General features: G+C 41.1%; 4 protein-coding genes across 7 annotated transcripts in view; 3 read left to right on the top strand and 1 right to left on the bottom strand.

Moving 5' to 3' along the window:
• The first annotated feature begins 5226 nt into the window (after positions 1 to 5226).
• LOC124122533 (monocarboxylate transporter 14-like) lies at positions 5227 to 26976 on the top strand. Its single transcript, XM_048390423.1, has 8 exons — positions 5227 to 5425; positions 13788 to 14002; positions 15093 to 15236; positions 16083 to 16364; positions 17179 to 17518; positions 22127 to 22134; positions 23985 to 24110; positions 26589 to 26976. Exons 2-8 carry the CDS (start codon positions 13813 to 13815, stop codon positions 26789 to 26791), a joined length of 1293 nt encoding a protein of 430 aa, XP_048246380.1. The 5' UTR covers positions 5227 to 5425; positions 13788 to 13812; the 3' UTR covers positions 26792 to 26976.
• A 364-nt stretch (positions 26977 to 27340) lies between these two features.
• Positions 27341 to 39120, top strand: LOC124122536 (monocarboxylate transporter 14-like). Of its 4 annotated transcripts, none has more exons than XM_046485585.2 (7): positions 27341 to 28521; positions 33386 to 33600; positions 34106 to 34249; positions 35179 to 35459; positions 35803 to 36205; positions 36944 to 37069; positions 38852 to 39120. In XM_046485585.2, exons 2-7 carry the CDS (start codon positions 33411 to 33413, stop codon positions 39052 to 39054), a joined length of 1347 nt encoding a protein of 448 aa, XP_046341541.2. In that variant the 5' UTR covers positions 27341 to 28521; positions 33386 to 33410; the 3' UTR covers positions 39055 to 39120. The 4 variants fall into 4 exon arrangements, with proteins under 4 accessions (XP_046341541.2, XP_048246513.1, XP_048246512.1 ...); XM_048390556.1 differs by lacking the exon at positions 27341 to 28521 and adding an exon at positions 30934 to 32687 and having other exon boundaries at positions 35179 to 35460; positions 35810 to 36205; XM_048390555.1 differs by lacking the exon at positions 27341 to 28521 and adding an exon at positions 30934 to 32687 and having other exon boundaries at positions 35179 to 35460; positions 35807 to 36205.
• A 1322-nt stretch (positions 39121 to 40442) lies between these two features.
• On the top strand, positions 40443 to 43502 carry LOC125377366. The gene is made up of 4 exons (XM_048390422.1): positions 40443 to 40508; positions 41658 to 41774; positions 42082 to 42409; positions 42478 to 43502. Exons 1-4 carry the CDS (start codon positions 40443 to 40445, stop codon positions 43500 to 43502), a joined length of 1536 nt encoding a protein of 511 aa, XP_048246379.1.
• Positions 43503 to 50383: 6881 nt separating this feature from the next.
• Positions 50384 to 60948, bottom strand: part of LOC124122529 (integumentary mucin C.1-like) — a 14302-nt gene continuing 3737 nt past the window's right edge. Inside the window, exons 2-5 of the mRNA XM_046485577.2 lie at positions 56109 to 56203; positions 51951 to 52002; positions 50865 to 51499; positions 50384 to 50656 (exon numbers count right to left, since the gene is read on the bottom strand). Coding sequence (XP_046341533.2) covers positions 50538 to 50656; positions 50865 to 51499; positions 51951 to 52002; positions 56109 to 56203 — 901 coding nt within the window. The 3' untranslated portion in view covers positions 50384 to 50537. The remainder of the gene's footprint in view (positions 50657 to 50864; positions 51500 to 51950; positions 52003 to 56108; positions 56204 to 60948) is intronic.

The following is a 60948-nucleotide window of genomic DNA, read 5'->3' as shown; positions in this document are numbered from 1 at the left end:
AATTCAAATTGAAGGAACATTATCACGGCCCCAAACACGAACGTTCACTTCTGCCTCAAGTCTGTAGACACATTCTGGTTCCACTAGACGGTTACTGTAAAATAACTTGGTTTATCAGGGTTGTGTTATGTACTCCAAGTTGTGGGGAAAACTGATGAAACATATGCCTGACATAATGAAAGGTTGCTGACCCTTTGTTTCTCGTTGTACTGATGACTATGTTTCACTGATTGTGGCCAAATGGTAACAGCAGCCTCTGTCCCGCTTAGAGACAAACATCAACACATGGAGGTCAGGAAGTTATGTAACCGTCAAGGCAATGAGAGACATGTGGTGGAAGGAATAGCCTTGCTGTGGACTTACTGACCTCATGATCAGTCTGACCAGAATAATTGGAGCGTCATTTTATCTCATTTTGCTGTTAACATTCTGTTTAAATATGTTTGTCCTATGAAGTAGGACGACTACGTCACTATAATTTACAAGCTTCGGGTAATCGGGCCACAATAGATTGATCTCATGTGTTAACAATGAAGACCATACACAAGGAGACAGTCCTTGGTTAAAGAATAACACCCGCTGTCCCTGTAAAGACCTTGACGTGCAACTTGTGTGCAGATGTTTCTACCACTACATGTTCGTGTAACACGCATTTAAGAAACAAAATCATATCTGGAAGATTATTTCGGTATGAACTGCATGTCACCATGATACATGTCAACTTATGAAAAATCGTCAAGTTATATGTGTGCATAAAGTTGAAATGAAGCATTTGAAAAAATACCACAGACATTGTTTAGATTTTAAGTCTATGTTGTAGTTATGAATGTAGGACACAGAAATATAAATAATCAGTCAGGCGTTGTGAAGGGTAAAATAATTTGGAACAAGAGGTATTTTACTGGATTTTGTTTCCAAGTTAATTAATATACATCACAGATATTGTCATAAGGACAAAAACAATATTTTAGCCAAATATAGGAAGAGTAATCCATGTCAGCATCTGTGCTATCGGTGTTTATGTAAGTTGTTACAGTGGATTTGTATCACAGCATGAACTCAACAGATCATTATTTTATCCCAGTGTTTTTTTAGAGTTATTCAATCGCGTGTTCCTTTTTAAAACTTACAAGGTTCTTGTAAACTCACACACACAAACAAACACACATACACGCGCGCACATATACACCAAAATTTGAACATAGCACAGCACCATTGGCATATACTGATTGCAAGTTTAACTATATCCATATATTAAGTGAGCACAGGTCGTTCACCCGAAATTCCCATAGACGACTACAATCACATTGCAGAGAAGTGTTAGTTTGCTAAAGTTTGATATAATTCCTTTTATAGTGATGCATATTCGTATCAGATAGACATGTATTTTATCCGTAGAAAGGCGGTCAAGCCTACCGTACAATTCACAGTTACAATTAATTTATAAACTACCTCAGAACAAAATGAAATGTTTCATCCTTTATCCTTTCAAAATTGAGGAGCCCCCATTACGTAAATATTTTAAAAATAGTTCTCTTGTCTCTGTCCAATAATGAAATTGTCTTATTTATCATTACTTAAATTGAGACAATGTTATCACAAGGTCCATCTGCTTACTGGGATAGATTACAGCCTCGGATGAAACAAACCATGACCGGTATATTCAAAATTGCAGTTCTTAGTTTGTATGGCCTCAAAGCAGTGTCGTGGGGGAAATTCGAAGCCTGTAATACAAGAACATGATATATCAATAATACGTGTCTTGGAGTCAGATATGGATCTATGACAACGTGTTATTGTATTATCGTATGGTAATATAAGGTATTATTCTTTTCATATCAAAACCAGAATGCTTTTGTTGCTATATTAGTATCAAAATAATTTAGATATTAGTATCAAAAATAATTTAAATGTAATGAAGACTTATTTAAATACAAATCCCCTGGTGTTTATAAATATAAGATAACTAACATAGGCAATCCTAAATGTGTCATTTATACATTAAAGAATGTTACAAATTGTAAAATCATGACTAAAGTAAGCATCAGTTCTAAAAATTGGAAATAATATACATTCGAGCATAAAAAGTTTAGTATCTTCAAATGGGTCTCCACATGGACAAGACGGATCGGGGAAGATTTGCCATTAGTATCGCCGTACCTTATTTCACAATTGCAAGTTGTCTGTTAAGATACTTAAATTATATGAACTATATGATCGTTTATGATACTGTGTCATAGACTACATGAACACACAACAAAGGTTAAGTAATTATGTGAAGGTGATTTCATGAACATCATTTTATCCACAGCTTATTCTGTTCAGTTAGTTTAATTCCAACAGAAATGTTCATGCATCAATGTTATGTACAAATGTAGATTTGTACCCTTGGTAAATGCATATAGCTGTACATCTTCCGTATTTGCAAACCGACAAAACGATTACTTGTTACACAGAAGCAGATGACATCTTTACTACCTTTGCGTTACAAAAGAAACTAAGCATATTCTACCCCAGTAGTAATGAATCAACCATTACTAAAAGTGTCTAACAAGTGGGATGTCTGACAGATGAGAGGACACCAAATTTACGGGTCATCAATTCTCTAACAATGAATGTAAAGGCACTGGACAACGACGACCACCGGACTTTGCCGGATGGTGACGGAAGCCAGACAATTAAGCGAGGAGGAAACGGTACGGTCACTAGACCGTGACTGTGCTGTTTTTCTCCTTTTTTCCAACATTTGAAATATTGGGTTCACGTTTGTTTGTTCTCACATATGTTGATACCTTTGCCATCAAGGCTCATAATCAAACAATTGTTTTTATTTTTGTAAAATATGTTCATTTCAGAAACTAGATGTTAGTCTAGCCAGCGGTCTAAACTGGCATTAATTTGGTTACACGTTTCATGATTTACAGTATTCGTGAAGAATATGTAACAATTGGCCACAATTAGAGCCTTTGGTAGAATAGAGGGAAGGATAACCATAGACTTGCTAAGTATTTTATTATATTCATGCTAGCTCAAAAGAAACTTTGATTTATGTTTGTAGTACACCCCATGGCCAAAAAGAGGGATTACACAAGTGATATATTAAGATGACATACAACTTATACTTACTTACGTGTATAAACTACTATCAAACAGTGAGGATAACAGGTGTTTGCATAGAGGTGAGCGTATCCTGCACCACCGGTGGAACAAACACATGCAAAGGCAAGTTAGTTGTTAAACCCGAAAAACACGGAAACGTTTGGCACAAGTCAAAACAGAGAATTTCATCGGACATAACTCCATTTGCTACTTCTGTGGTAGTCACCAATCAACCCATTTTTGCTTCCAAAAATAGCTTTAACCCTTTTAAAGCTTTTGAGAAATTCAGCAGTGTGGGTTTGGTCTGACAAAGCAAGAAGCACAAATGGGGCATGTTTCGGCCAATGATTAGAGTATTCTTGCAAGTTTAAGGGTCCAACAGGAGTTATTTCTGCGACATGCTATTTCAAAACCCAAAATTCAGAGTGATATGTTTTAAAAGAAAAATTGAAATAATACAAATATACATTCCTTCCAGGTGAAGACTATCACTTGAAATCAAATTAACAAAGCAGATTTTAGTGAATGACACATCTCTTGGGGTAGAAGTTTATCTCTGTCACCATGCTATGGTATTTCTGGAAAGGAAAGTTAACTTACAAAGTTGTAATATACGTGAAAGGCTTAATGTTGCTGATTAAGCGCAAAGATATAAACTCTAACTGACTGCTCAGTAACATTCATGTAATATTAGTAATATTCAAATAAGTGTACTTGTTCTAGGTGTGTGTGTGACGTGGATACATATATATAAGCGTATAGAAGAAACGTCAACAAACTTGTAACTATGTATAAAATGATAAATAATCAATGTCCTTCATATGTAACTGATCTTATACCACCAGCTGTGTCACAGAAGGTCAATTATAATCTCAGAAACCGCCATGATGTTGTAGTTCCATTTGCACGGACATCTACGTTTAAAAGGTCTTATATTATAGATACATTAGGCCAATGGAATAATCTATCATCAGGAATCAGGGATAGTCCGTCAATATCGTATTTTAAAGCTGTCGCATCTGAGCAGCCTACATCACCACCTATGCACTATAATTGCGGTGAGAGATCTACAAACATATTGCACACTAGATTGAGACACAATTGTAGCACACTAAATTCCAACCTGTATCGTGTTAATTTATCTGATACTATTTCCTGTAAATGCGGAGCTCCTTGTGAAAATTCATTCAATTTTTTCTTCGAAAGTACCTTATATGATGATATAAGGGAGACATTACTGACAGCTATCGATAATCTTGGAGGACAAAAAACTCTACATAGTATTCTTTTTGGTGATCCAAACTTAGATGTTTTCCTGAATACAAAAATATTCTTGGCTGTACACAAATTTATAGAAACGACTAACAGATTCAGTAACTAGCATATAATTGTTTCCAAACTGTTAATCATTAATATTGTTAAATCTATATACAAAACTTACATGTACATGTATAATATTAGCATATGTATGAGATGCACACTGTCTTCACTTTCCAGCACATTGTACATATCCTTCATATGAGCACTGTATATAAATTTATTATTGCGCACTATGTTTCCACAATGTGATGCTTCAACTGTAAATTGTTAATTTTCATTATGCAATATTATGTATAACTGTATATAGGGAGAAGGCGGTAATAAGTGCTGCACTTGTGCCCAAACCATTTGTCTTTTTGGCCAATACAATATGTTTAATAATAATAATAAGCAACCAATGTATTATGATCAGGGTCCATTGGTATCCCTTCAGCAAGTGCGAATCAGGTCCTAACACATTTGTTTTGTCATGTATCACGCGCTATACAGTCGAACCTCGCTTATCCGGACAAATGCTTTTTCTAAAATGTTGTCCAGATAAACGAGTTTCTGGATATCTGAATACCTTGCTAACTGACCAGAAGTCCTCCCCTACCTCAATTCTACCGAGGCATATGTGAAATGAATGGCAAAAATAGGATTTATGAAGGATCGACCAATTACTAATAAAATACATTGTGCTGTACAGACCTACGCAGCATGCTGTGACAGCGCACTGCATTATTGAAACGGCTGAATAAATGCATATGTAGCCTAGTTTAGACTATGCACTTGTTTTGTGTACAGATACGACGGCGAGGTTGGGGCAACCTGACACACATAAGCAATTATAGCCATGTTTACCTCTACTAGTTGACTGCCAAGGTTGAACTCATTCATGTGTGAAAAATGCTGTCGAGGCGTCTGTACATCTTCTTTGTCGAATTGCATTGCATCGAACACACTCTGCGATCATCACAGATTGTGACGGATTACGGAAACTAACGAACTAGCACTTGTTTGGCAGGTAGGTTTTGTTAAGATTTGTTATCTTGTTCTCACTCTACCCTCTACTTCCTTAATCACAATTTAAATCCCAAATAGGCCTACAACTGTGGCAATTTTAGACCCTCTGTTTCTGTATTTACTTGAGCTCATTTCCCCTAATGTTTACATCATCTCATAAGACTAAGTCATCAATGATGTCAAAGCTGTCTGACATGTTTCTTATGAACAGTTTATGAAGCTAAACAATGTCCAAGTGACTTAAGCCATAAATACGCGCTATCCATTTGATCGACGTTTGTATGTGATTTTTGGGAGAGGAGGTGCTAACTACTACTTAAAACCAGAGATCATATTAGATTACTAATGAGATGGTGATAAGGCTCAGGTTATGAAACAATCTGAACTCACAATCTTGAATTACTACACAATACACTGCCTGGGACCCCAGCTTCAATGGCTACAGTGTGCAAAGATTGTTTGTGAATGAGATAAGCGATATTTGTTAGATTTAATTCTCAGGATATTAGTTCTTGAAATGTATGACGTAGCAGTCCCCTCATGTACTCAATATATGCTATTTCAGAATCCAAGTATCTTCAGGCGACATTTCCCAGACAGTGGAAAATATTCATCCTTATTCCAACACAATATTTACAAGCAAATGAGGAAAAGAGACAAATTATTTCTGTGATGAGTGAAGCACCGTATGTGTGTGTGTGCGCGTGCGTGCGTGCGTGTGTGTATGTGTATATATATATTGTATATAGCGCGTGCAAGTGGCAAAAAGTATGGCACTTGTGCCCCATCCCTTTGTCTCCTTGGACAATAAAATATATTTCGAACAAATAAAAAAAACCCACACACATCATGCCATATTACATGTCTCTTATTCCTGTGTGTAGTATATTAGATACACTGCAAAAAACAGAACAAGTATGTGTGTAGACTTTATGGTCAAGTGCACAGGGCAGATTAACAGTGACAGTGACAAGTGACAAGTGACAAATTGTTTATTTTTGTCTCATCGGAGATACAGGTTGTAGGCATATACACTATAAAGTATCTCTGCCACCCACGATGTGGGTTATAAGAGACCATACATAATGCATAGTAAAACAAATTGAGTTAAAACATATAAAAAGCAGTATAAATATATATGCTGTTATTGGTAGTGAGATTTTCTTCGAACAGCCATTGTGTAGCACATACTACCTAGTGTTGAAATAATATTATAATCATTTAGAATATATACAAGCTCAATATTATCACTTAAGTTGCCATTTGTGGGGTTAAATACTTGTGAAAGGTGGGTAACACGAATATCATCATAAAGTGAGCAGTGGAGGAGAAAGTGAGTTTCATCTTCTACACATCCAGGGCAATATTTACAAAAACGATGGTTAACTGGCACAGGAGGATTAGAATAACGTCCCAATTCAATCTCGAGCTTCATTGAAACGCATCTTAAAGATGATAAAACCAACCTTTTATAACGGGAAAGGAGGACATAAGGCTGTGTATAAATAGCTGTTTTAAATGTTCTGTAGGTTCTCATTTCAGTCGGGGGTGATTGCATTGCATTCTTTATTATAATCACTTGAAAGCGTTGAAATCGATTTGTGCTGAGCTCAGATTGGTTTGTACGGGATGCCGCGAAGTGATTTGTAACATGCCTTCGTGCGCATAGCAGATTAACCAACTGAGTGGATTGCACAGAGGATGAAAGCTATATCATTATTACTTAAAAGTGTTGAATTTGGTTTGTACGGTTTAATTGTACGGTATACATTGTTATAATGTAAAATCTCCGCTGAAAATCGCGTTTTTAAAAAAAGTAGTCCTCGGAAAAATCATCCTACACGTAAAAATATAATCAAAGATTTAAAAGTACTCCGAAAAATCGTCGCGGATTGTTCTGTTTTTGATAAGAGCTTTCAGCACCAAACATACCTTTATTATTATTCATAACACAATATTATTATTGTCTGATCTTAAGTTTCCGGACATCATACGTTTTCTATCAAGAATACTTGCACTATAACGAGGGGTGTGGCATCACACAGAAATTGTAAATACTCCGATCATGGCTTGTTATTATGATAACGTTGTCTTTTATAAATGAATGAGATGTTTTACAGTTGTTCATGTGAAAAAACTATGAATGTTTATTCAGCGTCCGAAAACTCATAACACGGGGATAAATGTTGTATTAATGTCTTATGTTTTACAAAAGGTAAGTAAGTACAAGGTAAGCTTTTCTTAATTCTCAATATGCTTTAACATGGGAAAGGGTCAGACATTGCACGTTTGTAGCAGTATTGCTCGCAGACCTGGCGGGTGCGCTGAAGCTATTCCCAATTTTTTTTAAAGTACTGATTTAATCGGAAATTTTACTGCATCCGCCATCTTTGTTTATTTGACTTAACTTTTGCCACTTACTTATTACATTTGTTGGTATGAATATTGTCCAAACGGCACGAAATTGCTAGAAATGCAATGTTAAAATATTTCTGGGGGCTCAGTCAACAAACTACGACTGTAAATGTATTGTACAACCGATGCAAGAAAATAACAAAAGATGTTACAAATCCAAATTATGAACATGTGGAATATGAATACTAATACCTGTACTTTTTAGAACAAGAAATTTACACATTGACGTATTCAGATTTAATTGATATTTTGCTTTACTTATATACATGCGAATTGTATTTATTGTGTTTCTTCATCTACAATTCCACAAGGCACAAAACGTGCTTACATTTAAAACAAATAATACTCTGGTTATTGCGCAAAGAAGAATCCAGTACCAATAAAAGTACCAAAGCAATCATATAACATATCGCAACTCATGGTTGTTAACAATCAGGCCGTCAACATAATGACGGTATTAGTGGGCACATCGCAGTATTTGAAGTTAAAAAATGATAACTTCATTTTTATACTCATACAAAATGAACTCTTGTACAGTAATTGGGTTCCTGCTTTCATTGGCAGCTTCAAGATATATATTGTGTATGATTAAAATAGATGAGAGAACAACAGTATCGCTAAATGATCCCCCGTGCCGTACCATTTCCAGGAAACGAGTGAACAGTTTGGTATCAACTGTTTGGTTTCGCAAGGTTCGTAAAACATGGTATTACACATAGGCTCGTTTCGTATTTTATTATTCGCCTCTTTTATGCAAACCCAATTATCGAAAACGAACGGAGAATTCCATGCTTGTTTTTCTGCGTGAGGGAAGATAATTTATATAATGTTTTCTAAATTAGACATTAAATTATCGCTCCAACAGAATTCAGAAACTACATATCTTAGCAGTTTAGGAAGTTATACACAGCATCTTGAAAATGAACAAAAAGAAGAAGAATAGTTTATTTATGTGTCACTATTTAAGCACTCAACCACGTAAGCTACTAAGTAAACAATGCCATTTAACCCTCAATTACTATAAGTTAATCAGTATAGTTAACCTGCAGTATACTGTATACCTTATATACCTTATGTATGTATGTCATGAGACACCTTAATAAAATATTTAACACGTTTAACTGTATCTCTTCGCGTTTAAACAAGGATTGATCCCTTGTGAGTTGTTGGTGAGACATGTCAATTAATATCTGGAAGTAAGGGACTAGCCTTAGTCACTATAAATTAACATTCACTGCAACACAATAGTTTATCCATCATTATGCCTTTAATAAGAAAGTGAGAAAGATTACTAAACATTGATTCTTGTTCTTTGGTACAATTATCCCAGATATGGGAGCAAACACATGGGCAATATATGCTTGTACATAACCTCTAACGACTTTAACTTGAAATTGAATAGTTTATGTTTTCTTTGGATTAAATTTTACTTGCTTTAATCCAATTGGTAATTTTCTCCAAATTGGCATTAATATTTTACGCAGTAGTATTTGGAGTTGTCCATTTGGGGAATTGTCTGGACCCCATCGCAAACACAGTAAACATAAATTCTAAGGGTGAAAATATATACAATAGTTTGTTGGCTCGACATGCTAAGCTCCATAGTTTTAGTTATAATGTAAAAATAATTGTGATTTTGAATTATATTAAAACTTTTTATACATTTATGTATTTGACGTGAGAGGGGTAGCGACACACATATATAAACATGCTCTATTTTATGATAATGATTGTACAATTTGGATTGCTTTAAACCAGTTTCGTCAAACAAATATATGATTTGATGTTGTCATATCGTGAATCAATTTATTTAATATTCACTTGATGACTTTGTTGTGTACTAGTCTTGTAAGTAAATTTTATTTCTTCCAAATGTTCTATTGCGAACACATATAGAGTCAGCGCTCATGATTGTCATATCTATTGCACGAATGAATGAACATATCATCATTAATAAACTTCACTGTGTGTTCTGAAGTCAAATCCTTGTAAGGCATCCTGCACTGCTTCGTTCATGTTTACCCTCAAATGTACGATAGAAAAATCTGTGTGTCTTTCGCGCGTCAATCTTCTGCTGTTACAATCGTTATATAAAGTATGCCCTATAAGACTACGTAATCAACCTCCATGGTGGGATAGCGATTTTGGAGGTTTAAAAAATAGAAAGTATCATGCTCTTCGGGCCCATAGAGACCAGAGTTATGACATTAGTGAATTTAGAAGGTGCGCAACTTGTTTAAATCTAAATTTAGATTTAAGAGATATGTTTACCAGAATGATATGAGACAAAATTTAATTGACTGTAGAAACAATGCTAAATTATTTTGGAGAAGGCTAAAACAGGCTGTGTGTAGATAACATATCCACTGAGGGTTTTGATTATGACATATGTAATACGGAGGTAGAAGAGGCATCTATATTTAACTTAAATGGCCCTATTACTATGATGGAAGTTTTGTTTCATATTGATAAGTTGGGATTAAATAAATCCCCTGGTCCTGATGGCCTTGCTGCTGAATTTCTGAAAGCATCATCAGATTATATTCTACCTGTGTTGGTCTTATTGTTTAACAACATATTTGATAGTGGTGAATTCCCTAAAGAATGGGGAAAAAGTATAATATGTCCTTTGTTTAAGTCAGGAGATAAACACTGTATTGATAATTATCGTGGAATCTCTTTGATAGATATTATTTGTAATGTGTTTTGCTCTACTCTTAACTCAAGACTGCAGCTTTGGTGTGACGGACATAATGTCATTAATGAAGCACAGTTTGGCTACAGAGCTAATCGCTCCACTATTGAAAGTATTTTCTGTTTGCAACCTATTGCCCAAAAATATGCCCATAGGAAAAATGGAAGATTTTATTGTTTATCTATAGACTTTTCAAAGGCTTTTGATTTGATTAAACATGACGTTTTGTTAAAAAGCTTAAATGAAGTAGGAGTTAGTGGCAAATTTTTTAAGATAATAGTTTCAATGTATTCAAATTTAAGTGCTTGTGTAAGACTCTCTGGTGGTTTATGAAATTATTTTAGGTGTAACATTGGTACGAGGCAGGGATGTACCTTAAGCCCGCAGGTTTTTTTAATTATTTTTATAAACAAGTTAATGTACTTCATGCAAGAAACTGGTGGCAGGGGTGTCTGTTTCACCTTCCTTTAAAGAGATGTTTGTTTTGATGTTTGCTGACGATGTGACGATCTCCATCAAAAATGGGTTGCAGAAAGTTCTTCAAAGACATATTATTATAGGCAGTTTAAGTCATTACTCAATGTTGAATTGTATGTATATAATCTATCTTTATCTATCAGGACAGCCATGTCAAGATTTAGATGTGGTAATTATGGACTTGCAATAGAAACGGGACGTTATAATAATATTGAATACTTAATGCGATTGTGCCCTTTTTGTCTCAAGGAAGGTATTTCATCTATTGAAGATGAACATCATGTATGACTTGTGTGTAAACAGTATGGTGCCTCATTACAGGCGTTTATAAGTATTATGTCATCAGATAATTATAATGTTATTTATGATACTTGTCAGTATGTACATAAATTTTATAAACACAGAACTCTGCTTTTAAAGGATGTGTGATATTTATAGTTCATTCAAACACACTATTTATAATGGTAAACAACATGTACCACACTTTCTTGCAAAAGTATTAGGTCATCAGATAATTATGTTATTCATGATACTTGTCGGTATTTACATAAAGTTCATAAACACGGAACTGCACTCTTAAATGATGAGTGATATTTATAGTTCAATGAAACATAATGTCTCAATGTTAAACAACTGTTGGCAACATTTGAAACATGTACCACACTTTCTTGCATATGATGGTACATCAGCCTTAATATTAGCGAAAGCGCAGTACATGTTAATAAAATGAAGCATGTATTATGGGCCTTTGGCCTTTATACTGTAATAAAGAATCTGAATCTGAATCTGTTACTCGTTAATAGTATCAGTTAAAAAATAAAGTATGTCATTCCGCTTGGATGGCCAGTCCCTGGTGTGTCCTCCATTAGTTAGTATCATAAGCAGCATGTAGTTGTCATATTATAATTATCCTGACAGCCAATAAGCACTCATTGTAAGGTGATATCACCGACCCCCCCCCCCCCCCCCCGTGTTCATTCTACATGTACATCCACGTAGACTCCACGTTTAGAAAGGGAAGTGATTAGATCTTCTGCTCCAAGATATTGGGTGCAGTGAATGGAGTTTTCTTGTGGTTTGGAAAATGTAGTCTTTCCATAAGTTAAAGGCATAGTAAAATTAGTAAAGAAACCTGTACCTTGCAAGGTAATCACCGCACACCGCTGTACAAAGATCCATGCATTAGCACAATTCCATGCAGGTAACTAAAGTATTGTAAGTCCCCATGGTCCTTAGTATGGTGATCTACCTTCAGTTGCCGGCGTTGTTTAGTGCTATCCATGCTATGAGTGAGTGAGTTGGGTTTAACGCCACTTCAAACAGTGTTCCAGTTATGTCACGGCGTGTCAGCTTAATGTGGGAGGAAAGCCCGAAGTGATGCGGGTCTCAGACGTTTACCACTTCAATGAAACCCACGAGCACGGGTATGGTGCTGACAAACCTAGAAACATAATCAGGGCGAACCGGGACTCGACCCACAATCATAGGTTTCTGGCGAGCCCAAGGGACGCAACTCTGCACAGCGAATCGCGGCGCCTTAGACGACTGGGCCACCCGTGCCCCCTCCATGCTATGATTCCATACTAGTTTTAAATATATTTCTTTGATGAGTCTAGTTATTGTACTGTCCCAATGTATTTAATATGTTAATATGATATGGCTGAAATATTACCGATGTGACTTAAAATGTTAACTCACTCACTCACAAGTTACTTGCATATATGCGACAACAATTGTCCATCTCATAATGACTGTTCCCACTTTGACCCTACGCATCTTAATGTTTCAGTTCATTACAAATCAAAGGAACATTGCCTGTCACATTGTAGTGAGTGAGTGAGTGAGGTTTTACGCCGCTTTAAGCAATATTCCAGCAATATCACGGCGGGGGACACCAGAAATGGGCTTCACACATTGTACCCATGTCGGGAATCGAACCCGGGTCTTCGGCGTGACGAGCGAACGCTTTAACCACTAGGCTACCCGACCGCCCCCTGTTACATTGTAAATTGCATAAACATTCTTGAATCTAAACATTTGACAAAGCGACAACCTGGCGCAGCTTCACTAAACATGTGCGTATTGTATTGTCAGGCCGAAGTGACACCCTTCCCGGGGATACGCTTCTTTACATGTAGACGATTGGCCCATGCCATGCAGAGACAGAGGAATGCACAACCAACAAAGCGTCAAATTCTAATGTCCTGTATCCTCTTCGCTGGCAGGGTAGATGTGCATGCCCCGTTGTATCTGTGTGCACGCCTTTTGTGTGATTGTCGATTGGGGACATGCAGATTATAATGGGAGCACAAAAAATATAGACATTATCTAAGGCTGAATCAGTAATACTGAGACATAAATAGCGCACAACATTGTAGTCATTGTGCAAGCAGGTTATTTGTTGTAAATATTTCACATACAGTATTCTCGGTGATGGATTCTGTTTCGTTAATATTTAACAATTGGAAAGCATGACGTCATGTTCAGTTGTGAAGTAACTTCCGTGCTGGATGACAAAACGCATATAAACACATTTCAATTATTTGAGACACGGGAATATGATGATTCGAATAAGTAAGACTATTTTGGAGGACCTATGATTCACACAATTATCACTGGATATTCCCACTGTAATTGACCACGGAGGAGAATGCTAAAAACACCTTTCTGGGATTGGAATCCCCGATCGTATACTCAGGGCACGCCTGGGGGATGTGCGACAGCGAACTGCGGCGCTTTAGACCACCTCACTCACTCATACATCCTCATCTTACAGCTCACTGCTGCCTGTCTCATCAGCTATGGCTCGTCAGAAGGACACTGGCTGGGCCTGGGTGTGCGTGCTGGGCTCGTTCTACATCCACTTCATTGTGTTTGGACTCATGCAGTCATTCGGCGTCATATACGTGGAGCTCCTGGATCAGTTTAAAAGTTCTCGTGGTGAGACAGCCTGGATTGGATCTCTTCTCAGCGGACTGCTGTTGTTGCTTGGTAAGCTATGATAATGATGATAATGATGATGATGATGATGATGATGATGATGATGATGTTGGTGTTTATATTGAGCTTTACTCCTTACACAAGGTGCATGCCCAAAGCGCAAACATTATCACCCCGGTCAATGGATCAGTGTGCATTCGTTAATCATTCTCAGTTCCCTCGGAAGTATCCCACGCACCTGCCTGTGAAGCGCTAGAAGGTTAACTGCCGCCTTACCAACTCATCCTACGTGGGTGCTATACACAATTAATTCTCGTTAAATCTTCGAGGACATTTATAATATATCGATTTTTTTTTCTCAGTTCGGGAAAAGCCTAGTGTCGATAGTAGTCTGAAAGAAGTCAAAACATTAACTAGAAGAAAAAGTATCATTTCTAAACTTGGAAAGAACATGGCAAGACTGATCGTTCCAATAGTTTGTTCTCATGATATTTCCAATATAAGCGGTTGATGGATATCATTAGTAATCTATGGACAATACTAGAAAGCACAGGAACTATATGGATCGTTATCCGATCTGTTTTCCTTACCTGGCTAAATGGCGTCTTTGTTTTTGAAAAATCGGATCATGATACGAGGTGGGGTAAAATGGGTTCAACGTCACGGTCAAGAATATTGCACGTTTATAGCGACGCGCATGCGTGTTTGCTTGTACCGCCGGTTGTACTGACATACCATGTTGTAGTTAAGCATGAATGCCCCTCTCAGACACGTCATACTCATATCGAGATTTATCCCATAATGCTGAGCGCCAGGCAGGGTAACAGTAAGTACCATGGTTTAATATATTGTGATGTGACGCAGCAAGGGTAATCGAACCACCAACCTTTTGGTGAGACAAATTTTGAATCTTCATTTCATGTAATCGCAGAAATTTATGTTTTGAACATACGAGCATAACAACATGGGCATTGTAGCAGAATTAGCCACATTCTAAGGAGGACTTTTTGAAAAAAGGACCATTGCTTTCACGTTTAACGTTTGACAGACGAACGTCCCTAAACTTTGGAAGAAATATTTTGACCAAACTAATGATGTCATTATTTTATTCATGTAACTGATACGTGTTGTTTGATTATAGGGCCCCTAGATGTGATCGTCCTAGGCCTGTTGGGAACTCGAGTGACAGCCGTACTGGGGGCTGTGTTGGCGTGTGTAGGCTGCAGTATCAGCTTCCTGGCTAACAGTCTGCTCTTCCTGTATCTCAGCTATGGCGTCCTCCAAGGTAAGAATGCGGCCCGCCACCTGTAGTGACGTCAGGAAGCTCCAGATTGTTGACATTCAGGTACATGGAGTGTCTTACCATCTCGGCAGGGTACCACGTATATTGTTGACATTCAGGAACATGGAGTGTCTTACCATCTCGGCAGGGTACCACGTATATTGTTGACATTCAGGAACATGGAGTGTCTTACCATCTCGGCAGGGTACCACGTATATTGTTTGAAACAATCAGTACAAACTCTTCGGGAAATATATTTCGCTGTGTTGTAAAATACAGACATGGACATTAACAATTGTCGAAAAATAGGTAAAAATAATGTCAACCTTCTATTTGTATTGAATCGGAATGTTCGGACATTCCCGTGAGTGAATGGCGTCTACGATACACTCAGTGTCGTCTACGATACACTCAGTGTCGTCTACGATACACTCCCACTACTCCATCATGAAGCAAGGGTAGGGGTCCATCAGTATTTGAAAGAAAACGTGATCGTATTGTCACCCCGATTATAAATCTTGCATTGTCAGAGGTATACCCGTGCTTTTGGGTTTTGTCCAAAGCGTACGGCGTCCTTCTGGCTTTCCTCCCATACTAAGCTAACACGTCGTGATGTAACTGAAATACTAATTCTAAGCGGCGTAAAACAAAACTCATCCACGATATGAAGACACACAGCCACAATAGGAGTTATTTAATATAGCTGCTGTTCTATCGTGGGCCGAAACATATCATTATCACGTGCACGTGTCCTTGAACTATAAAGTTAACGATGGTTTTAATTGATTGGTTTTAATCATGGTTCTTCTTAATTACTTTTATAATTCAGTATTCATGATCTCTCTCCAGGTTTAGGCTTCAGCCTACTGTTTGTGTCCGCCACCGTCATCGTGAACCAGTACTTTGATAAACGTCGGTCTTTGGCCAACGCCCTTGGGTCTCTCGGAGGAGGTGTGGGAACCCTGGTTCTCCCTCCTCTCCTACAGCTCATGATGTCAGTGTACACCTGGCGAGGGGCGTTTTTGATTACAGGTGGGCTTGTCCTCAACTGTGCAGTGTTTGGGGCCCTTTTCAGGCCGTTTTACACCAGACAGGAACTCAGAGATATGAAAACCGAATCCAGAACATCAGGTAAGATTGAAACCAATAGGACATTGGACAGTGAACGTAGAATAATTCAAGGATACTTCGAATATATATGGAATGACCTGACAAAATGGATATGTTCATAAGAGGCGTCGATATGAGATAACCAAGTTTGAGAAGCCAAATATTCGTCCTGTAATTCCTTACTGGTCTTTAGAGGGAACTGTCGATTTTAATTTTCCACATAAATATAATATTTCATCTCTGAATACATAATAAAGAACACAGAAATGTAGAACATGGTTCGTAGATTATATACTGCCGGGAAAGCGAGTGAGTGAGTGAGTGAGTCAGTGAGTATTGTTTTACGCCGCTTTTAGCAATATTTCAGCAATATCACGGCGGGTCCGGGAAAAAGAAAATGTACACTTGACAAATGGATTACTTGGGTGAAAACAGTCGCATGTTGTGAGATACTTATTGATATGATGCGAGTAATATCGCCTGTGACATCCGAATAATGTACATCACTATCAAATGACCATTTCTTTGGTTTGTTTCATGTTCAGCCACCATCAAACAAACAGAGGTGTATATTTTCTTGTCCCCGGCAGTCTATATTCTTTTCAGAAAATAGTTCAAGGAGAAGCCAATACCTTAAAACAATTCTTCACTAGATACGACCCGTGTCGTGAAAAAAACACATCCTGTAAAGATAAATTGTTTTGGCTCCTTCCCCAGACGTATTGAGGGTTTGTTAGATACTGACCCAAAGAGGTATCGAATCGGAGAAAACGATCTAATTGTAATTAGGTTTATTAGAATAATCGCTTTTATCTTGTATTTGCTTTTCTTTCTGATGGAGACAAGCAAGAAACAAGAAAATCTTGCTCTGCTGCCGCTTTCTGCATCAAAGTGAAGTCCATCCTGTCAACATTCACCAACATCAGATACACCATTTTTGTTGTTGGTTCCGTTGTCGGGGCTCTGGCTTACTTCATCCCTTTCAATCACCTCCCTGACCTGGCGAACGGCCTGAATATCCCGGAGAAGAAGTCGACTTGGCTCATATCCACCATTGGTATATCCAGCATGGTGGGGCGCCTGCTGTTTGCTCGGATATCCGACATCCCGTGTGTCGTTGTTGTTGTCGTTTCAAACGTTGATGGCTTACTCTGTGTTTTTTGGGACATTCTTAGGTAAGTGTACTGAATCGTGATAGTTTTTTGTGTTATATCCGTGTAATCTGTTGAAATGTATCAATAACTCAAAGTCTTAATTCTGAACCTCATTAATCTCTATAGTCATACCAATGTAACCAATGGTGTAAATCTCAGTGTATCCATGTCCCTATATATCGATGAGGTGTTAACATATAGTCATGTTCTTAAATCTCTACAATGAATCTATAATTATACTGGTCATATTTCAATAATACGTTTTGTAATTATTCAAAATTTTATCTTGCAACTTGCGAAACCCAAATACAGTTCTTCAGATATTGTTCGTCACTTGCTATCCACGAACCTGACCATTGACTCAGGATTATGAAACTCAGTCAAGCTGCCACGGCTCGGGTATATACGACGCCAATACCCCTACACGCCAATTCCACTACACCCCAAAACCCCACACGCCAATACCCCTACACCCCAATACCCCTACACGCCAATACACCTACACGCCAATACCCCTACACGCCAATACCCCTTCACACCAATACCCCTACACGCCAATACCCCTACACACCTTTATTTCTACACGCCAATACCCAACACGCCTATACCCCTACACGCCAATACCCCTACACCCATATACTCCTACACCCCATAACCCCTAGACCCCAATACCCCTACACCCCAATACCCCTACACGCCTATACCCCTACACGCCAATACCCCACACGCCTATACCCCTACACGCCAATACCCCTAAACGCCAATACCCCTACACCACTATACTCCTACACCCCTATAACCCCTAGACCCAAATACACCTACACGCCAATACCCCTACACGCCTATACCCCTACACGCCAATGCCCCTACACCCCATTACCCCTCCCTACACGCCAATACCCCTACACCCCAATACCCCTACACGCCAAAACCCCTACACCCCTATACTCCTACACGCCAATACCCCTACACTCTTATACTCCTACACCCCAACATCCCTACATCCCATACCCCTACACGCCAATACAGCTACACCCCAATACCCCTACACGCCAATACCCCACACGCCTATACCCCTTCACGCCAATACCCCTACACGTCAAAACCCCTACACCCCTATACTCCTACACGCCAATACCCCTACACCCCTATACCCCAATACCCCTACACGCCAATACCCTACACGCCTATACCCCTTCACGCCAATACCCCTACACGCCAATACCCCTACACCCCTATACTCCTACACGCCAATACCCCTACACGCCAATACCCCTATACGCCAAAACCCCACACGCCTATACCCCTACACCCCAATACCCCTACACGCCAATACCCCAACACCCCAATACCCCTACACGCCAATACCCCTACACGCCAATACCCCTACACGCCAATACCCTACACGCCAATACCCCTACACGCCAATACCCTTACACGCCAAAACCCCTTAACCCCTATTCTCCTACACGCCAATACCGCCACCCCCATAACCCCTACACGCCAATACCCCACACGCCTATACCCCTACACCCCTATACTCCTCCACCCCAATACCCCTACACCCCAATACGCCTACACCCCAATACCCCTACACGCCATTACCCCACACGCCTATACCCCTACAAGCCAATACCCCTACAACCCCATACCGCACACGCCTATACCCCTACACGCCAATACCCCTACACCTCAATACCCCTACACGCCAATACCTCTACACGCCAATACCCCTACACGCCAATTCCCCACACCCCTTTACCCCTACACGCCAACGCCCTAATACCCCTACACCCCAATACCCCTACACGCCAATACCCCACACGCCTATATCCCTACACGCCACTACCCCTACACCCTTATTTTCCTACACCCAAATACCCCTACATACCAATACCTCTACACGCCAACACCCCAAAACCCCTACACGCCAATACCCCTACACGCCAATACCCCTACACGCTAATACCCCTACACGCCAATACCCCTACACCCCTATACTCCTACACGCAAATACCCCTACACCCCAATACCCCTACACGCCAATACCCCACACGCCTATACCCCTACACGCCAATACCCCTACACCCCAATACCACACACGCTTATACCCCTACACCCCAATACCCCTACACCCCAATACCCCTACACGCCTATACCCCTACATCCCTAAACTCCTACACCCCAATACCCCTACACCCCAATACCCCTACACGCCAATACCCATACACGCCAATACCCCTACACCCCTATACTCCTACACGCCAATACCCCTACACGCCAATACCCCAATACGCCAATACCGCACACGCCTTTACCCCTACACGCCAATACCCCTACACGCCAATACCCTACACGCCAATACCCCTACACGCAAATACCCTTACACGCCAAAACCCCCACACCCCTATTCTCCTACACGCCAATATCGCTTCCCCCCATAACCCCTACACGCCAATACCCCACACGCCTATACCCCTACACCCCTAAACTCCTACACCCCAATACCCCTACACCCAAATACCCCTACACGCCAATACCCCTACACCCCTATACTCCTACACGCCAATACCCCTACACGCCAATACCCCTACACGCCAATACCCCACACGCCTATACCCCTACACCCCAATACCCCTACACCCCAATACCGTACACGCCTATACCCCTGCACGCCAATACCCCTACACGCCAATACCCTACACGCCAATACCCCTACACGCCAATACCCTTACACGCCAAAACCCCTACACCCCTATTCTCCTACACGCCAATACCGCTTCCCCCCATAACCCCTACACGCCAAAACCCCACACGCCTATACCCCTACACCCCTAAACTCCTACACCCCAATACCCCTACACCCCAATACCCCTACACGCCAATACCCCTACACCCCTATACACCTACACGCCAATACCCCTACACGCCAATACCCCTATACGCCAATACCCCACACGCCTATACCCCTACACCCCAATACCCCTACACCCCAATACCGCACACGCCTATACCCCTACACGCCAATACCCCTACACGCCAATACCCTACACGCCAATACCCCTACACGCCAATACCCTTACACGCCAAAACCCCTACACCCCTATTCTCCTACACGCCAATACCGCTTCCCCCCATAACCCCTACACGCCAATACCCCTCACGCCTATACCCCTACACCCCTATACTCCTACACCCTAATACCCCTACACCCCAATACCCCTACACGCCATTACCCCACACGCCTATACCTCTACACGCCAATACCCCTACACCCCAATACCGCACACGCCTATACCCCTACACGCCAATACCCCTACACCCCAATACCCCTACACGCCAATACCCCTACACGCCAATACCCCACATCCCTTTACCCCTACACGCGAACGCCCTAATACCCCTACACCCCAATACCCCTACACGCCAATACCCCTTCTCCTCAATACCCCTACTGCCCAATACCCCTACATCCTAATACCCCTACACGCCAATACCCCTACACGCCAATACCCCGTCTCCTCAATACCCCTATACTTAGTTGAAACGACAAAGGTAATTTGCTTTTTGTGAAAACATTATAGTCCAATGAAGGTTAAAGCTAACTTACCCATGAGCGTGAGGATAAGCTGAGACGGAATAAGTTTAACAATGTATTATCTGTTGGTTGTGATAAAAGTTATGCTAAATATATGACAATATCTATTCCGTGTGTTGATAAATGTTAGCATAAGTCGAAACCGAGTCTACCGAGTCTGTAATATGCTATGCATGGCCTGGCGTACCATCGGATGGTCAGGCTCGCTGACTTGGTTGATGCATGTCATCCGAATTGCCTGGATCGATGCGCACTGGATTGTCTTGTCCAGACTCGATTTTGTACAGACCGCCGTCACATAGCTGGAATATTGCCGAGTGCGGCGTTAAACATCAAACACACAAACAAACAACGATGTAAACGATCAATCAGATGACATGTTTCGGTATGATTTAAAAAAAAAATTGAATTGCAGAAACCAATGTTTGTCTCCTGTCATGTCAATACAGAAAGGGATATCAGTCTGTGAGATATGTCTGTTTTATCACAGCGTGTCAGTTTCATGTAGGACAGACCGAAGTGATATAGGTCTTCTGTGTATACCACATTGGCGAAACCCGCGAACACGGGTATGATGCTGAGGAAGCAAGACTCATCAGAGTGAACGTGGGATTCGAACAAAGGATCGTCGGATTCTGACATACCAACGCTGTACAACGACATTGGGGCGCCCCAGACGAATGGGCGTCACACGTCCCCGCACCTTGGAGTGGCGCCTCAACACTGAGTGCATTTTCACTCAACACATGTCCCACACACCTTGAGGTGTATGTAGCCTCAATACTAAGAGCAAACGTACTAATACCAGCCCCTTAGGGGTTGAGGTGAAGCTTCAACACTGAGTGCAATCAGAACAACACATGTCCCCACATATCTGTTGCATGTGCCAAGTCTCTTTTGCAGGTGTCAAGTCTTCGTTCTGTATGTCACGATTCTGTTGTGTGTGTCAAGTATCTGTTGTATGTGTCAAGTCTCAGTTGTATGTGTCAAGTCTCTGTTGTGTGTGTCACATCTCTGTTATATGTGTCAAGGTTCTCTTGTATGTGTCAAGTCTCTGTTGTGTGTGTCATGACTCAGTTGTATGTGTCAAGTTCCTGTTGTATATGTCATGTGTCAGTTGTGTGTGTCACATCTCTGTTGTGTGTGTCATATCTCTGTTGTTTGTGTCACATCTCTGTTGTATGTGTCAAATCTAAGTTGCATGTGTCAAGTTCCTGTTGAGTGTGTCACATCTCTGTTGTGTGTGTCACATCTCTGTTGTGTGTGTCACATCTCTGTTGTGTGTGTCACATCTCTGTTGTATGTGTCACATCTCTGTTGTATGTGTCACATCTCTGTTGTGTGTGTCACATCTCTGTTGTGTGTGTCACATCTCTGTTGTATGTGTCACATCTCTGTTGTGTGTGTCACATCTCTGTTGTGTGTGTCACATCTCTGTTGTATGTGTCACATCTCTGTTGTGTGTGTCACATCTCTGTTGTGTGTGTCACATCTCTGTTGTGTGTGTAAAGTCTCTGTTGCATGTGTCACGTCTCTGTTGTGTGTGCCACATCTCTGTTGTGTGTGTCACATCTCTGTTGTGTGTGTCACATCTCTGTTGTGTGTGTAAAGTCTCTGTTGCATGTGTCAAGTCTTTGTTGTATGTGTCAAGTTTCTGTTGTATATGTCAAGTCTCTGTTGTATGTGTCAAGACTCTGTTGTATGTGTCACGTCTCTGTTGTGTGTGTCACATCTCTGTTGTGTGTGCCACATCTCTGTTGTGTGTGTCACATCTCTGTTGTGTGTGTCACATCTCTGTTGTGTGTGTCACATCTCTGTTGTGTGTGTCAAGTCTCTGTTGCATGTGTCAAGTCTTTGTTGTATGTGTCAAGTTTCTGTTGTGTGTGTCACATCTCTGTTATATGTCAAGGTTCTCTTGTATGTGTCAAGTCTCTGTTGTGTGTGTCAAGACTCTGTTGTATGTGTGAAGTCTCTTTTGTATGTGTCAAGTCTTTGTTGTATATGTCAAGTCTCTTTTGCATGTGTCAAGTCTTCGTTGTATATGTCAAGCCTCTGTTGTATGTGTCAAATCTCAGTTGTGTGTGTCAAGCCTCTGTTATGTGTGTCAAGTCTATGTTATGTGTGTCAAGTCTCTGTTGTGTGTGTCAAGTCTCTGTTATATGTGTCAAGTCTCTGTTGTGTGTGTCAAGTCTCTGTTATGTGTGTCAAGTCTCTGTTGTATGTGTCAAGTCTCTGTTGTGTGTGTCAAGTCTCAGTTGTGTGTGTCAAGTCTCTGTTGTATGTGTCAAGTCTCTGTTGTATATGTCAAGCCTCTGTTGTATGTGTCAAGTCTCTGTTGTATGTGTCAAGTCTCTGTTGTATGTGTCAAGTCTCTGTTGTATATGTCAAGCCTCTGTTGTATGTGTCAAGTCTCAGTTGTGTGTGTCAAGCCTCTGTTGTATGTGTCAAATCTCTGTTGCATGTGTCAACTCTCTGTTATGTGTGTCAAGTCTCTGTAATGTGTGTCAAGTCTCTGTTGTGTGTGTCAAGTCTCTGTTATGTGTGTCAAGTCTCTGTTGTGTGTGTCAAGTCTCTGTTATGTGTGTCAAGTCTCTGTTGTATGTGTCAAGTCTCTGTTGTGTGTGTCAAGTCTTTGTTGTGTCTGTCCAGTCTCTGTTGTGTGTGTCAAGCCTCCGTTACATGTGTGAAGTCTCAGTTGTATGTATTAAGTGTCTGTTATTGATGTCAAGTCTCTGTTGCATGTGTCAAGTCTCTGTTGTGTGTGTCAAGTCTCTGTTGTGTGTGTCAAGTCTCTGTTGTGTGTGTCAAGTCTCTGTTGCATGTGTCAAGTCTCTGTTGCATGTGTCAAGGTTCTGTAGCACATCTCAGTGTGTTGCTGTAAGTTCCTAGGCGTGTGGATGTACCTCCAAGCTGTGGCAGTGGCTGACACTATAGGAGTAAACAAACTCAGTGAAGGGTTTGGCTACCTCATCTGTTTCCAAGGCATCGTGGTCTTCCTTGGATCGCCTATGGCTGGTAGGTACCTTGCGTCATGTGTTAATGACATGGTTTCAATAATCCTATTAGGGCTGTCCATGTTTCTGCCGACTTTGGTTATTCCTAACAAGTCATTATTTGGCCAACGACGAATCAAGGAAATGATTGCATCTTCAGATGAGCAAGAACATTTGTCTCATCAGGTATTGATTTAACTAAAGAAATTGTCAGATGAAAAGTTATGTTTGGTAACGAAATTTCCATATAAGAGTGATTGAGTGTGTGAGTTGGGTTTAACGCCGCTTTTAAAATTATTCCAGTTATATCGCGGCGTGTCAGCTTAATGTGGGAGGAAAGCCCGAAGTGATGCAGGTCTCTGACGTTTACCACTTCGGTGAAACCCACGAGCACGGGTATGGTGCTGACAAACCTAGAAACATAATCGGGGCGAACCGGGATTCGAACCCACAATCATAGGTTTCTGGCGTGCCCAAGGGACGCAACTCTACACAGCGAATCGCGGCGCCTTAGACGACTGGGCCACCTGTGCCCCCTCCATATAAGAGATTGAGTTAGCAAAGATTTGCAATATAATAGAACTGGTCCTGCATAACCATTGTCATTTGACGATATGGATTTTGTATAATCATATTTCAGCGAAAGGTATTGTCATAAGAGATTATAGATTTGGCAAAATTAGTAATTATCATGTGAAGTTTTAGAGTTAGCGAAACAATTGTCACGTGAGATGATGCGAGTTGCCGGAGATGTGAGAATATTTGAGTTACTGGATTTCTGATTGGCAATATCCCCATGGGTACCAATTGTGATGATCTGTTTCTCTGTGCATACGAATCTGATTTTATGACTTCTTCAGTTAAATCAAAGAAAGGTAGCATTGTAAAGATGTTCCATCTCAGTTTCAGATAAATAGACGACTTCATTTCTTGAACAAAGCTTAGATAAATGAGCATCTTCACCTCGTCTGTCCACCAGAGATAGAAATCAAAGAAACATCTGAGAAACCATATTCAGTGTCCTTTCTGGGTCAATGCATAGAAATTTAAAATGACGGTAACTTCTGAACCAAATTGTATGCTAAGAGGGATGATTTCGATTTCCCCTTCACGTCCCCTTCAATATACCATGAACTCTACTATATGGCGTCTACATTGTCCAGGGGCGGTCGGGTAGCCTAGTGGTTAAAGCGTTCGCTCATCACGCCGAAGACCCGGGTTCGATTCCCGACATGGGTACAATGTGTGAAGCCCATTTCTGGTGTCCCCCGCCGTAATATTGCTGGAATATTGCTAAAAGCGGCGTAGAATCAAATTCACTCACTCACTCTACATTGTCCAGTTGTTTAGTACTTAAGAACATGTACGAAAATACCAATTATCATGGAAAGTCCCATTTTGCTTTCAGAGGACATTCTGAGGACTTACTAAATGACACGTAGCTTGTCAACATGTTACCCCTTACATGACCTTACAGGAAGAGGTCACACCTCTTTTCTCATTGGCAACTTCTGCTATGGATCGGACATCATGTTTGGTGACTTGGTTGACAGCGTGGTGCCGTACCCAGACGATTCTAATCACTGGGTTGTCTGGTCCTCTGTTTACAGTCGCTGTTGTATGACAGTTGTATTGCTGGTTGTGAATGAGTGAGTGACTTTATGTTTTACGTCACATGGGCAATATTTCAGCCATATCGTGACGATGCTGGTTGTGACGTTAAGCAGCAAACAAACTCAGCAATATTCCAGCTATATGACGGCGGTCTGTAAATAATCGAGTCTGAACCAAACAATCCAGTGATTGATATCATGAGCATCGATCCACGCAATTGGGATCGATGACATGTATCAACCAAGTCAGCGAGCCTGACCACCCGATCCCGTTAGTCGCCTTTTACGACAAGCATAGTCGCCTTTTACGGCAAGTATGGGTTGCTGAAGACCTTTTCTTCCCCGGAATCTTCACGGGTCTGTGATTTTGTAGTGACATTGTGACGTCATATTTAGTCTGACGTCACTTGCTTGCCACATCACAGTGGACACGTATCGGACTTTGAATAACCATTCTGTGTGAACCTCTGGGGCATTTCTTGTCTCTGAACAATATTTCTTGACAATAATATTGTGAACAGCCCTTTAGGTCTGGGTGTGTACCGCATCGATCGGTTAGTGAGTGATTGAGTGAGTTAGTTAGGTTTAACGCCGCTTTTAACAGTATCCCAGTTATATCACGGCGTGTCAACTTAATGTGGGAGGAAAGTCTGAAGTGATGCAGGTCTCAGACGTTTACGAGCACGGGTATTGTGCTGACAAACCTAGAAACATAATCGAGGTTCGAACCCACTATCATAGGTTTCTGGCGTGCCCAAGGGACGCAACTCTGCACAGCGAATCGCGGCGCCTTAGACGACCCGGCCACGTGTGCCCCCCTGATCAGTTACTAATTCACGTACAATATCAGTTATATCATTCATATTCCTCCGCCTTATTTGTTTAAGGTTGGTTATACGACTTGACCGGCAACTATGGCATGACCTTCTACGTCGCGGGAGGTCTTTTCATCCTAGGGGGCGCCATAATTCTACTTTATGACGTCACACGTACCTGCTTCCGGTCGGAACACAGTGACTCGTATAGTCCTAACACGGTGGGAGAGAATGTCTATGACAATCCTGCTGTTGTGTCAGAGGAGGGGCTCTGATGACGTCAGCTGTGACGTCACACGCACCTGGTTCCGGTGAGAACACTTGTAGTCAAAATATGGAGGAGTGTGTCCGTGGATACACTGCTGCCGCGTTGCACAAAAAATCCTGACGACGTCATTTTCGAGGTCCTGTTCATTGTCTTTCTGCCGTGTAATGTTTTGTATTAAATCAGTTTTAGTTATGTATTTCATTTGATTTCAGTGACACGGCAACAGGTTCTACCTTTCCCCGACGGAACCTGTATTTCCTTTCTTTTTGACCTCATTCCGTGTTTGAGTGAGTTATTGCTAAGGAGGAAGACCTTTTATAACTTACATATTCACTCACTCATTCGCTCGCACATTCGCTGACCCGTGAAGATCCGGGGAGAACAGGTCTTCAGTAACCCATGCTTGCCGCAAAAGGCGAGTATGCTTGTCGTAGGAGGCGACTGACGGGATCGGGTGGTCAGGCCCGCTGACTTGGTTGATGTACCTGTTTGTTATCGTATCCCAATTTCATGGAACAATGCTCATGATATCAATCACTGGTCCAGACGCGATTATTTACAGACCGCCGTTATATAGCTGGAATATTGCTGAGTGCGGCGGTAAACAACAAACATTCATACACTTCCACATTCACTCACTCATACACCAACACATCCAATCACTCATACACCCGACTGGGTACACGGCCACATGGAGGGTACACCAAATCGTATTCTTCGAAAGATAAGCCTCCAACTTATTATTTCATTTTGTAAAATAAAATAAATCGAGGCGAACCGCTATTCGAGCCCACAATCATAGCTTTCTGACATGTACAGGGGACGCAACTCTGCACAGCGAACTGCGGCGCCTTAGACAACTGGACCACTTAATCCAGACGAAGAACTCTGCAGGGTTGCTGATCCTCTCAACACACTGCAAATAATCTCGATGCAGAGATGTTCGTGGATTCGGATCTCGACCCATCGGATATTGAGCCTAGGTCAGTTAGCACTATAATCATGCTCCTGGTATTCACGGGTATGGTGCTGACAAACCTAGAAACATAATCGAGGCGAACCGGGATTCGAACCCACATTCATAGGTTTCTGGCGTGCTCAGGCGCATTGATGCGCGTTAGACGCCTGGGCCGCCCGTGTTCGTTCAGGTGAAACTTGCCTTGCCTGAAGGGTGTTGTCGCATTTATTACAACCACATGACCAAACTGAGCTGGCACGTTGTCCCCAACCTGGGGCTTCTTCTTAGCCGACTGAACCCAAACAATGGTTTATAGGTCACCGATCTCTTCGCCCGAACAGCAGTCGTTACTCACTTACAAAGGCGTGCCCCATACAATGTGGTGAGGTTATATCTGTATATGTGTATCTCTTCTTCACTGACAAGACTCATAAAGACAGTCATCGAATATTGATCCTATAAACTCGCTAAACATCGAGAATGTATCATCCAATTGGCAAGAGTTGTTTCAGAGCTCTCGTTTTGGCAATACAACGCTGATTCGTAAACGTACGACACGTACTCTTGTACTAATAATATTCATCACCGTGCCTCAATGACCTATGGCAAGACGCGACTGAAGGTGGTCATGGCTGACCGGGAATTGTTTTCATCGTGTTCATGTCCGTTTATCATCACACTCGTTTAGTTTCCTTAAAGCACGTTGATCAGTTGTTGAAGACATCTTAAAGCCGGAGATTCGGACGTTTTAAATATATCTAGCATCGCTCAACGAAAAGGTATGTTCGTTCCACTAAGAAGTGCAATGTGATTACTTGAAGACATGAAACGTTTATGGATAACATGTATATTCTTTGTAATGTCATTTCATAACTACACGACCGTGAAGATCCAGGTTGAGAATAGGTCTTCAGCAACTGATGCTTGACGTGAATGGCGACTATGCTTGTCGTAAAAGGCGACTAACGGGATCGGGTGGTCAGGCTCGCTGACATTGTTGACGCAAGTCATCGTATCCCAATTTTGTGGGTCGATGCTCATGATGTCAATCACTGGACTGTCTGGTTCAGACCGCCGTCATATAGCTGGAATATTGCCGAGTGTGGCGTTACACAACAAACATCAAACAACAACATCACAGGTGTGCTATGTCACTGCATCAGATTATGAGATGTTGTTTCACAAAATGTCCACCAACTACATCTATGATAAGTATATGTAGAACACACGGTCACTGGTGATTTCACGCGGTTTACAGACCCGAGAAGATCCGGGGTAGAATAGGTCTTCAGAAACCCATGCTTGCCGTAAAAGGGGACTATGCTTGTCATAAGAGGCGACTAACGGGATCGGGTGGTCAGGCTCGCTGACTTGGTTGATGCATGTCATCGATACCAATTGCGTTGATCGATGCTCATGACATTAATCACTAGATTGTCTGGTCCAGACTCGATTATTTACAGACCGCCGTCATATAACTGGAATATTGCTGAGTGCGGCGTAAAACAACCAACGCGGTTTACAACATACGCTGATGCTGGGCAAATGCCATTGTTATCGTAAACCACCATTGTGGGCGTTTTATGAAGTCAATGAACCGCGTCATTGTTCATATCGACAGTGAAAGCCAATCAACACACTTGTTTGATATTAAATATAGAAGACGACTGTTCAACTACTACGGTTAATGATAACATGAATTTTAAACAAAGAATGACAAAATGTTGGTCTCGTTAAACATCAAGAAATGTATATTATTCACTTGCATGTCTCTGGTGTATTGCGTTCCAGTTTGTAATCACATACAACAATGCTAGTCACGTCTCTCACGCTGGTACTTTCCTTAAAGCAGAATATATAACATCGCTAACCAACAAAGGTATGCTCGTTCCACTATCAAATGCTTGAAGTCATGAAACGTTGGAGGATATCAACTTATTCCAGCATCATGTAATGAAATGCTGTCAATATCTATTTCCCATCACTTACCTATATTACTAAATCAATACTCATGTCAATCCGTTGAAGAATTGTTCCAATGATACTGTTATAATATCCATTTACTGTTTTGATATGAGTTACATATGTTCAACACTGCTTCACCATTCTGATGCATGACGTCCACGCTGGAATCCAGCTATACACATTAACTGAGGGGCAAAAGACAGTACCCCGAGCTATCTTTTTATGTAATTGAAAATTGAAAGAAATGTAAAATTTGATCATGTCCATTTAACCATCTCTCATTCCTGTAACAGTTAGTAAAACGCAATATGTGATTGGGTTCAAATGGTTCAATGTTGTAGGAAATATATTTGTAACCACATGATTGAAATCGTAAATTTGTGCAAAAAAACATGATTTCTATTTTCAAAGTTAAGATTCTAAGAAAACCATCAACAGTTGTGTGTTATGCGAAATCTTTTCCCTTTATTTTTTTAAAAAGATTTTAATCAAAGTAAATACAAGTGCAGAGTTCAAAGTTCAAAATGACAAATTCGGCAAAATTGTGATGTAAATGATGTGAATGGATCGCTGAAAATCACCGATGACACAGATTTTCATAGCAAAGCTCTTTGACATACGACTGCGTCATATAAACAAACGAACCTGGGCCATACAATCTAGTGATCAGTATCATGAGCAATGATTCACGTCGTTGTGGTAATATGTAACTTATAATTACACATGAGTGAGTGAGTATGGTTTTACGCCGCTTTTAGCAATATTCCAGCAATATCACGGCGGGGGACACCAGAAATGGGCTTCACACATTGTACCCATGTCGGGAATCGAACCCGGGTCTTCGGCGTGACGAGCGATCGCTTTAACAACTAGGCTACTTGACCGCCCCTGATTACACATAACGGTACATCTAGAATGATCGCGTGTGATAACTTTCATGTGCACTTTTAACGGTTCTCAATTCTGATTTGTCATTTGAATACACATGGAATCGCAGTGCTTCGTTGATGACGTCACCCGTCGTTCATGGCGTTACATGTCATCAGATCCGTGAAGATCCGGGGAAGAATAGATCTTCAGCAACCCATGCCTGCTGTAAAAGGTGACTATGCTTGTCGTAAGAGGCGATTAACGGGATCGGGTGGTCAGGCTCGCTGACTTGGTTGATGCATGTCATCGTATCAGTTGCGTAGATCGATGCTCATGATGTCAATCACTGGATTGTCTGGTCCAGGCTGGATTATTTACAGACCGCCGTCATATAGCATGACTATTGCTGCGTGCGGCGTTAAACAACAAACAAACACACATTTCATCATCTGAACAATAGGTTTCCCTCAGTGTAGATAACCTGCAGGGTTCACAATTCATACGTTTTTCTTCATTTTCACTCTTGAAATGTAAATGAGTAATTTATATATTAACCCACTTACAACTTGGAATAGCGGATTATCCTTCTCCCGTAAATGACTGCTGTAAGACCTTCGACATAGACTCGTGCTTAACACCATTTATTCAATCAGGACATACAATTCCTATGACTAATGTGCTATTTTAGGTTGACTTGAGTACACAAAACATGTTAACATATGGATATCATGCAAACTTCTTTGGAACATATTTGATGATACTCATTTTCTGCAAGATTAGTGAGTGAGTCGGGTTTAACACCGTTTTAAATATTATTCCAGTTATATCACGGCGTGTCAGTTTCAATGGGAGGAAAGACCGAGGTGATGCAGGTCACAGAGGTTTACCACTTCGGTGAAACCCACGAGCACGGGTATGGTGCTGACAAACCTAGAAAATATATCGAGGCGAACCGCTATTCGAGCCCACAATCATAGGTCTTTGGCGTGCACAGGGGACGCAACTCTGCACAGCGAATTGCGGCGCCTTAGACAACTGGACCACTTAATCCAGACGAAGAACTCATGCAGGGTTGCTGATCTTCTCAACACACTGCACCCAAACTCGATGCCGTGGTCGTTAAGATAGCCTCTCCCGGAGTCTGGGAGTGTGAGTCTGATTTGATATGGCACTTTGCTTGATCGGCACTCAGAATCAACATTGACATTGAGATTATGTCCCACATCCTTGGCTCGTTTAAAAAAACTGCGGAATGCCTCGTTTTCATCTTGAGTCTTGACATGCTTCACAAGAGGATCATCAGACAAATAGATGTGTGCAAAAGTGAACATTACAATACTATCACGAAGAGCCTCCACGTAAATTAAACCACGCCTTGTTCATCGTAGGAGGGACTGTCATTCTCTTATATGAAGTCGCATACATGTGTCACCGATCAGAAAATAAACATGTAGTCCCAATACAACCAAGGATCATTCCTACAACAACGCCGGTACTGTGCGAGAGGATGAGTTCTGATGGTGTGACGTTCCAATCCAATATGTTGTGGCGACTTTCAAGTAAAATATTTTTAATCAAAATGCCGATTTATTCAAACAGGCATCGAAAGAATTGAAACTTTACAGCTATTCGGGTTCATTCTACATGTACACCCACGTAGACTCCGCGTTTAGAAGTGATTACATTTTCTGCTACAAGATATTGGGTGCAGTGAATGGAGTTTTCTTGTGTGGCGTAAATATTACAGTGACGCCGTGGTTTGGAAAATGTAGCCTAAGGAGTCTAAGGAGTTAAAGGCATAGTAAAATTAGCAAAGAAACCTGTCTCCCCACTACCTGCCCCTTGCAAGGTATCACCGCACACCGCTGTATAAAGATCCATGCATTATGAAGAGTTATAATATACCGACAGTGAATATAATCGTCTTTGCGAGGCGGGTCGCGACCCTTTGGCGTGATAGAAACCCGTGGGCTTGTGGGACCTGAATATTCGACCTATTTCTATAGGTTTGTCAACACACTGTGTTCATGGGCTTCACTAGGACACACGTCTGAGATCTGCATCACTGCATCCAACACTGGCTGATACACTGTGACACAAGTCCATGCAGGTAACTAAAGTACTGTAAGTCCCCATGGTCCTTAGTATGGTGATCTACCTTCAGTTGCCGGCGTTGTTTAGTGCTATCCATGCTAAACATGAGTAACGCCGCTTTAAACAGAGTTCCAGTTATGTCACGGCGTGTCAGCTTAATGTGGGAGGAAAGCCCGAAGTGATGCAAGTCTCAGACGTTTACCACTTCGGTGAAACCCACGAGAACGGGTATGGTGCTGACAAACCTAGAAACATAATCGGGGCGAACCGGGATTCGACCCACAATCATAGGTTTTTGGCGAGCCCAAGGGACGCAACTCTGCACAGCGAATCGCGGCGCCATAGAAACTGGGCCACCCGTGCCCCCTCCATGCTTTGATTCCATACTAGTTTTAAATATATTTCTGTGATAAGTTTAGTTATTGTACTGTCCCAATGTATACATTTCAATTTTTTGACACACGGGAATATGTTAATTCGAATAAGTAAGACTATTTTGGAGGACCTATGCTTCACACAATTACCACTGGATATTTCCACTGTAATTGATCACGGAGGAATACCCGAATTGCACATTCACTATGGAGAATGCTAAAAACACCTTTCTGGGATTCGAACCCCCGATCGTATAATCAGGGCACGCCTGGGGGAAGTGCGACAGCGAACTGCGGCGCTTTAGACCACCTCACTCACTCATACATCCTCATCTTACAGCTCACTGCTGCCTGTCTCATCAGCTATGGCTCGTCAGAAGGACACTGGCTGGGCCTGGGTGTGCGTGCTGGGCTCGTTCTACATCCACTTCATTGTGTTTGGACTCATGCAGTCATTCGGCGTCATATACGTGGAGCTCCTGGATCAGTTTAAAAGTTCTCGGGGTGAGACAGCCTGGATTGGATCTCTTCTCAGTGGCCTCGTCCTACTGCTTGGTGAGATATTATATTTATAGTGGATTTAACCGTGGATGGTAGCTTAACGTCGTGTCCAAGATTATTACATGGAAACCTGCGCGCGCGCGTGCGTGCGTGCGTGCGTGCGTGCGTGCGTGTGTGTGTGTGTGTGTGTGTGTGTGTTTCAGGGAAACCAATGCATGTTTTGAAGCAGTGATAGAAAACAGCTATGTAAGTCTCTGACATACAAAACTATACAAAGCGTCCAATATTAAATTGTCGGTTCCTAGAGCAGTGATATAAATTGTGAATACCGTTATGAATCCTGGCACTTGGATATCACGGATTTCGATTAAATGTAATACTATTCTTGAGTTAATGACTAAATATGAGTTATGTGAAGTAATTATTTTTTACTTATTCATTCATGAGAATTTTGCGTTTTGGCGGTATACATGTAAAAAAGGGATTGCACCTACATGAGCACAAAAGCCTTGTTCTTTGATAATAAGGTGATTTTAATAACATCATTATATTTGCCTAGGACCCGTGGGGGTGGTCGTCCTTGGACTGCTGGGAACTCGAGCGACAGCCGTACTGGGGGCTGTGTTGGCGTGTGTAGGCTGCAGTGTCAGTTTCCTGGCTGACAGTCTGCTCTTCCTGTATCTCAGCTATGGCGTCCTCCAAGGTAAGAGCCATGATGAAGAATGGGCTGAAGTGAGTGAGATGTTCTCAAATCAGCTTTAAACAAAATTTCAGTTATATGCCTGCTTGACAGCCTAATCAGGGAAGAAAGGCCAAAATGACTTATAACCTGGTGAAGCCAGCAATCATGGCCTCAGACAACAATCGGCACAGGTGTATGGAGGGCGTCAACAGCGGCATTGAAGTTAAACTCCATGTTTCTTGATGAATTGAGGTTCTGTGTACGTTACATATAACAGACAATGTGGTCTTGGACGGCATGGCGAGAGCTACTATCCGGCAGCAGGATAGCTTCGGTGGTCGCAGCATCGCGGTCTTGGCTGGAATCACAGATGAAAACAGGACGGATGTGATAATCGTGCAAGGATATATTACCGGTCAACGTTATGTGGACCACATTTCACGTCCAGTAGTCATGCCCAGTGCATTGATCAGAATTTCCTCGTCCTCTGTCAAAGACAGTAAGGTGTCACAACACTGCCCAGGCCAGCCAAACCTCCAAAGAATTTGAAACGGTTTGGGCAGGCCTTCAAAAGAGAATGGCAAAGCTACCACAGGAGACAATCTGGCGTTTGATTTCCAGAATGCACAGAAGAGGTCGTGCCTGCATCGATACACATGGGGAACGGACGAAGTATAGATTTTTTTATGGAGAAATTCAAAACGTCATATCTTTACATATGATTCTGAATACATTTGGGTCTCCTTACATATTATTTCTGCTATATATTTACAGCAAAATGCAGAACCATGGACAATTGAACGATCTGTACCGGGTTTCTGTCTTGATATCTGTGTGAAGTGCAAGCAATCAACAGACAAACCAACAATTGTGAACACATTCCAGTCTTCCTGATAATTTTTTACGTATTTTATGATCATTCATTTTCATATACCCTTCTCATTCTCCAGGTTTAGGCTTCAGCCTGCTGTATATGTCGGCTGTTGTCATCACGAACCAGTATTTTGAGAAACGACGGTCTTTGGCCAACGCCCTTGGGTCTGTTGGAGGAGGTCTTGGAACACTAGTCATTCCCCCTCTTCTGCAGGTGATGATGTCAGAGTACTCCTGGAAGGGGGCGTTGTTGATTACAGGTGGGCTTGTCCTCAACTGTGCAGTGTTTGGGGCACTTTTCAGGCCGTTTTACACCAGGCAGGAACTCAAATATATGAAAACCCAATCAAGAACATCAGGTAAGATTGAAACCAATAGGACGTAGAACAGACGACGTAGAAGGTATATGTGGATTGGCCTTACAAAATAGAAGTGTTTCTATGTGGCGGTGGCAGCCACGAGTGTAATATCAAACTTTTTCTCAAACAAATTTCTGTAAAGATATGGGTGGTTGCAGGGGGGTTATGAAGGCTTAAAATAATCCTTTGTCCTGGGTTATAATCAGAATCCGCATATTCCGTGCTCTTTTTAGCAACATACTGAGTTTGGTCAATGGAGTAAACGTCTGTCAACCGCTTTCTTTTCCCATCAAACCATATGCGTAACATGTATAAAAGGTTTTCTTTGATGTCTTTCTTTCCGATGGAGACACAAGGGAGACTGCCAGGGCCTGCTCTCGTGCAGCTTTCTGCTTCCAAGTCAAATCCATCTTCTCAACGTTCACCAACATCAGATACACCGTTTATGTTGTTGGAGCCGTGATCGGGGCTTTTCCTTACACCATCCCATTTAACCATCTCCCAGACCTGGCAAATGATCTGGACATCCCAGAAGAAAAATCAGCGTGGCTGATATCAGTCATCGGTATAGCCAGCCTGGTGGGACGCTTGATATTTGGTCGGATATCCGACATCCCGTGTGTCAACAGAGTGGCTTTCTTTGCTTCAGCCAGTATTCTGTGTGGTGCTGCCTCCATGGCGTGTCCAAAGTTGGTGTCATTTCCAACACTGATGGCATATTCAGCGTTCTTTGGGATATTCTTGGGTTTGTATACTAGTATTTACAAGATGCTGTGTGATAAGATATTCACGAGTTTGTCTAGAGCATTGGAATAGATATAAGTTTATCATAAAGTGCCGGGTGATTAGAAGTCATGGTTGTTTTCAGAAACCAACTCGGTGTCACGACCCAGTCAATTAAATGAGGTCACCAGTCAGGAACTACTTCTAAATAAGCTGCAATATCTCTTGCTAAACACACTCACACTCCTGCACTGTGGTGACTTGGCATTATTCCACTGCCACCAGCTGATTTATATATCTCGTGACCAGACTTTTCTCTCATTTGTAAACAAACAGGCTCATTCTGAAATCGGAACAGAATGGCTAAATGCAAATCTGTCTGTGCATTTAACATATCGTTGTACATAATGATATAGATATACTTACTACAGCTGCAACAGTGAGGTGCGTGAGAATATATTTTTATGAACGTATCGAGTGGTTTTTTTCTCAATATAAGGTAACTATTCTGTGACACATGTTTAACTAAATGTGTAGACTCGTCAAAATTGAAACAGATGAAAAACATATGTAATATTTTGATAGACTTTGGAAGATGTCACGAATCATCACATGTTGCTGGCCTGAGTTGATGGGCTGGCCGCATGGAACCCTGGGTAGGAGAGTGAAACACACTTTTCCCTAACGTCAACAAAACGTTTCTGTAGGGGTTTTCCGGTGTATAGGTGCTTCTGAAAACATTATGTTTTTGTTTGTCCAGGTATCTGGATGTACCTCCAACCAGTTGTTGTGGCAGACATCATTGGTGTAGACAAACTCAGTGAAGGATTCGGACTCCTCATCTGTTTGGAAGGAGTCGTCGTCTTCCTGGGATCACCGTTTGCTGGTGAGTACCGAAGGTGTATGGTACTCTTCTTTTGACTGAGGGTCCACAGTAGACTGATCAGGTTTTCATAATTACAAAAATTAAATATATACAAGCTGATGCAAACGTTGAATTTCGAAAGTTTAGTACTGACATGATATAAACCCTGATAAGCAATAACTACCTTCAAATGTCACTGTGCGATTTAATGTAACGACAGTGGTGATAACTTGTCACTAAATGAATATCAGTGATTCAGTAATGTGTATGTCCTCCAAGTGGAATCATGCAAGGGTGCCCTCGATGGCGGTTTGTTAGGCGTTTAACGACGCCGTCAGGAATTGCCCTTTATGTCCCTCTGAGGACCTGTGAGGAATGGGACGGTGTCGAGTTCTCTTGCCACTAAGGTAGATTTGTGTTCAGACATCAGCTTTGCTCCCGTCGGAAAAGAGCACACGTTGCCAACATTGAACTTGATGTGCCCATCACAAACGCTGAAGTCGATGTTGCCTCGTCATGTCGTTGATGTTGGAGATCGAATCGTATGTGACGACTGAAGACAAGAACAAGCGCAGTCGCTGCAATTGACGCCACATCAGCTCAGGGCCTTTTCCCCCCCTACACGCAGCCCAGACAGTGAATGAGACTTCTCCCAGGAAGCGCTGCATAGACAAACCCAACCAGAACTTTACCCAGATTGTCAGAAGGGCTGTATTCCTGGTAGCAAACACAGGTACTCTCCCAATGTCAGTCAACAGATTGGGAGGTACCAACCTAAGACACCGAGAACAATGGGGTGTCGGACAACTTGGTACTTGGGATGCAAGCGTGACATTTCGAAAGCGAGGTCCACATATTTGCCATGTTTTTCCTTAATCTTGTCAATCACATTAGTGTCAAAGGGGACAGAAAATTCAGTGATCTTTTATGATTTCATTGGATTTTTAAAAAAGGACAAGATCAGGTTTGTTTGCCTGGATACGTCTGAGGCTGTATAAGGGCCTATTCCAAAGAATTTTATATTTATCCTTTTCCATGACGCCCTCTACATATTCCGGGACGTACCATGGGTGGACCTCTGTGTCAAAACCACAAGCATGACGAAGACGGTAATAAAATGATCGATATACACCATCATGTCGTTCAAGATACTGTGTTTGTACCAAGGCTGGGCATCCACTGACAATGTGTTGGTCAGTCTCATTAAATTCATTACATTATCTGCATTTAGTATTCACATTTTGATGCAAATCGCACATTGACTGTTTCCAGTGACTGGTCCTGAGCAGCAAACAGAAAGCCTTCAGTTTCACTTTTCAGGCCAGACGACTTCATCCAAGTTAAGGACTCTGCAGGGTTGCTTATTTTCTCAACACACTGCACGTAAACTCGATGCAGTGGTCGTTCAGAAAGCCTCTCCTTGAAAAACTGAATCTGGGCCGATTTGATATGGCAATTCGCTTGGTGGACACTCATTTCTGTACCGTCCAGCACTACAGAACCATCAACAAAATCACCACCGACATTGAGATTATGTCCCACATCCTTGGCTCGTTTTGGAAAACTGTGGAATGTCTTGTTTTCATCATCAGTCTTCACATGCTTCACAAGAGGATCATCAGACAAATAAATGTGTGCAAAAGTGCACAAAACAATTCTATCATGAAGAGCCTCCACATTAATCAAACCACCATTATTATTACTATTATTATTATTATTATTATTGTTGTTATTATCATTCGCTCTACTGGATGATTTCAATGTTCAACCTCTCCACATTATTTAACTATTTAACCATTTCAGGCTGGTTGTACGATTTGACCGGAGACTACGCCATATCATTCTATGTCACTGGGGCCTGGTATATCGTAGGAGGCAGTATCATTCTCTTGTATGAAGTCGTACACATGTGTCGCCGATCGGAAAGTAAACATTCATATAGTCCCAATACAACCACGGATCATGTCTATGACAACGCCGGTACTCTGAGAGAGGAAGAGCTTTGATGGTTTGACGTTCCAATCCATGAGTTACGCTATGGCATTTTTCTAGTAAAACAGTTTTAATCAAAATGCTTTTTGTGTTAATTTCTTCAAACAAGCACACCATTGCATTAAACTAATTGTAAATGCACAGAAATGTGTCAGCAGTTATCCACCCAAGTTGCTACTGATGACTTGGTTTCGTTTGTTGTTTAACCCTGCACTCAATATGTCGGGTATATGACGGCGGTCTGTAAATAATCCAGCCTGGACCGGACAATCCAGTGATTGACATCATGAGCACCGATCCACGTATAAATTGAGATACGATGACATGCATCAGCCAAATCAGCGTGCCTGACCTTCCGATTCCGTTAGTCGCCTCTTACGACAAGCAAAGTCGCCTTTTACGGTAAGCATGGGTTGCTGAAGACCTATTCTAACCCGGATCTTCACGGGCCGATATATCTGTGTATGTATATTGGTATGTCTGTAAATATTTCAGTATGCTCGGTGATGGATTCTGTTCGTTAATACTTAACAATGGGAAATCACGTCATGTTCAGTTGTGAAGTAACTTCCGTGCTGGATGACAAAACGCATATAAACTCATTTCAATTATTTGAGACGCCCTCAACTTCAACGAGATTATAAACATAGTCAAGCCGACTTCACTTGATATGACTGGTGGGTAAATTAAAGCGTTCAGATGCTTTAAGACGGACGCATACCTGAAGCCCGTAGCGATAACCGAAGGTATTTGGTCTCAAATCACCGCATATTTAATGATTTTATGTCGCATCACTCACTCTGTCGCCACCGATAACAGAATCAACAACAGTCTCGTTCGATGTTTAATGTCTGTTTGTTGTTTAACGCCGCAAAATTTAAGCTATATGACGGCGGTTTGTAAATGTTCGACCGGACAATCCAGTGATTCAACGCAATTGGGATACATGACACGCATCAATCAAATCACCTATTAGCACATGCTTAAGACAAATTCATCCCTCAAACCAAATGATTTTGACCGAGCTGATTGAATACAGATGCAATCTAGTTTTGTTTTTGTTTTGTATGTAGTTTGACGCCGCGCTCAGCAATACACCTTATTACAACGTTCGTTCTCCACCTGGACATTACCCTAATTTCATCTTGAGTGAGTGAGTATAGTTTTACGCCGCTTTTAGCAATATTCCAGCAATATTACGGCGGGGGACACCAGAAATGGGCTTCACACATTGCACCCATGTCGGGAATCGAACCCGTGTCTTCGGCGTGACGAGCGAACGCTTTAACCACTAGGCTACCCGACTGTCCCAATTTCATCTTGAACAGTCTTGATTAAATACACACATTCATCTTCTTGTCCAAGTTTCGGCCAGGAAAGACTATTTCAGATGCCAACATAAATGAAGATGTTCTGTGCCGGAGAGGAGACTGCTGGAGACAAGCAGAGTCTAACATGTCATGCTGCTGTAGACAATGTCAATCTGACATGCCACACTGCTGTCATTTCATTGACTAGTCGAGTGAATTGTCTCCCTTGCATTGCAAACACGTACCATGCCAATGTCACCGACACAAACTTGAGCTATGAAGTGACACAACCAATTTTATTCATAAATACCTGTCACAAATGACAGAAAATATTAGCTTAATGTTACAAAGTGAAGTCTTGAAACTAATAATTTCAGAAAATACTAAAGACATAAATTCAACACGTCAATATTAAATATCATACTACACGTATTAAAATACAAGCTATAAACCACCGGCAACTTAAGCTAGACACCCTGACTGGGGACCATGGGGACTTACAGTACTTCACAACTGCATTAATTAATCCCCAGCACAATCTACGTCATCACTCCTAGTTATTTGACTAAAACCTTTTGTATACATTTCTTTCGGAAATATAAACCCCATAAATACCAAGAGCTCTTTTAAGATAACACTCCAATTAAGAATGTAAAAGAAGCAAAGTTTTGGGGATTGATTTTCGACCACCATTTGACGTTTTTGCCACATATTAAATATTTAAAGACTAAATGCCTGAAGGCCCTAGATTTATTGAAAGTCGTCTCAAATTCAAACTCTCCTTCACTTATATAGGTCATTAATCCGTTCTAATTGGACTATGGCTCCATTGTGGGGCGGGGGGAGGGTTGGTGGGTGGGTGGATGGGGTTTGCTGTATACATATGAAGATATTGTTAGTTATAATATTTTATTTATGTATTTTATTGATTGTATAAATTTAGGTGTCTTTTAGGCCAGTAATGGCCAGGTGTATCATGTACACATGACACATTAATAACCTATATTATTATTATTATTATTATTATTATTATTGTTATTATTATTAATATTATTATTATTATTATTATTGAGTAAGATGGAGCTTACAACAGTAATTTAAAACAGCTAGACTCAATCAACCATAAGGGACTAAGACTATGCCTTGGTGCTTTTAGAACTTCTCCTGTTGACAGTCTCTATGTCGAGACTGATGAACCCTGTCTGAAAGAACGCCGTATTAAATTGTCTCCTCAATATATCGCTAAATTACACTCTAATCCTGCATATGACTCCGTTTCTCATCCCCTATATGACGTACTGTTTCAGAAAAAAACAAAGCTGGTTCCAACACTTGGAATTCGGGTCAAACCACATATTATTGCTGCAAATATAGACCTAGATATTATCTCACCAAAATCGTCCAATACTCCTCCCTGGCAGCTGGTGAGGCCAGAAGTAGACGTTTCTCTAACCCGTTTTATTATATATGACACAAATCAACTTATATATCAACTGGAATATGTACGATTAAGAAATAAATACGACACTCACCGTTCAGTCTTTACTGATGGATCCAAGGATGGTGGCAAAGTGGCATGAGCCACTGTCGTTGGATCAAAACATTTATTATCTAGAATACCAGGCAATAGCTCTATTTTCACTGCTGAGGCCAATGCTATCCTTACAGCCTTAGTATACATTAAACGACAGTCTGCATGTAAACAATTTATCATCTTTTCTGATTCTTTAGGGAGTTGGAGCTGGTGAAGTGGGTGTAGATGTTAGCTTGCTGTTTAGGGGGGCGGCTGATGATGTGGGAGGCTTTTCCTATGAACGGGAGGGCGACACTAACCACTTCCATGAGGTAGTGAACAACATCCTCCAAGACCCCACCACCTACACCAAGATCAAGACGGACCCAACTGCCAAACTCCTTCGCCAACATAAAGCCCTCCTAAAACAACTAAAAGACAACTTTGAAATTAGCCAAGTTCTTCACCACCAACTCTCCGTCAATCACCCCCAACCACCCTATGCCAGAGCCACCATCAAAATCCACAAGAACCCTCCTAAAGCCCGTATACTTGTGTGTTCCCGAGTGTGCTACAAAACGGCCATCACCTAACCAGAATCCTTGCCCCCTTAGGAAAAACAGCCGACTCCTTCATCTCTGACTCCACGGACTTCTGCTCCAAACTCAAGAACATCACCGATCCAGATCAAATCATCAGTTACGATGTAGTAGACCTCTTCACCAACGTACCCATAGAAGTCACTCACTCACAAATTCTCCGCCGTCGCATCACCAAAACTCCTCTTGAAACCAGCCTATCTACTGATTCTATCATCGCCCTCACCACCGCCTGTATCTCCTCTACCTACTTCACCAGGGACGACGAGTACTATCAACAGATACACGGCCTACGCATGGGATCCCCACTGTCTCCTATCCTTACTGAAATCTACATGACCCACTTCGAACAGCAAGACCTCACCACATCACCCATCCAACCTATTTGCTGGTACAGGAAAGTTGACGACACCTTTGTCATCCTAAAACAAGATCAAAACCCAACCCTGCTACTACAACATCTTAACCAACAACACCCCCGAGTACAGTTCACCATCGAAATAGAAAAGGACAACCAACTACCCTTCCTAGATGTCCTCGTTTGTAGAAACTCAGCTAACAGAATTCAAACCAGTGTCTACCGGAAGCCCACCCACACCGACCAGTATATCCACTTCAACCCTAACCACCCTCTTAGAACCAAGACTGGCATCATCTCCACCTTTACCAAACGTGCCAACAACCTTTCTTCTGCTGACCCCAAACCTGAGATCGAACACCTCCGCCAAGTCTTCACCCACCTCAACTATTATCCACCCAATCTCGTCGACAAAGTCATCACCTCAGTACTCCATCCCACATCCAGACCTGCGACCCTTAAACCCGAATCAGCGCCCTTCCGCATCGCCCTCTCGTTCATCGGAAAAGCCTCCCACATCATCAGCCGCCTCCTCAAACAGCAAGCCAACATCGACACCCACTTCACCAGCTCCAACTCCCCCAAGACCCTATTAAGAGCCAACGGCAGGAACACAACCAAACCCCAAGAGCCTAAAGGTGTAGTTTACAAAATTGACTCAACTATGGACAGTCTTACGTAGGTCAAACATCCTGCCCAGTCAACACCAGAATGAAAGAGCATAAAACCTCCACCATTAAATCCGACAGTAAATCAGCCATCTCGGACCATATAAAAAACCGTCCTGATCACAACATCAACTGGGAAAACGTTCAAATCCTCGCCAACAACATCCATGATTTCACAAAAAGAAAACTAACAGAAGCAATCAACATTCGCCGCCACAAGCCATCAATCAACAGCGATCAAAGCAATTTCATCCCATCCGCCTACTATGAACTCATCAAGCAATAATCACTTATCCTGTTTAATTGGCTTCATGTCCCATTGGCTTCCACCTATGTGTTCTCTGTCCATCGCGTTGTGACAGTTTTATCCCCTTGTCAACACCTACCTATGTTATCCCACTCATATATGCAATTGTTGTTACTGTTAATCCTCCACCTACTATATATATTCTGTACTAAGTCCCTCATTCTAAAATCAAAATTCAAATAAGTTCAAATAAAATTCAAATATGGGCAAATAAATTGGGTTTCTCACTAAATGCCGAAAAAAACACAGGGATAGTATTCAAACACAAATATGCGTGCAAACACCCCCAAACTAGAACTAAACAAAGAAAAACATACAATTCCAAAAAGAAACCAAATTCCTTGGACTAATCTTTGATGAACACCTCACCTGGGGTGCTCACATTAAACACCTAACAAATAGATGCACTAAAGACCTAAACACACTACGCTGCCTGACAGGCTCCAACAGGGGGGCCTCAAAGGAGACCCTACTGTCACTTTACAAATCACTAATTGGATCACAAATAGACTGTGGATGCCAAATATACAACACCTTAAACTCCTCATTAAGCGATAAATTAAACTCAATCCAATATCAAGCACGCAAGATAATCACACGCACTCAGCATGGCTCGCCGCGCATATCGCTACAGGCACTAACAGGCGAAATACCCCTGGATCTTCGCCGAGAACATCTAACAATAAATTACTGGGCCTCAACCCAACAAAACCAACAAATCCAACAGATCCTTAAAACTAACATTAACCCCAGACTCCAAGCTCTAGCTCGCAAACCCCCTCAATTAACACCAATCTCTCAACGCATAATAAATTACCTAAATACACACAGCCCCAAATAATACCTTCACACCCAAACTTCAACCCCCCAAAATCGACATATCTCTCTCCACCAGACTAAATAAAGAAACTGATCCAAATACCGCTAAATCCATCACACTAGCATACATTCAAGAAATGGCCAAATTGGTGTCACATTTACACAGACGGGTCCTTTGACCCGAGCTCAAAACGCACAGGATTCGGCATCCATATCAACAAACCCCAAAAAGAAACACAATCATATTGGCTCCCAAATAATCAATCAATTTTCACAGCCGAATTGATGGGGATAGTAACAGCCCTGCACAGCGATCAAATAAACAGACACCAAAAAACCCTAATCCTCTCAGACTCATTAAGTGGGCTCCAGGCCATAAAAAACAAAAACACAAAAAACCTAATACAACAGATAATTAAAAGCGCCAACAATCTACGTAAACTAGGTAAAGACATAGAAATAGTTTGGATCCCTGCCCACGTTGGAGTGTTTGGCAACGAATACGCAGACAAAGCAGCCAAATCAGCACTAAAATTAGAAGTAAGCATCAACCTACCAATATATATAAAAAAACGAATTTAAAAGTATCACAAAGGCAAAAATCTTCCAAAAGTGGCAAAATAACTACCAGAAATCTGATTGTAAACTGAAACACCTGCTACAAAAGCCACTAAAAAAAAAAAAAAATCCATCATAAAACCAAAAAATTGACAGAGTAATACCTAAACTACAAACAGGCCACACCAAACCGGTAAATGCCCCAACTGCAACTTAAAAGAAACGCCCGAACACGTAATACTATATTGCACATATTACCAGCAACACAGAACAACACTCCAATCCACACTAAATTGCAACAATCAAATGAAACTAGCAACTGTACTGAATCCCCTAAATGACTTAACAATCTTTAAAGCACTAGGCATATATCTAATCAAAACAGGCCTACTTGGTCGCATTTAAAAATAAAGGTACAACAAACAAGCTGCCAATAAACCCTAAAATTCTAAACCTATAAAAACACACAAACTCCTTTTAGTCTCCCCCCACAGCTTTTATGGCATATTTCAAAATTCCAAAATTGTTCTCCAAATTAAGTAAGCAACCCTAAAGAGCCCCACCTAGGTTGCCTCACCTTTTCGGACCAAACACCAAATGGCCTGGCGGGCCTGTGCGCGAAATACGTATATGTCGGAAAGCGCACGTTAAATTCCTAATTTAAGTAAGTAACCCTCATTCTAACAAATAGAATTCATCTGGATACCCGCCCACGTAGGAATCTTTGGCAACGAAAACGCCGATAAAGCAGCCAAATTATCCCTTAAACTCCCAGAAATAAGCTTAAACCTAACGATCTCAAAATCAGAAATTAAAAGTGCCACTAAACAAAAAATCACCAAAAAATCGCCAAATATATACCTAAACTCAAATAGCCAAATCAGAAAAATTCTCTAAAAAACCCTAACTAAACCAAAAATACTACACCCATCCAAAAAAATCGATAGAATAATCACTAAACTACAAATAGGCCACACCAAACTAAATAACTACCTTAATATAGCTAAACTACACGCAACAGGAACCTGCCCACACTGCAAACAACAAGAAACACCAGAACACGTACTCATTCACTGCACACACTACCAAACACACCGAACCACACTACAAACAACAAGAAACACCAGAACACGTACTCATTCACTGCACACACTACCAAACACACCGAACCACACTACAAACAACAAGAAACACCAGAACACGTACTCATTCACTGCGCACACTACCAAACACACCGAACCACACTACAAACAACAAGAAACACCAGAACACGTACTCATTCACTGCGCACACTACCAAACACACCGAACCACACTACAAACAACAAGAAACACCAGAACACGTACTCATTCACTGCGCACACTACCAAACACACCGAACCACACTACAAACAACAAGAAACACCAGAACACGTACTCATTCACTGCACACACTACCAAACACACCGAACCACACTACAAACCACCCTAAATCTTAATACTGCACTTACTCCAGAATCAATCCTAAATCCACAAAATAAATAAGATTAACTTAATTAAAACAGGACTAATTAGTCGCATTTAAACCCCAAATAAACTAATAAAACCAAAATCACATAAACTAACAAACCACCTACCACACACAGCTCCCTAAGTTCGCCCTCTACCTACTCTTGACATTCATTCCAAATCTCAAAATCTCCAAATTACTATATAAGCAACCCTTAAACCCCCCTCCTGGGTTGCACCCCCACTTCCCCCCCCCCCCCCCCCCCCCCTTTCGGAAACACATTAAATGGCCTGGCGGGCCCGTGTGCGACATACGCTTGCAGTCGGAAAGCGCACGTAAAATCTCCAATATAAGTAAGTAACCCTCATTCAGTCTTGCTTGTCAACGGTATAAGGATCTATACCGAAACGTCGCTTTTCACAGTATTAAAGAAGTTGTTATCCATAAAATTGTGTCTACCTTGTCATCCGTCAACTTCTAAGTAATGCCTATCAAACAATCTTCTGCAATTGTTCGGGGAGTGAGTATCATCTTTTTTATGCAATGGAATAATTATGCTAGTACAGCATGAAGCTGGAAAATAGCCGAGGATTTATTACATTTCATATCCTCAATGGCTTTAAATATTTCCTCCTAAGTAGTTGGAGAGACTAATGAATATGTACTTATGTGTGTATGCATCAGTCCCGCTGACAAAGACAGCTTCGCCGTCATTCTCATTCAAATGTTCAGCAGTGTCAAATTAATCTTTAAAATATTCGCACTACCTTTCAGTCGTTATTGGCGATATATGTAAATCTAAAATTTTGAATTGTTTTAGAGTCCCCCAAACCCTTTTGGCATCAAGCATGCTAGATAATAATGTACGTTTCATATTATCAGAGCGTAGACGTTTCTCATCACGTAGGGTACTGGTTGACATATTCCGAGATTTGATTGTGATGTACAGTTGTGATGAAAAATTATCTTTGTCACGTTTACAACATTTAAGTAGCATGTCTCTTTCCATCCTAAAAATGAGCGTTCTTTATCATTCCAAGGATATCATATCAAGGCTATCAAGATTCCGCAGAGTTACATACAGTGCTGGTGAATAAATCTATTGAGACATCAATATCATCTAAAGCTTTGTCAAAACACAAGATACTTCTGTTTAAAAGAATCTGCCCATAAGTTCGGACACCTTGTCACTGTACAACACGTATCTGAACATGCCACGTGCAGGCTCGTTGGTGAGAAACGACGCCAATGTTGTCACATTTCAAAAATAGTTGCTGGATACAATAACCTGAGGGATTTTGACCGTTTAAATCACCCTTTATAACACAGTTTTTAGGACGCCCGCCATATGGAGCTTGTTCATCAGATCGCTGAAGAATATAGGAGCGCAGAGTAAATGCAATAAGAAAAGTACGTCCCCAGAGCAACAGCTTGGAGACTTGTATCAGGGGGACTGTGGATCACATCCTGTCTCACCAAAATGGTGGATCCTCCAGTGGCTTCAGCACCAAGAGGGGGCACGGGTGGCCCAGTCGTCTAAGGCACCGCGATTCGCTGTGCAGAGTTGCGTCCATTGGGCACGCCAGAAACCTATGATTGTGGGTTCGAATCCTGGTTCGCCCCGATTATGTTTCTAGGTTTGTCAGCACCGTACCCGTGCTCGTGGGTTTCACCGAAGTGGTAAACGTCTGAGACCTGCATCACTTCGGGCTTTCATCCCACATTAAGCTGACACGCCGTGATATGACTGGAATACCGCTAAAAGCGGCGTTAAACCAAACTCACTCACTCACTCATTCAGCCCCCAGAGAAGAAAATAAATTATATGAATTGTCCTGATGGAAGTCAAATGTATTTGTCTGCTTGACATATGTCTCTTGAAAGCAGATTGTTGATGGTTTAAAATCCTGTACCAGTAATTGCATGTCATTAAAATTGATCCTGAGACCTCTGCAATTAAACCGAAGGAGGGAGTTATTATACGTGTTATTGGGGGTGGAAGAACTGGGAATCTACCTTGCCTCGACCGAGGAGACATGCTTCTATTTCCCGCACGGGGATGAGGGGAGACAAGTAGTAGATAGAGTAAGTGTGTTACCTGGCATGCTCTAAAATACACAAGCATACAAGCATACAAGCATACAAGCATACACATTGCATTGGGTTTGCTAAGAGTCACAGTGACGCTCCATTTCGTTTATGAATATGGGATTCTCTGAAACATTTCATCCCGAGCTTACTGTGTAAATCTCATCACTTTGTGCACGCGAGTCAGCGTCAGACCCTTTCTGAGATGAAGTTTGAGAGTTTCATAATGTGTGGCATATTTGGTTTTGTCTTTTGTTCACAACACTGTTTTGCCAGACGATTTTTACAGTGCAAGACCCGACTGTTTTATGAGCTCCTTTGAATAAGGAGAGAAATAGTCAGTTGGCATGATTCTATGAGATGCGGCCAGAGCGAAGGAGGCGAAAACTTTCGTGGCAAGCGAACGCTTTAACCACTCGCCTATCCCACCATACCCTGCCTCCAACGTTCTCCCAGTGTGAATGGGGCGGTCGGGTAGTCTAGGGGTTGAAGCGTTCGCTCGTCACGCCGAAGACCAGGGTTCGAATCCCGACATGGGTACAATGCGTGAAGCCCATTTCTGGTGTCCCCCGCCGTGATATTGCTGGAATATTGCTAAAAGCGGCGTAAAACCTCACTCACTCACTCACTCCCAGTGTGAATCATGAAGAGGTCTTTCTTGGAATATGTTTTGCACATTGTATCACCAAGACCCCGTATCCTGACGGGTTTTCATCGAGGGTGATCAAACAATAATTAGAGCGACCGATGTAATTTGCCTCATTCGCAGTGTAAGGCGCTCATCACACTGCAATAAAACTTTTGAAACAAATTCTTAATTAAGACATAAGTTTAATATGGAAATGTATTAATGGTTAATTTAATATATAAATTTATGTAAATGTATGTGTAGCAGGGGGTGGAGTCATCCCACAGATGACATCCTTACTTTGTCAGCTTGCTGACGGGGTTAACCTCTTTGGTCATGTGGACAAGGCGTCCGACCTCGGATCAGAAGGTCCGTGGTTCGAATCCCATCACGGGACTCGTAAATTGTATAGCGGCTACATATGTAACAGTCATATTTGCAACATTTACAAGCAAGTAAAGTAACCTTTTATCCGGTCTCAGTATGTAATACCGAGGCTATCCGGAATCGCTACAGGGGAATCGCAAGCGGATATCATCCTCGATTATCCAGTGAATTAAACCTCCATTCTGGAATGCTAAGACCCTTGACACATTTGCTGCCATATCTTCGTTTGTTTGAGTCCGATTCGAGTGACATGACGTTACAATAGCAGTCCAAAATAATAAATCTCATGAGCGAGATAGATTCAAAGCTAGGTCATTGATCAGACAGATGGGAAGCTATGGTGGCGATGGGGTCCACGGGACTTATTGTGATAGATATAATACCCTAGATAACAGAGGTTGAGCACAGAGCACTGAGGCCCTTTGGAGGAGGCAGTGAGCGACTGAATTTACCGCCACGGTGAACAGTATTTTAGTTATATCACAAGCAGGATCCTGATAAATTAAGAGTCATAAGAATTTGGACTGGAACCCGATACCGGCGGAACATAGAACGACAATAGATCACAACTGCGTCAAACCTTTGACGACAAGACGTAAACGACATATCATAAACAAATATTAAAATGTTAAAATTGACTTTATTTTTATGAATTGCTTTGCCAGGTCGACCGTTTGAACATACATTTAGACACCAAAAATTACGTAATCTAGATGACGAAGGCCCCGTGACCTTTTCGTCGCCAGAAAAGATGCAGTGATAATACCTCTGTGCCTAAAATACACAGCAAACATTAGCGCCTAGGCACACCCGTCCTTGATCCACTTGTCCTCCAAAATCGATGCAGTCATCCTCGACGGTAAACAGACATGATCCTCCTATGGCTCCACACACTGTGGATAATAAAAATAATAATGATTATGATAACGGTGATGACAAGGGTACTACTACTACTACTACTACTACTACTACTACTACTACTACTACTACTACTATATACATACACACAAACACACACACACACACACACACACACACACACACACACACACACACACTATGAAAACAAGTATGAAACAAGTCCTGATAAAGTGTTATTACATAGTTGTGCTTTTGGTGTCGTAGTTGAAGCAGATGTTGGTGGTGTAGTCGTGGTAGCTGATGTTGTTGGTGTTGTGGTAGTAGCTGATGTTGATGTTCTCGTCGTAGTTGATGTTGTTGGTGTAGTCGTAGTAGCTGATGTTGATGTTGTCGTAGTAGATGTTGTAGGTGTAGTAGTCGCTGGTGTTGTAGTAGCTGATGTTGGTGTAGTCGTAGTAGCTGATGTTGTTGGTGTTGTCGAAGTAGATGTTGTAGGTGTAGTAGTCGCTGGTGTTGGTGTTGTAGTTGATGTTGTTGGTGTAGTCGTAGTAGCTGATGTTGTTGGTGTTGTCGTAGTAGATGTTGTAGGTGTAGTTGTCGCTGGTGTTGTTGTAGTAGCTGATGTTGTTGGTGTTGTCGTAGTAGCTGATGTTGGTGTTGTTGTAGCTGATGTTGATGTAGTCGTACTAGCTGTTGATATCGTAGTCGCTGATGTTGTTAGTGTTGTTGCAGGAGCTGATGATGTTGTTGATGTTGTTGTGGTAGGCGTTGTTGAAGATGGAACCTCAGCAGGTGTGGGTTTAGTTGTCGGACCATCTCGACATATCTCCAGATTTTCAATGCTTTTCTGGATCCGTATTTCAAATTTATCAAACCTGAAAATGTTAAACGTTTGGATTGTTGATTCTAGTAAGAATTACGAAGTATCTGTTCCAAACAGAGGTTATTAAATACCAAACTTGGCGAGGGAATTTCACAAATATTTCACGAGAACCGATTAATGAGTAGTGGTATATTCCATATGATCCATGGTATATTTCTTTAGGAAATTAGGCGGTCGGGTAGCCTAAGGGTTAAAGCGTTCGCTCGTCTCGCCGAAGAGCCGGGTTCGATTCCCGACATGGGTACAATATGTAAAGCCCCCCCCCCCCCCCCCGTGATATTGCTGGAATATTGCTAAAAGCGACGTAAAACCATACTCACTCACTCACTCACTCTTTTGGAAATGTGGATGTGGACACTTTAGTTCATTCAATCTATTGTTGCAATTATGTCACATAAAACCGTATAAAATTGTAAATTGGGATTTCCTGTACAAGAACTCACCATTTAAATTTGCAGCAACATGACCTCTTGTTTTCAATGTCCCTTCTTAAGGCTGCAACATAGAAGACTAAATTGTATATGGAAGCGAAATCCAATGGTAATGCCTTGTGGCCGACCTTTCAATAATATGTTGATGTCGTAGTAGGTGATGCGTAGATCAATGCTCATGGTATCAATCACTGGCTTGTCTGGTCCAGACTCGATTATTTACAGACCGCCGTCATATAGCTGGAATATTGCTGAGTGTGGCGTTAAACAACAAACAAACAAACAAACAAAGGTGATGGCCTAAACTATGGTCATAACGAACTCAAAGGGACCACTGATATTAGTTCGATATAACCGTAGTTTTTTATAAGCATATACTGGGACCAAACAATATGTTCGCTATATCCGTCAGTTCGTTATAAGCGTGCTCGTTATAAAAGTAGTGTACTGTATATAATATATTCAGGACAACCGGAGGCAAAACAATGTTGTTTCAGGGATTAAAAAAGGAATATTCGATCTTCCAAAATCCAAGATTTAAGTTTTATCTGAAGTTCATAATCATATCTGATTGTGTGACAGCGAGTGGTAGTCGGTATATTCAAGCGGCGTAATAGCAGGCAGGCCACCATGTCCATATAATAAATACGGCGTCAGCGGTTGAATATAAGAACAGAAAACATATGCTATGATTTATTATTGTTCGTCCTTTCAATTAAACTTTAAATAGTATTCTATTGCCAGTTGTCACACGATGAGACAGATGTGGCGGCTGGTGCCAACAAGAATCGAATTTCAATCACGTGAAAATAATTTCACTGTTAGAACTTCAATGTTAGACGAGCTTACCAAGCATATTTGAAGAAGTGTTTAACGTTAACAATTACGCAAAACAATTTTTAAAACCCTTTTTTTACCTCAAACATATCAACTGTATTATGTATCTGAAAAATAAAATTAAATATGCAAATTCATCAGGATGCCTAAATTTCTTTACGAGATTTCAGCAGAGATTTCTTGCAGCTATTGAAGGGGTTTTGTAGCTTTTATTTATCTACCGTTTATCATCACCCACGTGTTCACATGTGTCATTCTGGGCTGGGCATATTGTAAAGGCCTCAATGAATAGCGACTGTTGCCATATTTAACTAACTTCTTCTGTCCAGTATAACTCAGAAACAGTCGTGCTCGTACCGTGTGCTTAGTTTATGGAAATTTAAAGAAAATAAATAAATAATGGCCCTAAAAGACCGTAGCATTAGGTCTATGATGTCCATACTCCTCTCAATGCACACTATAAGCTCTTGCATCGCCGTGGGGGTTGTTATGAGAATCAAAAGAAGCTGACATGCCTGGGAAGCTTTTAACAAACCCTGAATGTACACAAACATCAGAATGAACGCAGAAGTGTGAAAACCGATGACACACGGACCTGTCTGTTCTCCACCCGGGTCATATTACTCTCCGTCAGCTACGACGCAGTTTTATGCGACATAACACGGCTGATTACGATCTGAAGTCTGGTTCAAACATGACATACACAAAGGACGATACAGTTTCGCGATACAGTGTTACGTTACATTGCATCAAGCAATGCATCTGAAAGTCAGCCTTGAATAATGCATGCCGAGTTGCAACCATTGCTAGTGTCACCTTTGCCTCTTCACAGCAAACATCGTGTTTCTATAAAGTTTAAACGTTAAGTACGGCGACTAAAAAAACGGGGAATTGGGCGTCAAACATTTGAATCTGTGAAAAGGGTGCTGGGGATGTGTGCATTTATGAAATAACCGTATTACCCATTCTCAGTCTAAAAACATCATTTTGAAGACATAATTCTGAACTTGTAATATATCTCTGTAAGGTGGCTGACTTGTCTCCCGCTGAGACCTGACCATTTTCAACTGACCAATTTTCAGTTACCATCTCCATAATTACTCAAAGCTACCGGCGCAAAGGTCCCCTTTTGTCTTGAATAATTTAAATTACAATTAACAATCTGTAACTATTGCTGACATCCTGTTTTGTACCATATACGCTGACTTCTTCCTTATCCAGCAGCTGGACAAGGGATAATCGCTGGCCAAGGGATAATCGCTGGCCAAGGGATAATCCCCATCGTGTTTATTTTTAGCTGGGTGTTCATATTAAACGCTGTACGGGGCCTGTGGATGCTTGTAACACATAGATAACGATTCGCGACGCAAAAACAAATTATAGTTATACTTTTCCTTCGCATCTCAAATCTACAAAATTCACAGTCCAGGTAAACAGTGAAACAGCATTGTGATAATCGTTAACTGGTTTCTGGTTGGCGAGAAGTTATCTCCTCTCCCTATCATGTGCATGGTCTAGGTTTCGAAAATTCTTCTTGGGTGGCATCAAAATAGCTGGGTTGTGTTCGCAGTATTATTCTGCTCAACGTGCACTACCTCCATGAATTTGTACACGTTTGGACGTCGTCCCTCGAGATGATGTGTTGGCGTCGACCCCCTGTCAGTGGCATATTATTGTGCTTCAGGACAAAGTCGTCTTTGGTGTTGATGGTGGTCGGGCATCCTCTACATTACCCCCCGGCACAGTGTATGTGCACAGTTCACCAATTAGTCGTGTCGTCATATTTGTGCGGTATTCACCAATTAGTCGTGTCGTCATATTTGTGCGGTATTCACCAATTAGTCGTGTCGTCAGATTTGTGCGGTATTCACCAATTAGTCGTGTCGTCATATTTGTGCGGTATTCACCAATTAGTCGTGTCGTCAGATTTGTGCGGTATTCACCAATTAGTCGTGTCGTCATATTTGTGCGGTATTCACCAATTAGTCGTGTCGTCAGATTTGTGCGGTATTCACCAATTAGTCGTGTCGTCAGATTTGTGCGGTATTCACCAATTAGTCGTGTCGTCATATTTGTGCGGTATTCACCAATTAGTCGTGTCGTCATATTTGTGCGGTATTCACCAATTAGTCGTGTCGTCATATTTGTGCGGTATTCACCAATTAGTTGTGTCATATGTGAGATGCCCCATTAATCGCCTCTTGTCTTACCATCACCACGCTCCGGTGAATCTGTACCATAAAAATAGATGCTAGACAAGTAGACAAGTAGGAAGACCCACCCCCATCCCCCAATAAGCCACCAGGCAGACTGGGCGCCGGCCCGATAGTTGAAATTACCCCGGGATCTCGTTTTAATCCCAGTAAGGGGGATCCCCGCAGTGGCGGAATTTTTCGTTTTGAGGGATGATTTTGCCTGTCATTTTTTATCGCCTGTTTTATGCTATTTCCGTTTTTCAAATTTACTTTTGGTCAAGCATTTGTGATAAGTATGCCCTAAAGTACTAAAGTCTGCAAAGTTGCTTTGGTTTTTGACTTTACATGCCCTTTAAATAAGTTGATAGTTCATATTTGTAACAATCGGAACACGTAACTTGTGAAAAGTGCATCCCAACCGGTTTTGAAGATAAGAAAACTGTATGGATGACAACTTCCGGCATATATCGACGTAGATTCAAGCTGTGACAACAACCAAGTGATGAGATGGATATATTCAGGACATGTTGTGACAGCAGCAGATTAACATTGACAACAACAGGTAACAGATAACAAGTAGCATACAGATAATTGGATGAAGCCGGTTTTGGAGACTTCAAAAAATCTTTTATGAAGGGTTTATGATAATTTTATTCTCACTATGTTTGGGACAAGAGATTCGTTGCTGAAACATAATACAAGCATATCATCAATTGCTTGACTAGTTAGCTGTATATAATGACATCATGGCTTAGGGACATTTTGTGCTGCAATAACTTACATATTTTATACACTGTCAGAAAAGCGGGTCCAGATACTTGTGATCCGATGTCTCTGGGTTGAGTCCGAGCGTTGACGTTGCTCGTGTTTTCCAAACAAAATGGCAACTACCTGTGCCAGTTTTACTGAATACTGTCCGTACTGTCTTACAAGCAGTAGTGAGTGAGTATGGTTTTACGCCGCTTTTAGCAATATTCCAGCAATATCACGGCGGGGGACACCAGAAATGGGCTTCACACATTGTACCCATGTCGGGAATCGAACCCGAGTCTTCGGTGTGACGAGAGAACGCTTTAACTACTAGGCTACCCGACCGCCCCTTTTACAAGCAGTAGGATTGTAAGCAGGAATTTCTCACCAACAAGATCTAACGCCGGCGTGTTCCCACAGTTGAAATCTCTGCGCTTGCACCACCACAGCTCCTTGATCACCTTGCATCGGCTTTTGATGAGACTGAAACATCATCATTATTATCATCATCATCATCATCATCATCATCATCATCACCATCATCATCACTAAATCGTTGATTGATAAGGGTGCCCAAGTAGGTCCTACATGGATTGAAAACTTGCCCCGTGACATGTATTTTTTAACCCGAGCCGCCAAAGGGCGAGGTGCACGTGACAAAGGCTCGTTGAACGCATAACACGTGCATCTCGCAGGGCCGACTCACCGTGTCCTCACGTTTAAGTGAGTGAGTTGTGTTTAACGCCGCTTTTAACAGTATTCCAGCTATATCGCGGCGTGCCAGCTTAATGTGGGAGGAAAGCCCGAAGTGGTGTAGGTCTCAGACGTTTATCACTTCGGTGAAACCCACGAGCACGGGTATGGTGCTGACAAACCTAGAAACATAATTTGGGCGAACCGGGATTCGAACCCACAGGTTTCTAGCGAGCCCAAGGGACGCAGCTCTGCACAGCGAATCGCGGCGCCTTGGACGACTGGGCCAGCCGTACCCCACCCCACCCCCCACCCCCCTCCCTACCCCCTACTGAAAGCCCAAACAAAACATTACTATAGTTTTAAACCACTCTAGGTTTAATACCACCAAGATAGATGATTGGTATGACAGTTTCCCGAATTGAAATGGGGTAGCGAAAGCAAGCCTTCAACAAAATGGCCAAAAGGCACACTCTTAAATCGCTCAAGTTCAACTCGTCACATCAGTAGCGTGTATGACCACGCCCTTCTACGACACGTAAAAACTCTCCGGCGCACAGAAAAAAGTCAGTCGTCTGATGACGTCACGTGGGATATGTCGCCATTCTACCTTGGAGGTTTTTTTATCCGAGTCCAACATACCGTCCCTATTATCTATATACCCTTATTGTACGTGTAGTTTCGGCTGACTAGGGGGGCATTGGTTTTTCACTTTGTCGCATTGTCTACAAACCAAACGTGCCGTGGACGTGAATCACTTTCTGTAAACAGCCTTGTTGTGTTTGGACGGTGTGTTTTGCATTGATTTAGTTTTAACTTGTGTTTTCACATTTTTGCAATTTCACTTTTAAAGACGTGTTGGTAACGTGTTTTTTGGCCGTCGGTTCAGGCCAGGCCACTCGGATTTGTTGAAATGGCCAGTAAAAGGGGTCTAACTGAGAATTTCAACGTTTAAACATCGATGCCGAGTGGTCTAACTCTATACTTAAGATGTCACTGCAAATCATTGTATGTCATCTTTCACCTGTATTGTTTATGTCATTCATTGTTTACATTATTTACAAAATATATTTAGCAACTGTCAACAGGGAGCGCAGAATGATCAAGAAACGAGCATGTATTAAATTGTAGTAAAACCTACTACAAGCTTAGTAATATGTCATTGCAGTTATGAGAAGAATATTGCTAAATATCACTTAATGAGTATAATTAACTGGTGATACCGGTAGTTTTTTTAAAGATGGATAGTGATCACTACTGATTGAAATAAATTGTACTAATCTACAATAATCCTCCTACTTGTCTAATCAGCAAACAATTACTAACTGGTTGGTAAAGTCAACTTGAAGTAACATGTTAGTCTCTGGGTGGATATTGAATTTCATTAAGTTAATAGGTTTTACAAACTTTACGAGTAAAACTGTGGGGAAACTACCTCCTTGGATAGTCAGTGAATAAACCGAAGGTGCACACAGCTCTCTCCTCTCTTGTTTCAAGTTAGAAAACATTAAGACTGTATTCATACATCAATTTTGTAACTCTTGTTATTATTATCTAGAAAATGTAAGATTTAAGTTTAAACGGCACTGCGATATTGTAGCGCTCTATCTAATATGTACTATCAGTTCGAAATGTCTGAGGGGGGCACGGGTGGCCCCGTCGTCTAAGGCGCCGCGTTTCGCTGTGCAGAGTTGCGTCCCTTGGGCACGCCAGAAACCTATGATTGTGGGTTCGAATCCCGGTTCGCCCCAATTATGTTTCTAGGTTTGTCAGCACCATACCCCTGCTCGTGGGTTTCACCGAAGTGGTAAACGTCTGATACCTGCATCACTTCGGGCTTTCCTCCCACATTAAGCTGACACGCCGTGATATAACTGGAATACTGTTAAAAGCGGCTTTAAACCCAACTCACTCACTCACTCACTCGAAATGGCTGACGTTAATTGTGAACCGTTTAATTCTTAGGCACTATCCAGTGGTGTTTGATGTGTATTGCGTCGCTGGATCCTCCAGCTTATATGACTATAAAGTACAAAACCAATAATATTTTATAATATTTCAATATCCGCGACTGTATTCTCATTCTATGTCTTTTATTTTCTGTTTAACATGACGGATGTGTATATAGTCTAGATTTACGTACATAAGCGTAGTGTACATGTATAGATTACAAACCGGTTCCTGGAGATGACACAACTACTTCAAGCAATGCTGTGTCCGAGTGGGGTATTCATGCTAAACTGCGGCGTGGTATCTCGGTGGGCTAGCACTATAACACACACACACACACACACACACACACACACACACACACACACACACACACATGAGGTACAAAATGACAGCAAAATACACATTATAATAGCGGATATGTGGTTAGCCGGAAGATTTTACAATTTGCATTACATATTTACAGAATTTACTAAGGTTTTTTAATACAGATATCTCTCTACAAGTGAAAAGTCTTTGAAATTTAATCATATTAGGTCTTTTAGAATATGTAGGTTGGATATACAAAATTCTTTCTTTAGTAAAATATGGACATTTAAATATAAAGTGAAATTCATCTCTAATATCATCAATAAAACACAATTTACATTTTCTTTCACAAATAGGTATCCCATTCCATCTTCCTTTTTCAGTTGGTAAGTGGTGGCATGAAGTAAGAAATAAAAGTAGAGGGATAGCTTTATTTAGGGGTAGGGACGTTAGATAATTTTCTAATTCAAATAGTGGTTTCAAGAGAGAATAGACTACACTTTTTTTTAATTTCCACCTCAGAGCTCCAGGTTTGTTTAGCATGATCAGTTAAAATAGAGTGAGCTGTTGCTTTGAGCCAGGAAGATGAAACAGGAGACTGTGACAACCATACATAACTTAAACCAATATTGTTTAGAACATTTGGAATACATGAAATCCAGTCATAGTTGTAAACACCTGTATTATGGATGTTATATACAATAGAGTAAATGATTGAAGATATTTTGCTGGATTTATCTGTAAGTAATTTCGACCAAAAGGTTAACATACGGGTTTTAACATCAACAGATAACGGAACTCTACCTAGTTCACCGTAAAGCATGCATGAAGGGGTACTCTTTTAACAGGTAATAATTTTCTCATGAAACAAATATGTACATTTTCAATTTGTTTTAGATTAACAAAAACCCATAATTCACAACCATATAATGAGATTGGTTTTACCATTGTGTCAAAAAAATATAATTGGCATTGAATTGATAAATTAAGGTTTCGGCTTTTACGTAGTACGAAATACATGGATTTTGTAGCCTGTTGACATAGATTAGCAATGGATGCTTTAAAAGAACACTTTTTATCAAATATAACACCAAGATATTTGTATTCAGTGACATATTCTAAAGGAACACCATGGAGTTAAATATCTTTACTCATATCATTTTTATTACCACCAAATATTAGAACTTTAGTTTTATCAATATTGATAGTTAATTTCCAAATTTTGCAATATGAATCAAAATGCTTGATAGCTTTTTGGAGATTCGTTTTTGAAGAAAGCGAGACGGACAGTGTCATCGGCATATAAAAGAGCAAACAATTTAATAGATAAATTTAGCATGGAATGTGTTACTTCTGAATTAATTAATAGACCTGAACAGTCTTTGGACATTAAAAATGTTTCTGAGTCATTTAGTAACAAAGAGAATACAACAGGTGATAAGTTTTCTCCTTGTCTAACTCCTACAAGGCAAGGGAAAATATCTGATTCAATGCTATGTACCTTTACACACGATTTTATACCACTATACATGGATTTTAAAATTCTGAAACATTTGCCATCTATACCTTGGCTGAACAGTTTACTCCACAAGGCAGTCCTTCTTACATTATCGAAAGCCTTTTTAAAATCAATAAAACAACAAAATAATTTCTTTTTTCTTGACTTAAATAAATCTACAAGGCATTTAAGGGTGAATATGTGATCAGTTGTAGAATATTTTTTACGGAAACCAGTCTGCGCTTCAGATAAAATATTTTGATCTTCTATAAAATTTTGGATTCTATTACGAATAATGTTTGTAAAGAGTTTACCAAATTTTTAAAATCAATAAAACAACAACAAAAATTCTTTTTTCTTGACTAAAATAAATCTACAAGGCATTTAAGGGTTAATATATGATCAGTTGTAGAATATTTTTTACGGAAACCAGTCTGCGCTTCAGATAAAATATTTTGATCTTCTATAAAATTTTGGATTCTATTACTAATAATGCTTGTAAAGAGTTTACCAAAACAACTGATTGGTCTATAATTTTCTGGATCATATTTGTCACCTTTACCTTTATAAATAGGACGAATTATACCACTGAGCCACTGCTCTGGATAAACACCATCATCTAAAATGGTGTTAAATAACCTTAACATATACAGGTAGCATAATGACTTGAGTGGTTTTAATATATTCATTAATAATTTTATCAGGGCCACATGCTTTATTATTTTTCAAATTTGCTATGGCAATCAAAATTTCATCACGTGAAATGGCACCATTCAAA

Source organism: Haliotis rufescens, unplaced genomic scaffold, assembly GCF_023055435.1.
Source record: "Haliotis rufescens isolate VD_foot unplaced genomic scaffold, xgHalRufe1.0.p SCAF_9, whole genome shotgun sequence".
Taxonomy (NCBI): Eukaryota; Metazoa; Mollusca; class Gastropoda; order Lepetellida; family Haliotidae; genus Haliotis; species Haliotis rufescens.
Note: the sequence above shows the minus strand (reverse complement) of the source record. Positions and strands in the feature narration are given on the sequence as shown.

What these genes read in the sequence shown, in the direction of transcription:
- LOC124122533 (XM_048390423.1), top strand. Translation starts at nt 13,813, where the DNA reads ATGGCTCGTCAGAAGGACACTGGCTGGGCCTGGGTGTGCGTGCTGGGC. An exon ending in CGGACTGCTGTTGTTGCTTG is followed by an intron (nt 14,003 to 15,092) that starts GTAAGCTATGAT and finishes GTTTGATTATAG; the next exon opens with GGCCCCTAGATGTGATCGTC. An exon ending in AACCGAATCCAGAACATCAG is followed by an intron (nt 16,365 to 17,178) that starts GTAAGATTGAAA and finishes CTTTTCTTTCTG; the next exon opens with ATGGAGACAAGCAAGAAACA.
- LOC124122536 (XM_046485585.2), top strand. Translation starts at nt 33,411, where the DNA reads ATGGCTCGTCAGAAGGACACTGGCTGGGCCTGGGTGTGCGTGCTGGGC. An exon ending in TGGCCTCGTCCTACTGCTTG is followed by an intron (nt 33,601 to 34,105) that starts GTGAGATATTAT and finishes ATATTTGCCTAG; the next exon opens with GACCCGTGGGGGTGGTCGTC. An exon ending in CCTGGGATCACCGTTTGCTG is followed by an intron (nt 37,070 to 38,851) that starts GTGAGTACCGAA and finishes TAACCATTTCAG; the next exon opens with GCTGGTTGTACGATTTGACC.
- LOC125377366 (XM_048390422.1), top strand. Translation starts at nt 40,443, where the DNA reads ATGAAGATGTTCTGTGCCGGAGAGGAGACTGCTGGAGACAAGCAGAGT. An exon ending in GTCTAACATGTCATGCTGCT is followed by an intron (nt 40,509 to 41,657) that starts GTAGACAATGTC and finishes GTACTGTTTCAG; the next exon opens with AAAAAAACAAAGCTGGTTCC. An exon ending in CAAGAACCCTCCTAAAGCCC is followed by an intron (nt 42,410 to 42,477) that starts GTATACTTGTGT and finishes TTGCCCCCTTAG; the next exon opens with GAAAAACAGCCGACTCCTTC.